The sequence below is a fragment of the Tamandua tetradactyla genome, chromosome 1 (assembly GCF_023851605.1).
Source record: "Tamandua tetradactyla isolate mTamTet1 chromosome 1, mTamTet1.pri, whole genome shotgun sequence".
NCBI lineage: Eukaryota > Metazoa > Chordata > Mammalia > Pilosa > Myrmecophagidae > Tamandua > Tamandua tetradactyla.
In genome coordinates, this window is record NC_135327.1 from 164,973,682 (window position 1) to 165,045,770 (window position 72,089).

At 38.0% G+C, this 72,089-nt stretch overlaps 2 protein-coding genes and 1 pseudogene across 3 annotated transcripts; 2 read left to right on the plus strand and 1 right to left on the minus strand.

Moving 5' to 3' along the window:
• The first annotated feature begins 6,872 nt into the window (after positions 1-6,872).
• Positions 6,873-38,222, plus strand: LOC143651410 (hyaluronidase PH-20-like). Of its 2 annotated transcripts, XM_077122337.1 has the most exons (5): positions 6,873-7,161; positions 9,628-9,709; positions 29,842-30,970; positions 31,458-31,547; positions 37,557-38,222. In XM_077122337.1, the coding sequence occupies exons 3-5, from the start codon at positions 30,023-30,025 to the stop codon at positions 38,202-38,204; spliced, it is 1,686 nt and encodes a 561-aa protein (XP_076978452.1). In that variant the 5' UTR covers positions 6,873-7,161; positions 9,628-9,709; positions 29,842-30,022; the 3' UTR covers positions 38,205-38,222. The 2 variants fall into 2 exon arrangements, with proteins under 2 accessions (XP_076978452.1, XP_076978435.1); XM_077122320.1 differs by lacking the exon at positions 9,628-9,709.
• Positions 38,223-52,609: 14,387 nt separating this feature from the next.
• Positions 52,610-54,634, minus strand: LOC143681602 (fasciculation and elongation protein zeta-2 pseudogene; annotated as a pseudogene).
• A 10,857-nt stretch (positions 54,635-65,491) lies between these two features.
• On the plus strand, positions 65,492-69,860 carry LOC143687189 (uncharacterized). The gene is made up of 4 exons (XM_077163924.1): positions 65,492-66,126; positions 66,751-66,810; positions 67,550-67,743; positions 68,023-69,860. Exons 1-4 carry the CDS (start codon positions 65,705-65,707, stop codon positions 68,454-68,456), a joined length of 1,110 nt encoding a protein of 369 aa, XP_077020039.1. The 5' UTR covers positions 65,492-65,704; the 3' UTR covers positions 68,457-69,860.
• Positions 69,861-72,089: the final 2,229 nt, after the last annotated feature.

Genomic DNA, 72,089 nt, shown 5'->3' on the forward strand with positions numbered 1-72,089 from the left:
TTATCCTGCCCAGTAGGTGGTGCTCGTGGCACACGTTTGTCTCAAGTGTTTGGAATGGATCCCCCCAGTTACCGATCTCCGCGGCCTCGGGATTTCCAATCCAATTCTCTCCGTTGGTTCAGGGGCCGCGTGTGGTGGGGGCGTCAGCTGCTGCGGCTTAAGGGTACCCTGTGGCTGGTCGCAGGCCACAGCGGGCCTGGGGAATTCGCCACTGGACCAGGATGTCACCCGCGGGGGAGGGGCGTCGGTCACCGGCTGCCTCGGCCTGGGGAATTCCCCACCGGGCCAGGAATCTGCCTGCGGCGGGGGGCCACCGCGGCTTGAATAGCCCTCTGATCCGAGACTCGTAGCCGCAGACTCGAAGCCGAGACTGGAAGCCGCCCGCAAAAGGGGGGCACTGGCCGCCTCGGCTTGGGAAACTTGCCTCTCCGAGACTCTCAGCCGGCCCGGGAAGGAGGGAGGGAGTAGCTCCGACCGCCGCAGCTGCCGCTGCTCGGGAAATCGCGCGCCGCTCGGGGATCTCACCGCAGCCGAGTCTCGCAGTCAGACTAGCCAGTCCAGACTGGGGTACACTGTGTGTCCATTCCCTGCCGTAGCCCTGGGAGCTGTTCTGCACTGTTTCAGTTCACCTAGTAGTTGCTCCGGAGGAGGAGGAACTAAGACACACGTACCTTACTAAGCCGCCATCTTGGAACCTCTCTCAATGCATATAGTTTTAAATACACTGTTTCAGATCACAGGGAAGTGTAGACAAATAGCAACTAAATCTGCATTCGGGAGTGCTTAATGTACCCTTAAAGTTAAACCGGGAACATTTTACCCAGAATGTGGTCCCAGGACAACTCATCAGTATCATCTGAGAGCTTGTAAGAAATGCAGACTCCCAGGCCCTCCTCTAGTCCTCCTGAATCAGAATCTGCGTTTTCACCAGCCCAAATGATCTGTAAGCTCAGTTCTGTGTCAGAGATCCTTAACCATTTTTCTGCCGCAGACACTTCTAGAATATGGTAAAAGCTAGGAAAATTCTATTTAGAAAAATACATTGCTTTGCATGTAATTTAAGGAAATGCATGGACTCCAAGAAACTATCCAAGTGGAGATTTACTAGTAAACAAGCTTTTGGGGGAGAATGGCACGATTAGGGAGAGAGCTCAGTTTATCAACATCAGGTTTGTTGATTCAGACAAAATTGTTAATTCTCAAATTGAAGTTTGGGTTGGCAAATTACCTCATAGCTTGTTCCTAGCTGTGAGTAATATCGCCCATGGACAATGATATTACAAAGAGTGTAATATGAAAAAATGTACTTAATATGAAAATTATACTAAAATATTTGGATAATTCAGGAAAGAAACACTAGAATATAATAGCCTTTTGGAGTTATCATGAATTACAACTTGCATTGTTTTGTGGATGTATATTCCGTTGTTTAGCTGAATGAATCTTTATAGCTGCCACCACTCTTTTCTAATTAACTAGGATCATTTGTTTTCTAATGCTTGGCTTCTCTTACAAAATCTACCTTCTCACAAGTATAGTTGGCTCCTTTTTATTAAAAGATGAAGCAAACTTTCTTCCCTTTCCCATTCTAGAGAACATTATTTTGTTTCCTACTATCAATATTTTCACTGTCTTTATCGGTATTTGATCTTTATAATTAAAAGTGGCCCTGTGATTTCAGTGAAAAACAGTGAATGTCTCCTTTTATATGAGAGAAGAATGGCTTCCCATTCAAATATCTGAGGCCTTTCCTTTCATACCACCACTTTCTCTTTTATGGGTGAGGACTCCAATATCTGTTGAAGAACATTCTCATCTGATTGTACCAAGAACACTATATATGCTATCACATTAATTTTACTAAAGGTTAATTTTCCTAAAGGTTAATTTCAATCATTGTCACTCTGCTGTTCATAATGTCACTTGCACACCAGATAAATTAAAAACTCTTTATTTTATTGTTCAAAGCCTCCAAAATTTTATTCTACTCAGTCTTCCCAGTCTTTTCAAGTACAACTCATATATTGCACTATTATTCTGTACTCTGGTAAAATGTTTCTCCTGACCATAGCACCCCCGTTTCATTTCATCTCTGTTTGAAATGAAAATTGCTAATTCTTTTTTTTAACCAGAAGCCCTTTTTACCATTTAACTTATGTGCTATCTCTATAATTAGTGAGCTGAATTTAGTATCTCATTCACTTTTATTTCAAACTTTTAAAAAAATTAAATCCTACCTCTTTCAACAGATACTTGTGTATGCATCCTGGCACCTTAGCCTGTTTGCCCCCAGAATATTCTCCAAAGAGTTGCACATAACCAAATCTCTAATAAATATATGTTTAATGAATAAAAGATCAATCAGTTTCATTCAACAAACTTTGTTAAGCATGCACTTCGTGCATAGAATATACTTGGTATTGTGGAGGTAGCAAAGAAATGACATCATCCTTTTCCTAAAGGAATCTGTGGTCAAGAACAGATACGAAGACATGTAAGGTAGACTAGGAGAAGTTCTAGAGAAGAACAAGCAAAATACTATATGTCTAGAGATGAGTGATTAAGTTAAAAAAAACCCAACAAACTATTATGTTTAGGAGGAGATTTATAGGAAATGGAAGAGAAAATCCAAGGTAGTTCATGTTATTGTTTGTATTTAAACTTTTTACATGGTTGTCTTTTTTTATTACTAAGTTAAAATCATCACATATTTCATCATAATTCATTTTTATTCTTCCATATATTTGACTGCATCCCTTGAAATAAAATATAGGAGAACCTTATAAGAGTTGTGCATAGAAATATGTAGCTATAGGATACTAATTGATGACAACTCAAATGCCAGAATATCTATCTAAAAATATTATTCTGTACTTTATAGCCACATTTTCATGAAATTATATAATCATTTCTGCCATATTTGTGTCAGTATACTATTTTATATTAATTTTATATGTATAAGTTTTTGGTCCTTGACAACAAGATCCATGTCTAATCTACTGTCTATATTTACGTGTTATGTAGTACGGTGATAGCTAGTGTTCTGTAAATAAATGTTCAATTTAAATAAAGTCATAAGCACTGGTAAATTAGTGAACATAAGTGCTTCTAGCTTTGTGGTGACAGGCACAATTTTATTATTTACTGTTTAATAAATTTCAGCTTTTCAAGAAGTAGCATAGGCTTGGCATGAACTTTTAAACATGTTAAACAGAAAGAATGTGAAGGTGTATTTTCTGCTAATTTCCAAGTGATGTGAGCAAATAAGTTCAGCCACATATTTCACAGTCGTTTTACAACTCTTAACCTCGGGGATCACCATTCCAATATGACTACACTGTCTCCTTTACAAAGTTATATCTGAAACCTTCTCCATGAGAAGGCCCTAATTATGAAAACCAAAATATTGGTGAAAATCATGTGTGATTACAAAAGATTCATTAAAGAAAAGCAGCTGCCATGAAGTCAAAGACGTAAGTCAAACCTCAGTGTTTGACACGACCTGTTTGTGCCTGCACTGCCATGGAAGATTATTGGTCCTGGTTGCCATGTTCCTAAGCCAGATACACTGCAGGTAACCTTCATAAAAGTTTCTAGAAATCCAGAGCTTATGAAGATTTTTCCTTCAAATGTGAGGATGTATGTATTAAACTGACTTCTCAGCTTTATACTTACCAGAAAAGGTAAAATTTTATGAGAATATGAAAAAAAAACATTTCTCTTAGTGGACCCTAGAGATCCTCCAAGAATAGTCTGACAGGCTAATGAGAGTCAATTTCAGGGTACTCTAGTAATGTAGTTACTCTAGTAATATAGCAAAGACATCCTTTATTATTAGTGGTGAAAAACTAAATTCTGGGTTTCTTAACCATCATCAGGTGTCCCTTTTCAGTCCATTACCTGTTTTCAGAGACCACAATATCTACATGGGCTTTCACCCTGTTGATAACAATTTATTTTCCCCCAAATTTTGAGACCATCAGGCCTGATTGTGGGAATTCAGGAAGAGGTTAGGAAGAAGAAGACACATATTACACATAAGTAATCATTAGGGTCTGGGCCAGTATAGACGAAATTGTCCTGACTATGTGGATTCTTTCCATTACTCAGTTTAATAATTAATCACAGATAAATAACAAGATATTTCCACACAAAAATCAAATGCTGAATTTTGAATTTCCCTGTTCTTCCCTTCATAAAAAAATATAAAGCGCCACTAAGGTCCTTTCATTGTTGGGCATCCTTTCACCAGGCTCAGTGTGCTTCACCTGGCATCCTACCATTCAGCTTGGTTTTGCTTCCAAGAGCCCTTAATTGGATCCCCTATTTGATCAGGCCACACTTATCCTCCACAGGACTTTAGAAAACATTCCACTCTTTCTTGGCTTCTTCTCATTCGCTGTTGTGCTTCTTGCATTCACTTTGGACTTTCTCCTGAGAAAACTTACCTAGTAAATCACTTGCACATGAAACTTCATTGTAGGATCTACTACCAGAGAACCTGATCTAGGTCTCCTTTAGTCCCCAAATGTTTAGGAACAAATTACAGAAAAAGAAGCTTGTATTTTTCATGGAAACACTGCCATGGGCAAATCAAAAGACAACTTGAAAAACATTTGGAATAGATAACCAAGTGCTAATACCCAAATATGTAATGACCTTTTAAACATGAGATCTTTTCCTAACATGTGAAAAAGACATAAACAGAGAAATCAAAGCAAAGAAATATGGATGGCTTAATTCAAAATAAAAGAACTGATGATTAGGTGACAATGAGATACTATTTTAAATTGTTCAGATTGGCAAAGATTTTACAAAGTAAAAATACAATATTAGTTTGGGTATGGGGAAGTGGGCACTCTTAATTGCTAGAAGGAATAGTTAACTGCTATAATCTCTTTGAAGAGCCAATATTATCACTTAGAATTTAAAACTGTATTGTATAATGGAAAACTTTTTAGTTATTAAAAAGAATGAGTTAATTTATTAATACCAAACAACCTCAGATATATTTTATTTTATTTTTGATATATATTTTAAAATAGGAAAGTAAGTTACAAAAACAGTTTGAGTAGTAGAATATCATGTATTTTAAAAAAAAACAAAAATTATATGTACATATATGGCATATTGGCATTGACTATCAAGAAAAATATCACAAGAAACTTGACTTCAGTATTTGCTTCGAGAGAGGAGCTAAGGCAAAGAGACCATGTATGGAAGATGCACATTTTACCATAGACCTTGTTATACTGTTGAATGTTTTCATTTATGTGTTCATTATTTTACCAAAAATGTAAAAGAAAAAAAAGTGGATGAGGGAGAAGGGAAGAATGGTCTACTTCTAAAATCCCTCAAGGAATTTCCCAGACTCTCCTTATCCAAGTCTTCTGTACCTCAGCCTTGTTCTCTCTCCGCTTTCTCCACTACGGTAAATTGCATCCAGTGTTGAATGAAGGGCCCTGGAATGATTTTTTTTAACCCTCCTTCTTCTTTTTCATCCATTTTCACTCAATCTTGGCCCCCACATATCTCTGGAATCTCTCCACTTCTCTGCAAATCCACAATTTCACCACATTCCAAGCTCTTCCCAGGCAACTTGGGATCCTTCCACAGTCTCCTGATTCACCTCATGGTGCTCAATCTTGTCTTCTATCCCCAACTTCAAATCCTTTCTCTTCTCAGTCACCAAGACCATCACAAAGTTAATCAAGCCAATTCTCTGCTTTACAACTCTGCAAGGGTAAGCCCACTGTTCTCAGAACTTATACACAAATCCAAATGACAAGAATTGGGTCTCAGAAATATGTGCTAGTTGGAAGAGAAAATGGAAATCCAAGCATCTAGCAAAGTCCTGTCTATGGTAGATGGTAGGTTTTTCAATAAGAAAGGAGAGTGATTTGCATCCTAAATGAGCATGGTCTGCTGCTCTACCTTCTCCTAAATAATTTCCTTCTTTTCAAATCCAGGTTGCTCCCTTCCCCATTATTCTTTCTTTCTTTTTTTGTAAGTTTGTGATATCATTTATCACTGGAATTATTTATTTACTTGCTAATTGTCTGTTTGTTCCAGCTAGAATGTAAGCCTCATGAGAGCAGAGCCTGGTGCGTGTCATTTACATGCGTATCTTCCATGCCTAAAGCAATGCATGTCATGTGATAAATGCTCTAATATTTGTTAAAGTGTTGAATCAATAAATTAAGTAGTCCATACCCATGGTATGTTGGAAATGTCCCAGTGACCCTTGAGCATGTCCTCAGTATCCTTCTGCAATGCCTGAAATTCTTACTTAGGCACTCAGTGAAGATAATGAAGAACCCTAATAAAATTTATTAACATTATTTGAGTAGATCCATAAACAATATATCATGAATATCTTAATAGAAGTAAATTATCTTAGTTAACCAGGCATTTAACAGGTTACTAAGGAATTGGGACAAGAAAAACATAAATTTTAACTGGGATTGTGGGTTAGAAAGTATCAGAATCATGAAGTAGGTAATTATTTATCAGTAAGCAGATCTCAGAGCATGACTGTTGTTCAGAGAGCCTTACTTGGGGTATTTGTTTTCTAAGGCTGCCATAACAAACTCTCACAAATTGGATGTTTTTAAACAAGAAAAAATGAAGACTCTAGGGGGGATCTTTCTTCATCTTTTCCTACCTTCTGGTGGTTACAGAAAATCCTTGACTTTCCTTGACTTGTAGCTGCACCATTCCAATCTGTTTCCATCTTTACATGGCTATCTTCCCTGCATGATACATTGTGTCTCTGTGTCCAAATCTGCACAAGTAGCAGTCACTGGATTAGGGAGATAACCCAAATCCATTATGATCTCATCTTAACTTCATTACAACTGTAAAGACCTATTTCCAAATAAGGTAACATTCACAGGCACCAGGGGTTAGCAGTTCAACATATCCTTTGGGGAGGACGCAATTCAACCCATAACACCACCCAGGTGGTACTGAGAAGAAACCTGAATCAAAATTGGAACAGGTAGAGCACCTATAGTGCCAATCAGGAGGCTCTAAGCAGAAAAGTGAAAACCAAGCCACAGAGAGAAACTAAAGGCATCAGACCAGAACAAGTAACAAGAAGCAATGGATTATAGCAAAAGCCTGGAGAGATGACCAAGCCCTAGAACACTGGTGCATAAGGTATCATGGGGAATCCAGGGAATTATTTCTGGGTGAGGAGAGAGACAGTCATCCCACCAATAAGTCAGAAATAGGACAAATTTAGATGTACCCTATTTTGCCACTGTTAGGGTCGTGGAAGGACCCAGTGCTGAGGTGTGGACTAATTTGTCCCTTCTGGTAGTTCTCTATGCTGAGGCCAGAGCAGCAGAAAGCTCGGTGTGTTCCCTTGAATGCGGACACCAATGCTATGAGAGACTGAGTGCTCTTGGGCTTGTTGTGGTGCCAGCACAACCTCTGACTTGGGACCCTTTTTCGGTGTATAACCGAAAGTGTCCTCTGGCATTTTTGAGAGATTTATCTCCCTCAAGTTTTGAAACTTATTGCTAAATCCTTGAATGCAGCCAGAGCATCTCACACATTACTCAAAGGCAGTCATTTGGGAGAACAGATCTTTTGAGCTGAAGGACCCACCTGTCCTCATCTGAACTCTCTTTTTTCCCTCACCTGAACTGCCGGACTAAGCCCCTCCAGGGCTTCCCAGTGGAACAGATCTGCCTCTGAAATCTGAAGCCAAGACTTCCCAGGAAATATGCCTGGCCTGAGGAGAAAAGAATTTGAGGGTCATCTGTATAGTGGGAACAATAACTTGGACCCCACCTCATGGGGTTGTTATTGGGAATAAATACGTTAATATATATAGGATATGGGGCACATAGTAAGTGATTGTTGACATAGAGTGAGAGAGAGAGATGGGGCGAGAGAAAAGAAAGGAGTAGGATAGAAGGAATGGAAGAAAAAATTAAAATTCGGTGACTTTTCAACTTCTCAGATTTAGGATTAAGGTCTAGACCCTAGCTAGTGCCTTTTGCCCTCTGTTTTCCCCATTACTATAAATCACAAAGATTTGTAATCTCATTACCAATGAGCCAATATTTCACCCATTATTGTGTTCTTTTCTGAAAAAGTTATATAATGTCTGAATATAAAACTATTGGCAAAATTAAAAGGTAATACATATTAACAAGGAGATAAAAAGCCCTCTGAAATAATTCAAATTTACCTTTAATTTAGGTTAAGTTTTAACTACTAATTTAAAAAAAAATTATAATTTCTTAGTTCCCTTGATGTGGAAATTCAGCAGCTATGAATACAGCATTTCCATTTTTCATAACAAAACTGAGTAAACCAAGGCAAAATATAAAACATTAACTAATTGCCACCCATGCTAATACCTCTCCTTGTTTAGAATAAATACACAAAAAAACAATAACTGAATGAAAAGAATAATAAATGAGGCAGTCATCATGTTAAAGATATCTAATCAAAAAGCAGGAAGACGGTGTAGGGGAAAGAGCAGTGGACTATAGTCTAACTAAATGTATACATTTGAAGATATTTAGACTCTGAGTTTTACGTCCCTTTTTTTTTTCATAAATGAGATTGCTTCTAACAGCCAAGAATGATGGTTAATTATATAGGTAGAAAGATCTCTATCATCTCGGTAGCATAGAGAGACAGTTAAAATACAATCTCTGTTTTCATAAAAATGTCCTATTCTGTATTTTCATCTCATAATGATCCTGACTTGTCCAATAGGGGGCAGTGCAAGGAACAAGCGTTTACCATTAGCTACAACTGTCTTTGCTGGCTTTGCAAATGGTGGACAATTTATTTATTTTTTTCTAATACTTATTTCCTCATTTAAAAAATAAGAATGTTAATTCTTATCCCAGAAAATTGCTCAGATGTTTAAATGTCATATTTAATTGTTTAATGAAAATCCTTATATGTCTTCATAATCAGCTGTTGATTGTCTGATTTCAGAGATTTGGTTGAAAGTGCTTTCCTTAAACAATTTAACTTACATTTCTTGATAAAATTTTAATGACAGGCTTGCCGTATTCATTTTAACATTTAAAAGTGTACTAAATATGGCACACTTGGTTAAAGCATTGTGACCCATCAATAAATAATTACTTATAGCTTGGATTTTTGAAACTGTAGCTATTGCATGTTAAGAATTAAAAGCAAAGAAGGCATTTGAAATTGAGCGAAAACAATATGTTTTGAATTATAAACATTCATTAAGTGATAAAAAATTGATTAGACTGAACCTCCTAATACTGTCTTATAATGTTGACAACTGAGCATATGCATTTTGATACCTCTTTTAACTCTTTGAGTTACCTTGTTAGTTGTTCTGGGAGTTTTCTCAGTAAAGAAAAACTTTTATAAAGATTATTTCTTCAATCTCATTCTTGGTCTAAATTCTTCAAAAATTCTGAAGCCAAATAACTCTCAATCCTAATAAATATTCCTAAAGGACATTTTCAAAACTGGTTTCCCAGATCCTCTCAGAGTTCTTTCTTTCCAGTTCTTTCTCTTAGTTGGTGAGACTCTGATACATTCCTATCCTGTCATCAACTCGCCAGATTTTTAGTTGCGCATGAATGTAGCACTGATTTCCTATTACCCTTGTCTTAGGTGAGAATCATAGGACACTCCTGTTTTCTTCTGTTCTTGGTGAAGAAACAAACACATCTGCTTAATCTTCTCATCCACAAGGGTAAATGTGCTCAGGTTTATATGGAGTAGTGTAAAGGGGCTGAGATAATTATGAATATTAATACATCTTTATAATGGCACCAAAAGGTTTAAATTGTAGTTATTATTTTTTTGGTATTGCTTCTGTCATATTTGATATGTGCTGTGTGCTAGATATATTGTTTATTGTTATAACAACAACAGTGAAAATGGTTATTACTGATTTCTCATATCTTCTAGGTTTAGCAGTTATGCTAACAGCCAAAGTATATTGGTTTGAGTTTGATACTGAGAACTAAAATTGTTAACCACTGCTTCTCTGATTATTGTTACTGCTCTACTTCTTCTTTTGTGAAATAGAAGCAGAATCAGCCTACTGGCCACAGTAATACATGATCTCCAAACATTCTGAAAATATCTGGATTGTATATTAGTAAATTGCTTTGCCAGCATTTTGTTTTAAATATCAATTACTTATTCCACTAATGTGATATAAAAGACTACAAACTCTCCAGATAAGTCATTTTCTTCCAAGTCAAAAGAATATTTCAAAATAGCTGAGGAAAGACAGCTTAAAGTCAGAGTGTGAATAGGTTGTTTTTGTAATGGATTGCCCTACAAAGGTGCACAGTGACAACAAAATTAATGTAAGTCATGCAGAGGTTTGTGTCAGTTTGATCCACAGACACAGTCACTTCCATGAAGATACCTGTGTAAGTGACCTACTTCCCAGAAGACTCTAAGGCACAGTAATCAACACATCTGCTCCACTGTAGTGTATTTGCTGAGTATTTCATTTCCACTATAAAAATTCTTTAATGGCTTTCATATTTAGATTTAAAAAGTTGGACCTCTTAGGGAAGCTTTAATACTCACAGACCTATACATTATTAAATGGCACTGGTCTTTTTCTCCTTTTCTCATCCTTTTCACTGCCTTATGTGCAAAAGAGGATATTGGTAAGGGATAATATCAAGTAATAGCAATATAAGAAAGAGCTCACACTTATGGAATACTTACTATGAGCCAGGCACTGTGCTTACTGCTTTATTTATATTTCATTACATTTTCCCAGCGATCTTGTGAGTTAGTTACTATTATTATCCTCATTTAATACATTAAGAAAAAACCCTGAGGTACAGTGAAGTTTAAATAGTTTGGGGCAGGCACGTGGTTACCAAGTTTAGAAGCCAGGTTCCAGACTTGTTGGAACTAAGTCTCTGTGTCTCAGTAGCTTAGACATTTAATATACATGGATTTAGAGAATCCTCAGACAGATATGAATTCACTTCTGGTTGCTGACAGGTTTAAAGACATTAAGTAACTTGCCCTAGGCCACTTAATTAAAAAGTGAATTTTGGGATTCAAAACTTGGGCATATCAGACTCCAAAGCTTTTGTTTTATCAAAGTTGTTTGACCCATCCAACAGTAAAAAATATGTTTTACATTGTGACAAACTTATAAATATGAAACCAGTAGAAAAAAGTTTAAAAAAAAATGCATTTACTGCTTGCCATGACACTCTGATGCTTTCTTTTACTTTCTTTTTTTTCCTTTCCTTTCTTTACTTTTCTACTCCATGCCATTCCATTCTATTATAGTCTATTTCATTCTTAAAAAATGCACACTATGACCCACCAAATCAATTTTTTTTGAAGGGGGGAAGTACATGGACTGGGAATTGAACCCAAGCCTCCCTCATGACGGTGAGAATTCTACCACTGAACTACCCTTGCACCCCCAATTTTATGGCCCACTAATAGATCGTGACCTGCAATTTGGCAAAAATTAAAAGCTCAGGTTGGCCTACCCAGCATCACTGTTTCTCGGATAGTGTGTTCACAGCTACTCTCCATTTTGGCCTAAAGCACATAGGACTGCCAAGCTGATAGGATCTGAACTGCTCTTTCTAACTAGGTATTGGCCAGAGTAGTCTTATTGGAGAGGGATTGATTTAGCTCTTCTAGTTCTTCTTTAAATTAAAAACATATAATCTATTGAGGCATGACACCAGTAGCACCCCAATTTATCATTAGAGATAAAGGCACAATTTACTGAGTTTCTACAAAGTGAAATTAATTTTGCTATGGACAGCTACTCCTCTTCCCATCTCTGCTTTTTCACTGATCATTTTCTTGAAAGGAGGCTCACTGCTAGTAATCCTAAGCATCTCTGTAGTGTGTAAACATTTATATTTATATTGTTAAGATTGAATCATGTTACCCACAAAGGCATGTCTGGGTCACAATCTTTGGTCTGTCGGAGTAACCCATTTCTAAATAGGAATTTTGAAGTTGTTATTAGTTAAGGGACATCCAAACATAATAAGGTTGGGCCTTGATCCAACATGGCTGAAATCCTATTGAGCAAAGGAAATTGGACCTAGTAAGAGGAAGTTATGAGCAGTAGCCAGAGGCTGAAAGGTAACTGAAACCAGAAGATAAAGAAAAAGATGCAACCATTTTCATTGCCATGTGACAGAAATGCCAAGGGAAAAAGCTTGCCAGTAGCCAACCCCATCTTGCCATAGCTTTCAGAGAACATCACCTTATTGATGTATTCATCTGTGACTTCCAGGCTCAAAATTATGAACCAATAAATTCCCATTGTTTAAGCCAACCTATGGTATGATACTTGTTAAGCAGCCAGGAAAAAAAAAAACAACAAAAGACAAGTTTGAAACTGCATCATGTTCCCCACAAAAGACAGATTCAAGTCTTATTCTGTGTTCTTGTGGGTGTCAAACCATTTGTAAAAAGGACATTTGTAGGTCATTATTATTAGTTTAGGTGTCGACTCATTTGACAATGGTATCTACAAATATCCTTTCTAGGTGAGCCCAAATTGAATTATGGTAGTCCTTAGTGTGTACAGATAGAGGCCTTACAAAGTGAATAATTCCAACATAGAAGCCAGAAGTCAGAAGAGACTAGAGAGAGGGATCACCATGTGATGGAGAACTGCCATCTCCAGAGCACTATGAACTCCAGGAGAAAGCATGAACTTGTAAACATCTAGCCTCCAACGGAGACAGTAAATCCTTATGGTTTAAACAAAATCATTGTGTGATATTTATGATAGCAGTTCTGGCAAACTAAGACACCATTTGTGATGGTTAGGTGTCAACTTAGGCAAATGATCATGCCTGGTCAGGCAGGCACTGGCCTGACCATTGCTGCAAGGATATTTCCTGGCTGCTTGATAAACTAGAAGGCTGGTATATTAAATCATAAGTCAGCTGATTGCATATGTGGCTGATTACATCTGCAATCACTAAGGCATGTCTCCCGCAAACAGATAATACAATCAGTTGAAGTCTCTTAAGGAAGAAGAAAGACCCTTTCACTACTTCTTCGGCCAGGGAAACTCTTCATCAGAGCCACCAGCTTCACAGCCTGCCATGTGGATTTTTGGCATTCCCACAATTGTGTGAGACACCTTTATATATCTCATATTTACAGATCTCTCCTATTGGTTCTGTTTCTCTAGAGAACCCTGATTAACACAGCTTGGTACCAAGATTGGTTCTTGAGAAACAGAATCTTAAAAATAGGTTTTTACAATTGGTTTTCTAGTCTGAATACTCTCAGAGCCACTAATGACTCTATTTCCTATAATCAAGATGGTACTGACAGTTCATGGAGTGGGTTGGCAAAAATAGATACTCAAAATATCCACCATTAGATTCTGCTAATAGTACACTTATATGTGGCAAGGCTCTGGTGATAATGTTTTTGATATCTAAACAGCTTTGTGGAATTAAGAGGTATAATGATGTTGACTGGTTGTTGTTAAATATACTGTATCCAGTGATGAGGAAAAGGGATGAGCTGAAGGCTTCAAATTTGAAACTTCAGCATGTATGAATGGTGTAAAAATTTCCATGTGTGCCCTGAAAGAAAATCTTATTTCCTGTAGTTGCAGACTTGAGATCTCTGAAAACCAGGCACAAAGCCTCATTGTGTGAGTAGCAGATTTACAATGTAAACTAAAATCTCAGCCCTACAGGGTGTCTGCTGTTAAAATAAGGGCTTTGATTGGAAAAGAATGAGATTCTGAAATGTGGGAGGTGATGTATGGTTTGATAATGATGGCGATGAAGAGATGGGATCCCTGGAATCTGCTGAGCCTTTGCTAGATAAATCTGTAATGGACTGCCCTGAGGAAAAATTTTCCTGACCTCCAGCCTGCCTTGAGGAAATAACTTCAGACTCTGGTCTCATCAGAGGAGTCTGCCATTCAATCTCCACTTAATGAGAGTAACCCTGCTGCTAACCCTGTAACCACCTCCCCTGGGGAAACAACCTTCACTCCACTATCTGGAATGACTAATCCTCTTTCACCGGATGAAACTGTAATAGAATGTTCTGAGGTAATTGAGTTTAAAGGCACTTCTATTTCTTTTCATGATCCAGCCCTACCACTCCTCTTTTCTTCAAGACCTATAACTAGACTAAAGTCCCAAAAAGTCCCAAAAGCTGAGGTACAAAGTGTGACCCATGAGGAGTTATGCTGTAAATCAAAAGAACTACATGAGTTTTCCAATCTATATAGACAGAAATCAGGGGAATATGTGTGGGAATGGATACTAAGGGTGGACAGGAATGCAAAGTTGGATCAAGCTGAAGTAATTGATATGGGCCTACTAAGTAGAGATTCTACATTCAATGTGGTAGCTTGAGGGGTTAGAAAGGGCATTAACAGTTTATTTCGATGGTTAGCTGAAACATGGATCAAAAGATGGCCAACATTACCTGAGGTCAAAATGCCAGAACTGTCCTAGTATAATGTAGATGAGGGGACCCAGAGGCTTAGACAGATGGGAATGTTTGAGTGGATTTATCATGGAAGACCTCACACACCCCAGGAATGTCCAGAAGACACATCTTTCACCAGAATCTTAAGAAATAAATTCATGATACTAGCTCCATCATTCCTGAAGAGTTCTTTAGTCACCCTTCTCTGTAGGTCAGATATTACTTTGGGAACTGCTGTCACTGAGCTGAAATCCTTAAACACAATGGGGATGACTGGATTCTGAGTTGGCAGAAGCCATGTGGTGACAGTTAATCAGCATAGAAAAAGTGGGTGTGGCCACCATAATGGAAAGTAGACTCAAAGTAACAGTCAAAATAATCTGATTTGCAGAGACTTGCGGCATTGACTGATAGATCATAGGGTAATAGAAATAAAATAGATGGGCAATCTACTAAATTCCTGTTTGAACTGTATAACCAAAAGAATTCTAGGTCAAGCAAACAGAAGTCTAATTTGAATTATGAAATAAAGACTCAATGTTCCTTAATTAATTCACAGACTTCAGACAGTTTTCAGACCCAGAGCCCTTCAAATGAAGGGAGAGCCAGGTATCCTTGGGGAAGAACCCTTTTACTCTGCCCAAAATTAAAATTTACACTTGTTCTAGTTTGCTAGCTGCTGGAATGCAACACACCAGAGATGGATTGGCTTTTAATAAAAGGCGATTTATTTTGTTGGTTCTTCAGAGGAAAGGCAGCTAACTTTCACTGAGGTTCTTTCTTACGTGGAAGGCACAGGATGGTCTCTGCTGGTCTTCTCTCCAGGCCCCTGGGTTCCAACAACTTTCCCGGGGTGATTTCTTTCTCCATCTCCAAGGGCCCGGGCTGAGCTGCAAGTGCTGAGATGAGGAATGCCAAGCTGCTAGACTGTGCTACATTGCGTTCTCTCATTTAAGCACAAGCCAATTAAGTTAAACGTCACTCATTGCAGCAGACACGCCTCCTAGCCGACTGCAGATGTAATTAGCAACAGATGAGATGCACCTACCATTGGCTCATGTCCACAGCAACAGAACTAGGTGCTTTCACCTGGCCAAGTTGACAACTGAATCTAACTACCACAACACTGTTAACCTCCCTCCCAGCCTTCTCCAAGAAGACCTACAGCCTTTTTTCAGGGTGACTATGCACTTGAAAAAGGAAATGATCAGACATTTCAGAGATCAGTAGACACTGGCTCAGAAGTGACACTAATTCCAGGAAACCCAAAAACAGTCATCTGGTTCACCAGTCAGAGTAGCATCTTACAGAGATCAGGTGATCAATGGAGTTTTATCTCAGGCCCATCTCCCAGTAGATCTAATGAGTCCCTGGACCCATTCTTTGGTCACTTTCCCAGTTCCAGAATACATAATTGAAATCAACATACTCAGCAACTGGCAGAATCTCCACTTGCTTCTATAACTCATGGAGTGAGGGCTATTATGGTAGGAAAGGCCAAGGGAAGTCACTAAAATTGTCCCTACCCAGCAAAATAGTTCATCAGAAACAATACCATATTCCTGGAGGGATTACAGAGATTAGTGCCACTCTTAAATACTTGAATGATGTGGGAGTGGTGAGTCCCAGTACATCCCCATTCAACTCTCCTATTTGGCCTGTGTAGAAAACAGATGGGACTTGGAGGATGACAGTGGATTGTCATAAACTTAACTAGGTGATGACTCAAATTGCAGCTGTTGTTTCATATGTAGTATCATTGCTTGAGCAAATCAACACATTGTCTGGTACTTAGTATGCAGCTGTTGATCTGGAAAATGCTTTTTTTCTCAACTGCTGTCAGTAAAGACCATCAGAAACAGTTTGCATTTGGCTGGCAAATCCAGCAGTATACCTTCACCGTCCTGCCTCAGGGGTATATCAACTCTCTAGCCCTATGTCACAATCTTGTCCACAGGGACCTTGGTCATTTCTACCTCCCACAAAACATCACACTGGTCCATAATATTGATGATATCATGCTGATTGGACCTAGTGAGCAAGAAGTAGCAACTATTATAGATTTATTGGTAAGATATTTGTGGGTCAAGTGATGGAAGATAAATCCAACAAAAATATAGGGACTTCCACCTCAATGAAGTTTCCATGTGTTCGGTGGTGTGGGGCATGTTGAGATATCCCTTCTAAGGTGAAGGATTAATAAATAAATAAATAAATAAATAAATAAGAAGAAGGGATAGCTGTTGCATCTTACCTCACCTACTACCAAAAAAGAGTGACAATGCTTTGTTGGCTTCTTTGGATTTTGGAGACAACATATTCCTCATTTGTGTGTGCTACTCTGGCCCATTTACTGAGTGATCAAAAAAGCTGCTAGTTTTGAGTGGGGACTGGAACAAGAGATGCTCTGAGACAGGTCTAGGCTGCTGTACAAACTGCTCTGCCATTTGGGCCATATGGTCCAGCAGATCCAATGGTGTTGGAAGTGTCAGTCACAATTAGGGATGCTGTCTGGAGGCTTTGGCAGGCCTCTATAGGAGAATCACAATGCAGATCCTTAGGATTTTGGAGCAAAGCCTTATCATCCACTGCTGATAACTACTCTCCTTTTTAGAAACAGTTTTTGACCTGCTACTGGGCCTTTATAGAGACTCAACACTTAACCATGGGTCACCAGGTTACTATGAGAACTGAGTAGCCTATCATGAACTGGGTGTTGTCTGACTGACCAAGCCATAAAGTTGGTCATGCAGAGCAGCACTCCATCATAAAATGGAAATGGTATATTAGACATAGGGCTTGAGCAAGTCCTGAAGGCACAAGTTACATGAGAAAGTGGCCCAAAAACCCATGGCCCCCATCCCTGCCACATTACCTTCTCTTTTCCAGAGCAGAGCTATGGCCTCTTAGGGTTTTCCTTACAGTCAGCTGACTGAGGAAGAGAAAACTCGAGCCTGGTTTACAGATGGTTCTGCATGATATTCAGGGACCACCTAGAAGTGGACAGCTGCGGCACTACAACCCTATTCTGGGATGTTTTTGTAGGACAGTGGTGAGGGAAAACCTCCCAGTGAGTGGAATTTTGAGCATTACACCTGGTTGTTCATTTTGCTTGGAAGGAGAACTGGCCAGAGGTGCATATGTATACTGACTCATGACTGTTGCTAATAGTTTGGCTGGATGGTCTGGGACTTGGAAGGAGCATGATCAGAAACTTGGTGAAAAAGAGGTTTAGGGAAAACCTTTCTGAGTGAGCAAAGGACTTGAAGATATTTGTGTCCCATGTGAATGCTCACCAGAGAGTGGCTTCAGCAGAAGAAGGTTTTAATAATCAAGTGGATAAGATGACCCATCCTGTGAATGCAAGTCATCCTCTTTCCTCAGCCACTCCTGCCATCGCCCAATGGTCTCATGAACAAAGTGGGCATGGTGGTAGATATGGAAGTTATCCATGGGCTCAGCAACATGGACTTCCACTCACCAAGACTAACATGGCTACACTGCTGAGTCCCCAAAATGTTAGCAGCAGAGGCCCACACTCAGTCTCCAATATGGCACCATTCCCTGAAGTGATCAACCTAGTACATGGTAGCAGGTTGATTACATTGGACCATTCCATCATAGAAGGGGCAGAAATTTTTTTCTAACTGGAGTAGATAATACTATGGATATGGGTTTTCATTCCTTAAATGCAATGCTTTAGCAAAAACTACCATACATGAGCTTATAGAATGTCTTAGCTGCCATCACAGTATTCCACACAGCATTGTTTCTGATCAAGGAACCCACTTCATAGCAAATGAAGTGCAGGAATGAGCACACACTCATGAAATTCTCTGGTCTTACCATGTTCCCCACCATCCAGAGGCAGCTGGGTTGATAGAATGATGGAATGGCATTTTGAAGACATAAGGAAAGAAATGCAAGAAAATAAATGGAAGTGGACAGCCTGGGGCAAAGGCTTACCTGCTTTAAGCCCTGCAGTGGGCCACCCTCAGGAGCAAGAAGTTTTGTCTCCAGAACAGTAGAGGAGACATTCTAATTCCTATAAACAGGGAAACTCCTAAGCCTACTAGAAAGCACAAGCTCAGGGCAAGACACAGGCTCAGAAGAGACAGGAAGGCCCCTGCACAGGTGCACTCTCCTTGGGCAGACTCTTCTGATAGGAGGGTTGACACTTAAGTAAATCTCTGTCATATCACTAGCTGGTTACAAACTCAAGAAACAGACATTTCAGGAAATAAACCAGAGTTCACATTTTAAAATATTAAAATGTACATTGTGCAAGAAAAATACACAAAACAAATTAAAAAAAAAAAAGAAAATGATGACCCGCTCAAAGGAAGGGGATAAAAAATCCAGAAAACATCAGTGAAAAAGACCAATTTGTCTATATACCAGACAAAGATATATATATTTTTAGCTACAAACACTTATTGCCTCATAGTTCCTGTGAGTTGGAAATCTGGGAGTGGCTTAGCTAGGTGGTTCTGGCTTCTGTCTTTTGTCAGGTTTTGGTCAAACCATTGTCTAGGGCTATAGTCACCTGAATGCTGGTTAAGGGCTGGAAGATTTCCTTTCAAAATGGCACACTTACCCTGCTGATAACAAGGGTTCCAGACAAAGTTTTATTTAAAAATGATCTTCAGTTTGCTTATGGAAATGAAGGAAAGTACAGAGAAAGATCTAAATGATATCAGGCAAACACTGAATGAAAAACATGAACATATCAAAAAAGCAATGGAAATTTTATAAAGGAATGAAATAGTATTCTGGAAGTGAACACCACATAGCACCTGACATGAAAAAGTTAGGTTTTTAAAAGCAGACTGGAGCTGGCAGAAGAAAGAATTAGTGAAATCAAAGATAAGACACCTGAAATGCATCAGGGTGAGGAGCAGAAAGGAAAAATAATTATTAAAGTAAAAATAGCTTATGAGACTTCTGGGACATCATCAAGTGTACCAATATATGCATTTTGGTAGAAGAAAGAAAGAGGCGGAAGGAATATTCAAAGAAATAATGACAGAATACTTCCCCAACTTAGCAAAAGGTGAATATACACATCAAAGAAGCCCAGAAAACACCAACCAAACAACATGAACTTGAATTTAAAAAATGCCCTGTCACGTACTGATCAATCATCAAATGCAAAGTACAAAGAGTGTTGAAAGCTGGAAGGCAGAAGTAACCTGCTACATACAAGTGATCTCCAATCAGATTAGATGCCCATTTCTTGTCAGCAACCAAGGAGGCAAGAAGAATGGGTTGAAATACTTAAGGTGCTGTGAACAAACAACTGCCAATCAAGAATTTTATATCCGGTGAGAATTTCTTTCAAAAATGAGGGAGAGACTAAGACATTCCCAGATAAACAAAAGCTTAGTGAATTCATCAGTACTAGACATGCAATGTAAGCAATACTAAAGGTAGTTCTTCAGGCAAAAAGTAAAGGACATTATAGAGTGGTTCAAAGTAAGATAAAGAAAGAACAATCTCTGTTAACAGTGACCATTTGGGTATGTAATTTCACTTCTTACATCATCTACATGTTACATTGCAAATATATAAAAAGTAAGGACAAATCTATGGTTTGAGGCACACAATGTTCAAAGATATGATTTTTATCAAGTATAAATAGGTGGGAGAACAGAGAGGTATAGGAACAGGGTATCAAATCAGATATGATTATTAAATATTTAGGATGTTAAATTTTAATGCCATGGTAACCGCAAGAAAAATATATGAAGAATATATCCAAAGAAAGAAAGGAAATGGCACAAATATGGTACAATATTAAAAAATCACATAAATAGAAGAGCAGAAATTAATGGAAGAATTGAGGGATAAAAAAGGTATAAACTTACAAAAGCTAAATAACAAAATGGCAGAAAAAAGATCTGCATTATCAGTGGTGACTTAAAATGCATATGGGTTAAACTCTCCAGTCAAAAAGCAAAGATTAGCAGAATAGATTTTTTAAAAATGACCAAAGTATATGCTGTCTATAAGAGACTCACCTTAAATTTAAAAACATAAGACTATTGAAAGTGAAAGGTTGGAAAAAATATACAGTGCAAGTAGTAACCAGAAAAGAACTGGGGTTAACTATACAAATAGCAGATAAAATAGACTTTAAATTGTTTGGTCCAAGTCATTAAGAAATCCATACAGGACAGCAAGTCAAATCTTAACAGATTTATTGAGGGGAGAAAGCAGGGAGAAAGCAGGTGGGAGCCACCAGCAAAAAGAAAGAAAGTGGCTCCAGCTTTCTTTCTGAAAGCCACTTTTTTAAAGCAAAAAATACAGCAGAAGGAGAGAATGTGATGTGCAGAACAATGTACTAGCAGGCGTCATTAAGCAGGAATATTCCTTGACTGTAGGTTTATGGTTGTTTGTCTTATAGACATATCTGGTCTTGCTTCATTCACTTTCTGGTGGCAGAGGCACCAGCATTCCCAGGGCTCTCAAACATCTCTCAACCATAATCCTTGTGATTGCTTATCTTGCTGCTACATCTTGTTCTGCAAAAGAAGCTGAAGGACCCCTGGGTCAAAAGTCCCTTTTACCTATAAAGTTCTTTTTCTGAGACCTGGCATTCCTGTTTTTTTATTTTAATAAAATTGAATGAAGCTGGTGTTGGGTTTGGGTTAATGCCTTAGCTTAGCTTGAAGCAATTTTTGGAGGGAGCAGGGATGTCACATTCTTTTCCTTAGCCACTTCCTGCTGTGCATGGGTGAGGTTGGGGGAGGAAATTACTTCAAGTTGAGCAGGGGCATTATTAATTGGGTTTGCAGGCTTCTTCTGTTGGAACTGGCTGATAGGGATTTTTTGCTGTGATAGGAGCAGATTTTCAAATTTCCGTTATAGCAGGAATATGTTTTAAGAATATTGCTGGTTGATCATGGCTGCTATTGACCTGTGAAAAAATTTAGTCAGACATTGTAAGAGGCAGGGGGCTAAGAGGAAAATTAATAAGAGGATAATTAAGGGCCCAATGAGGAGGAGCAGAATAGCTTGTAAAGGGGTGGAGAAGAACAAAAGAAAATTTGAGAGAAAGTTTTCCTAACCAAGATGAATCTACATCTGCATTTGCTAGATTATTATTTATTATGGCTGCACTTTCTTTTAGTATTTCAACATTTTGTTTTACTTGACCTGCATTATTGACATAAAAATAGTAGATTTCATTTAATATTGCACACATTCCTCTAGCTGTTGTGGTTAGGACATTCAGGGCTCTTTTTTGCTTCAAAACTGAAAAAGAGGCATTGTTATTAAGGGGCAAAGGGATGAACAATGAAACTAATTGTTATTCTTGGAGAGTCCAGCATCTTTGGGTTTCAGAGCTTCTTTGGTATTGAAATAATTTGGAGGTTCCAAGTTTCTGAAAAACAAATTTAATGAGTAAAATTCTATAGAGCATTAGATATTTTTTTAGAATTTCTAGGAACACTGTTGGTTGGGGTTTGCCATATCATGGCAGTTCGCAATATCTGGCTGAAGCTTGCATAAGAGAAACCTCCAGATTGACCTCTCAACTTAATTTGAAATCTCTTAGCCATTGAAACTCTGTTTCTTTTCCCATTTTTGACCAGTTTATCCATGCTTTTATCCTTGGCTTACAATGCCTGGCTAGTTATGTCCATGATTCCAAGGCCAGTTGTATCCCATGTTGCTAGGACTGGTTATGTTTCATGCTGCCAGTGCTAGGATTATACCCCTGGAAATTACGTCCCATGTTGGGGGGAAGCTCAGGGTTTGGCTTAGAGAGAAACTACATTTGAGCAACAGCAGAGATCTTCTGGGTATGACCCTTAGATACTAATTTTAAGTAGGTTCAGTTTATTATTACAAAAATAAGCTTCCTAAGGGCTAGCCTAAAAATTGAGGCCTTGGTTTGTTAAACTGGGAGCCCCTTTTACTTAAGAAAAATGTCAAATGTCAGGAATTCCCCAGGTAGTGAAGCTTAATACTTCTAGCTTTCCCAGTTCCTCAAGGGATTTGTCAACACTTTTCCATTTTCTGCCTGAAATACATTGAAATGCATCATTGCATAATGTTCATTTGCATACAACATTAATATTTTGTTTTTTGTTCCAGGTTTTATATTAAATAAAGTTGAATTAGGTTGTTTAATTGACTACATCAATTAAATTAGATGGTGCAAATGCTTCATGTTAATTCTCAGAGCTGGAAAAACAAATCTGAGTTTCTGGTGTCACACAGATACTTACTGGGCTATACAAAGAGCAAAGCACCTCAGAATTTAATGATAACAATTAACCCTTATAATTTGAGCTTTAGTCTTTATAAGCATTTTTAATGAAGGTTCTTTCAGAAGCAAAAACATTAGCCATTTTATGCTGAGAAACCATAACAGAAGTTTTGTTTGGCTTCACTTTTATATATATTTACCAGAGTTATGTTATTTGATAGATAAAATATGACATATATATTTGTTCAACCTTTCCTTTAAAGTGGAGCATAGCCTAGGCTAGATTTAGCCAACCTTACCCTTAACGCATCTTCCTTGACAAGGCAGATATATGTGTGGCTGATTGAGCAGAGGACTTTCCTAGTCCCAGCAGCCGCACACCAAGCATTTATGAACAGCCTGCTTTTTAGGCCCATCATCTAATGCATCATTGCAACATCTTTGTATTATTTTAATAAATACCCTTCTTAGTATTAAAAATAAACTTGAGGGCGGGCCGCGGTGGCTCAGCGGGCAAAGTGCTTGCCTGCTATGCCGGAGGACCTCGGTTCGATTCCCGGCCCCAGCCCATGTAACAAAAAACGGAAAAACAAAATACAATAAAACAAGAAAATGTTTAAAGATGTTTCCCTTTCTTCCTTCCTTCCTTCCTTCTATCCTTCCTTCCTTCTCTCTGTCTTTCCTTTAAAAAAAAAAAAAAAAAAAAAAAAAAAAAAAAAAAACTTGAGCACTTATGCTTTTAGTAGGAAAGCAAAGCATTGCAACTGACAACTTGGCAGTTTCTATGATTTGTAGTCTTTTTGGAATAATTAAAAACCTGACTAACAGCACCACACCATTGCTCAATATTATACAGATTAGTATTAGGATATAATATGGACAATGAGAACAATATTAAAGCTTGAGGAATTTAGACAATCTCTAAATATAAGAATAATATTTTATCTATATAAATTTAACTAGAAACAGGATAGAAAATCCCTTCTAACCACTTTAATACTTCCCAAACACCTCCTATGCAATAGGTTAAACTATTTTAATACCTTATTTATATAAGGTGAAAGAGCAAATTATTCGTAACAGTTTTTCCCTTAACAGTGAGAAGACTTGTCTTTTGAAATAAAGGATAATGCCAACATAAATATTAACTAGGACGTTATTCTGATGTCTGTTTTATTTTAACAGAGAGAAAAATAAACTTTAGTTTTATATAAGTACTCAGCTTTGTAAGAAAGCTTCTTTTTTAAAAAAATATATAATATGTAAAGCTTTTGAACCTACATGCTTCCTTCCAATAGCAATATTCATGAAAGAAACAGAGATACTACAAAATAGTAGAAGAAGAAAGAAATTTATACTTGGATTTGGAACACAGCCAAGCATCTACATATTTTATACTCAGAGTACACAATTTATTACTTCATAATATACCTAAAATCTCTCAGTCCAATTCAGCACTACTTTCAGAGATCAGAAAAGCCCCAAGTTTGAAATATAATTAGTTTTTATATTTAAGGGATTTATATCTAAGAAAAAAAACTGCAACTTTTTAACGTTATTTCCAACTGTTAAATAATTCCAGGAATGTGTTAGTTAACAAAATTGTTATGGTTTTTAAAAACTAGTTCAGAGTTCTATTTATTTAAATGCTGCTCTCATTTAAAAATCTTACATGTTTTCTCTTCTATGAGAACTTCTTAGGTCATTCTTTATCTGCTTTTTAAATTCTTCCAGCATTTTTATACCTTTGCTACCACTGTTTTATACTATGCCTTGATAAATGTGTATTCTAACCAGAATATAAGCCCTTAGAAGCTAAGATTTATATATTTTTTATTTATGACAGACTGGCATTAATAAAGCCACTACAAACTGAATTTTTTATATTTACTGAGGTAACAAACACCCAAGTAACAAAAAAGCAGATTTTTTTGAAATCCAGGTAATTAAGGTTATTAAAAAATCTATTTATATTTCTTATTAAACTTAAGTTATTTCTTAAATAGGATATATTTGGAGCATTATCGTATCCTTATTTTTACTATATTTAAGTGCCAACATTACCATGTACATTGCTCTGTTTATGCAACCTATTAGGTTATTTTAAGAGGAATTTTGAAAGTGTACTTATAATATTAGCTTATTCATTAGTAAGTTTATTTAAATTTAAGGAGAACATACCTAAGCAGAATAAAATTGAATTTTTTTGATTCAAAACTTCATCATTTAATTCCTTCTATTGTTCTTATGATATCCTAAAATTACAAAAAACTTAAAAAGTTCATTGACTATTAAGCTCTGGAAAATATATTGAACCCATTCAATTTGTCCCAAGTATAAATCTAGGAAAAATTCTTAATTGATTGCACAGACAGATATATATCAGGCTTTTGGGGTTTGAAAGTTTTAAGTAAGGGCCATGGAATTTTGAGTGTTCCTGTGCTCTTTCTTTAACTATTTTTAATTATTCTGTCTATTTTATTAAAAGTTGTGACCAGGATCATTGGAAAAGATCTTTGCTTTTTCCAGAGGCAGCTCTTTGGTAGTTTTCTGCTGCCTTAGGAAATTCTAGTGACAGTTTCTTTCTAATGACCCTCTTTGTTTATAGTAATTACAAAACTGAAGATTTTGAATCTTGTCATTCAGATTTTTTTTATTTCAGAAATTCCAATTTATATATTTATATCAGGCATCTAAATATTTCTAAGCAGTTCAAATAGAGCTCATTAAGAATTTTTATTAATTTGCTTTTATCATCCAGAGGTATGAGACTATACATTGAAAGTGCATATAGACACAAACAGGAAATTCATTATTAAAAACAACAACAACAACAACAGAAGCACAGAAATACTTTTGAGGGGACAAATAAAGGAATCCTCAGCATTAAGGAGGTCTGCTGAGGGGTAGAAAGCTTAGAAGGTTTTTCATAAAGCAGGTGAAGTGATAGAATGGCACAGAGAAGGTCGAGACTTCAATAAATTTGTTAAGCTTGGGAATAGGGAGTAGCGAGCTTCAGACCATTTACTGTTCTGCCAAATAAAATTATCAAATTTGGTGGGAATTTGATAACCAAAAGTGCTGTTTTCCTGCCAACATTTTTTTTATTGTTGTTCTGGAAGGCATTGCAGCCAAATCATATTGCAGAGAAAAATAAGTTTCTTTGGTTTTATTTCCCCTCCTAATTGAGGTTTATTGAGATTATGGAGTAAACATCTGAGTGGAGTAGATTTAAGGGGAAGAGTAGTTTTAGAGCTACTGTGAAGTGATTGGTGTTTCCCATGATTGCTAGGGTAGGCATGGCCTTAAAGGAAGCCAGGGTGCCATGCTGGGGTTGGCTGAGGTAGGCGCTGCATTAAAGCAGGCTGAGGTGTCCCCAGAACACCAGACAAGTTAAGATTACAGGATGACCCAAGACTTAGCTCCTATGCGGTTTAAGTAAGACTAATGACCCAGATCCACGATCCATTGTGGGGACAAATCAGGTGCCCATTTTTTGTCAGGGGCCAGGAAAGTGTGTGTAGTCTTTCATTCAAGGCATCCCGCAAACTACTTTGACTGCTGCATGGGGAAAAATGCTCCTGGAGTATTGGAGAGTGTTGACTGAGCACTAAGATTTTTTAGGCTGGTAGAGGCTAGGGTGCTATGTTAAGGCAGGTCTAGGTGCCATGCTGGGGTGGGCTGGAGTGTCCCTGGGACACTGAACAAAACTCTTTAGGGGAAGATCTGTGCGAAGGAATCACTTACCTAGGGCCGAATTAGTTGTAGATGTTTGAGTGTCATGGAGGTGAGCTGGTGTCATGTCAAGATGGTCTGAGTCAATGGACTCAAGCCCTTAAGTGCATGGAAACATGAACAATGGTGCAGTTTGGGGAACAGAGTCAAATAGAATGTTGTCCCATTGCCCTAAGGGGCTAGGAAACTCAAGCCTTGGTTGAACCTCCAAAAAAGTTGACTGGAAGGCTATTCCATCACCCCAAGGTGAAACTCCATTCCTGGGTTTCAGCACCTGATCGCAGGTCTAAGTCATTAAAGAATCCACACAGGACAGCAAGTCAAAGCTTGACAGATTTATTGAGGGGAGAAACTGGGAGAAAGCAGATGGGAGTCACCAGCAAAAAGAAAGAAAGTGGCTCCAGCTCTCTTTTTGATAGCCGCTTTTTTTAAAGAAAAAAAAAATGCACCAGGAGGGGAGGATGTGATGTGCAACAGTATGTACTGGCAGGGATTATTAAGCAGGAATAGTCCTTGACTGTAGGTTTATGGTTGTTGTTTGTCATATAGGCATATCTGGTCTCCCTTCATTTGCCTTCTGGTGGCTGAGGTGCTAGCATGCCTGGGGCTCTCAAACATCTCTCAGCTGTAATCATTGTGATCTTACTGCTATGTCTGGTTCTGCAAAAGAAGATGAAGAGCCCTGGGATCAAAAGTTCCTTTTACCTATAAAGGTCTTTTTCTGAGACTTAAGTCAAACAGTTACTAGGGACAAAGATGGTCATTATATACTGTAAAGGGCACTATTTCACAGGAAGATGCAACAATTATATATATATATATATATGCACCTAACGACAAGACCCCCAATATGGCAAATACTGACAGATTTGAAGGGAGAAATTGATGGTTCCACATTTATAGTAGGAGACTTTAACACACAATTCTCAATAATGAATAGAACATCCAGTCAGAAATTCAATAAGGAAGTACAGGGCTTGAATGATACACTAAACCAACTAGAACAAACATATATAGAACATTTCACCCAATGAAAACAGAACACATATTATTCTTAAGTGCAAATGTATCATTCTCCAAGATAGAACATATGTTGGGTTATGAAACGTGTCTTAATAAATTAAAAAATATTGACTCATATAATATACATACTCCTAGCACAACAGAATGGAGCTAGAAATCAATAACAGAAGAAGTAATGAAAAATTAGCAAGTATGTGGAAATAAAACAATATCCTTTTAAACAATCCGTAAGAGAAAGAGGGCATCAGATGCAAAATTAGGAAATATCTTGCAGTGAATAAAAACGTAAATACGACATACTAAAATGTATGGGATGCAACAAAGGCAACACCAAGAGGGAAATTTATAGCTTGAAGTTCTCACATTTAAAAAAATTTAAGACTTTAAATCAGTGTCCTAACCTCTAAACTGGAATAACTGGAAAAATAAGAGAAAATAAACCCAAAATGAACAGATGGAGGGAAACAGCTAAAATTAGAGCAGAGATAACTGAAATGGAGAATACAAAAACAATAGAGAGAATAAAAAAACAAAAGTTAGTTCTTTGAAAGATCAATAAAATTGACAAAACTTTAGCTAGACTGATAAAGGAAAAATGAGAGAGGACATACATGACTAGAATCAGAAATGAAAAGGTGGACATTACTATGGAACCAAATGAAATAAAAAGGACTGTAAGAGGATACAGTGAACAATTGTATGTGTACAAATTAAACAACCTAGATGAAATGAACAATCTTCTGTGTGAAGCTCTCTTACCTTGGGCTTTCTTTGTTGGGAGGTTTTGGGTTACTGATCCAATCTCTGTAACTAGTTGCTGGTTTGTCATGAGCTCCTGTATCTTCTTGAGTCAGGGAAGGTAGTTTGTGTGTTTATATGTCACCAACCTTATTATTTGAAACATTTTAAAAAGTAAGCTCACATTTATCAAAGACAAAAGCGTCCATTCTTTTCTGAAGACTTGTGGGTAAAGATCTTCCCAATAGGCATATTCTGTCCCATATTTTTTTAGGTAAGATAGCTTAGAAATTAGATTTGAGTGCTATTGTTTCAGTAAGTTTAGCCCATCCTTTCTCTGAGATATAGGGAAATTGGATTCTTTCTCAAATTCAATTTACTTCTCCCACTTAATGGAGGTCAGACATTGGTGTTGGTAGTTTGTGAGACTGCCATGGAAGCAATGATTTTTTTTCCCCTCACAATATTACTTTAGGCCAAGAATTTCTAATCCTGAGCAAGAAAGTCCATAAGGCTTTAAACTATAAAAATCTTTAGCCCCATTACATGTTGTTAATGTTAGGGAAAAATTCAGTATCTTCAAAAATGTGAAACTTCACTGGTTCTTAAGATTTTTTTTTTTTGACTATGGAGTTATCTTTAGGGTTATTTATTTTTTTCATGGATGGGAATGAATGGAAAATTTGTCAAGGTAAGGATGTGTATTCCTGGGAACGGTGGCATAATTCCCATTGTGTCTTCACATAGCTGTATACCACTAATCTAATGAAAGAGAAAGATTCTAATTTCCTCTTAGAGTCACAGATCATTTAAATATGCTTTCTTATAGGTAAGTTTTGCCAGTAATAAATGTTAAATGGTACACAGTTTAATTCCTTGGGTCAGGACCAGGAGATTTTAATGCACCAAAAGTTTGCTGTAACTCTTCACATTGTGACAATCATAATGACAACAAAATCTCATGTATTAACAATGATAGAAAGGCCAAAATTTATATTTTGCTTTTATTATAAACCAGAGCAGAATCAATCCTTGCAGAGGAAGATATAGAACAGCAAGCATTTCTATAAACTTTTACTATGAGTGCACATTATCATATGATTTGATGGAACAATATCCAAAAGGACGTTTAAACTTTTCCCCTGGGAAGGATATAGTGATTGAAGCAATAGTTTCCAGCAAACTTTTGGCTTATTACCTCTGGCAGGAGTGAGTTTTGACACCTACCTTACCTGCCCCTTTCAAAAAAAGAAAGAAAGAAAAGTAAAAGAAAAAAAAATTGAGATTTCACAATTCTGAGGGGCTGTTTTAAATATTTGGTTGACCACTATGTGGTGCTATTTCAAGAAGCAACAAAAAAGAATAAGATGATAGAATCAAAATTTCTTTTTTAATCTTTTCCTAATTTGCAGTTTGGTGCAGTGTTCTGCACATGTAGAAAGGCAATAAGAAAAATATCTGCATTAACCCCTATAAAGGCTCAGTAATTATTTGGAGGACAAGAAAAATATTAGTTATAATAGAATTTGTATCATATATAAAAAGAAATAATTTTATTGATTCAACTGCTGGGGTAGGTCCTCCCATCTACACTGTACTTAAAATTGAGAACTTGTTAAAACATACATTTTCTGATACAGAAATGCAGTATAACAAACAATATATTCTGTGTTTTTTTTTAGTTGCAAAACACTACTGAAATAAGAAGCAAGAATATTTGAATGTGACATGGTCACTATACTTTGTCCATCAGAGTGGCTACATTCCACTACCTTTTCCTGTGCTTATATCTAGTATCAAATACTGGATAAATTAAAGTGTTTAGGAAGAAAGAAGCGACATCTATACCAATTGCTCCTTGCAATGGCAGTGCTAAGTTTCAAGCACATCCTCTTCCTTGGGTTCAAAAGAGCAGTCCAAGCAGTGTTCACTTTCCTTCTGATTCCATGTTGTCTGGCTTTGAATTTCAGAGCACCACCTCTTGTTCCAAATTTTCCTTTCATCTTGGCCTGGAATGCCCCTACTGAACTCTGTGCTGATAAGTTTAACATATCACTAGACATGAGCCTCTTCCCCTTAATAGGAAGCCCTCGAAAAGATGCTGACAGGCATGATATTGCATTATTTTATGCTGATAGACTTGGCTACTATCCTCATATAAATGAAGTGACAGGCGCAAGTGAGAATGGAGGAATCCCCCAGAAGGGATCCTTAGATGGACATTTGCACAAAGCTGCAAATGACATTTCCCAGAATGTGCCAACTGGCCACGTGGGCTTGGCTGTCATCGACTGGGAAAACTGGAGGCCCACCTGGGCAAGGAACTGGAAACCTAAAGATATTTACAAGAATATGTCTATTAGTTTGGTTCTGAAACAAAATCCACTACTTAATATTGGAGAGGCCACTAAGATAGCCAAGGAAGAGTTTGAAAAGAAAGGAAAGCAATTCATGTTAGACACTTTAAGGCTAGGAAAGTCACTTCGGCCAAATTACTTGTGGGGTTATTATCTTTTTCCGGATTGCTACAACCATAATTATAATAAACCTGGATACACTGGAGATTGCCCTGATATAGAATATAAAAGAAATGATGAGCTTGGTTGGCTGTGGAATGAAAGCACAGCCCTTTTTCCATCAATTTATTTGAATCGTCATCTACAATCTACTCCACAAGCTGTTCTCTTTGCCCGTAATCGTGTTCAAGAAGCTGTTCGGGTTTCTCAAGCACCTAATATTAAAAGTCCAGTTCCAGTTTTTGCATATACCCGCCCAGTTCTTACTGATATGACTTCCAGATACCTTACTCAGGTAAGTTAGTCAATGTATGAGCGCTATAAAACAGTATCCACAAATGGTGCTAAGTGGAATTTAACACCAGTTTTGAAGGGAACTTCAAAACTTTTAATATCATTTAGAAATGTGTATGCATATATCTCTATGTCATTATCTAAAAGAAAAATAAGAATATGCTTTCTTTTTTAATGTAATCACATCAAATTTAACACCCATGGCCAGTGTATTAACCCAGCCCTCCCCTCCCATGGCCTGCTCTCATCAAAAGGAGTATTTAAATCAATAATCTAAGTCTGCATTTTTTAATGTGTGCAATAGCTGTGTAAAAGGTAGGGATAAATTGTGAGAAAATGCTTAAGTTATTATTATTCAGTCAGCATGCTTGGGTGCTTGAGAAAATGTTTAAATTATTGTTATTATTCGGTCAGCATGCTTAGGGGCTATTTTCCTCCATATAATACTTTCATTTATGCCTACCTGCTAACTCTATCACATTTGCCAGGATGACCTTGTGAGTACAATTGGCGAAAGTGTTGCACTGGGTGCCTCTGGAACTATAATATGGGGAAGCCTCAATTTAACCAGCAGTAGGGTAAGTTGAATTGATAGAAAACAGATGAAAACATTTCTGCCTTTAATATTTTGAGATATTGAATAAGAAAATAAGTACCATACTTGGCACATAGGAGGAGCTCAATTAATACTGCTTGAATCAAATTTTCTTACATTTCTGCGGTCATGTTTTAAGGTAGGAAATACTGTGTGTGTTTTTCAGGGAGAAAACAAATTCAGTGAGAATAATTGAAATTTACTGAACACCTATTACATTTATCCATTCATTCACTTGATCATCCAAGGACGTTTTTTGCAGAAATCATCAAACTAAATTCATAAACCAAATCTGTTCTATGATCTGTTTTGTACAGCTCATGAGCTAAGAATGGTTCTAATAATTTTAAGTGTCTGAGGAAAAGAAGACATTTCATAATGTGTGAAAAGTATGTAAAATTAAAGTTTCAGTGTGTACAAAATTTATTGAAACGCTGCCTCAGGTGGTGTACTTGCTGTTCCCTCAGCCTAGAATGCTCACTCTCCCCCAGGTAACTGCATGGATGGCAAAGATGCAAAGACATTTCCAAGAGGTCTACTCTGAGCACCCTATTAGAATTGTAACTCCTCCCTGTAGCATCATCTCCTCTGCCTTGGTGAACTTTTTCTTTCTTTACAGTACCTAACCACCACTTACATGATGATGCTCAGTGTCTCCCACTGCTATAATATGAGCTCCAGGAGGCTAGGGATGTTGGCCTGTTTTATTACTGATGTAATGCAAGTAACTAGAACACATTATTAACCAGTAATTAATAATAACAGAAGTTGGTGAGAGCATAGTCATGTCCATACATCTAGGTATGAGTCTATGGAGGTTGTTGCACTACAAAGACAAAGTTGAGACGTTATATGAGAGACTATATGGTTCATAAAACTTAGAGTATTTAGTGCATGGACCTTTACAGAAAACATTTCCTAATGCCTGACTTGTTGAACACTCATTGTTACGGAGAGTCTGGTATGAGTTGTGGTTGGTGAGAGAGCAGAGAATCAGATGTAAGGATCCATAAGCAATGTGGCCTTTAACTTTGAGATGGGAAGCCATTTGAGGGTTTTGAGAAGAGAATGGTAATTCTTAACTAAATGTTAGAATAATCACTTAGCTGAGGTGAAATTAGATTGTAGGAGCACAAGAGTAAGGGGAGGGATGAAAGGCAGGTGATCGCATGGACCACAGGGTTACCCAAGGTGGTGCTGGTAAGTGTTTGAATGAATATGAATTATGAAAATAGTCCTTTTTTAGGGATAGAAGTATTGGCCAAGGAATGGATGTCGAGTAGGATAAGTGAAGTGATTGAGGTGACTACTAGGATTTTGGCTTGAAAGTGTTGCCATTGACATGGGAAAGACAGGAGAAATCCTTTGGTGGGAGCTGGGTTGAGAGAGGAATGGGGGCAATCAGAAGTAGAATTTTGAAAATATCACTCAGTGCACACAAAACTGGCCAAAACTTCCTTAAGGGAAAGGAAAAAGAAATCCTTCTTTTCTTCACAGTTTATTTTTAGTACCATCACTTTCAAGTAAAATTTTAAGCAAAGCTCTTTTTCTTTGGGAAAAATTGTCTATGTATAGTATGAATTGTATTCATTCTCTCATAATACATTTCTTTACTTCAAAGACCTTTCACCCTTTGACCTATTACCTTTCTCTCTTCCTTTATTTACATCTGTTTAATTCTTCATATCAGGTCTCTTCCACCACTTCTTCAAATCCACTTGATTTGGTGCAAGAGTAAAGCTGTTACACAAACACTGCTGAATTGGAGTTAAAATTTTCCTTCTGTGATAGATGTGGAAATATTAGAGACTCATGTGCCATGGAGACTAATAAAGTTCATGAGGCAGGAATCCTATCTTAAGACCTATGAAAAATAAGCTTTATACTGTAAGACCAGACGAAATCTTGGGATTAATAAAAGTCATATTAATCTCCTTTCCTTCAGGCAGAGTAGTGTTACTCTTACTTTATTTAAAAGTATTTCATAGCAGTCAGATTTATGAAAATTTTTCGATGTAGCCTGAGTCCTTCCTGTCTATTTGTTATAATTCTGTTTTCCATGATTTGACCACCAATGAGAAGAAATAACAGAAAATGTAAATACTGAGAAAAGTGTATGTCCCTTGGGAAAATCTTATATATGTCATAAAAAAGTTCTTTAAAAAGTATAAGTATGTTCCTCCCAAGTATACCCCCCTTTTTTGTTGCTTTCCTAAAGCCATAAGCTCCTTTTGCATGTGTCCTATTAATTCTACTGTGGACCATTTATACATTCTCCATATGCCTTTTTTTATTTTGAAAAGTGAAAACTCCACTCTTTCTCTAGTTGTGGAATGAATCAGGCTTTACCTAATGAGTGTAACATATATGATCATTCAGGTGTCATACTTGTTTTTTTTTTTAAATTCATGAAAGTATATTATTAAAATTGCACTCTTTATTAAATATAGAACAAAATTTACATTAGGGTTCAATGTTCATGTTGTAAAGTCCTATGGGTTTTTAAATGCAATTTTATTGAGATATAGTCACATACCAGATAATCATGCAAAGTATACAATCGATGGCTCACAGTATCAGCATACAGTTGTGCATTCATCACCACAACCAATTTAAGAACATTTTCATTATTCCAAAAAAATGAAAATAAAAAGAACACCCAGAATATCCCATACCCTCATTCTCCCTCCCATTATTTATTTATTTTTGTCTTTATTTTCTTATTCATTTGCCCATACACTGGATAAAGGGGTGTCAGTCACAAGGTTTTCACAATTAGACAGTGATGTAAAATGCTTGTTTTTTTTTCTTTTTAATGCTTACTTTTTAATGACACTTTTCTCTTAGGTTCACGTTCTTCTACCATGATCCCCAATTCATCTTCAGTGTCATTCACACAGTGACAATCCTTCTCCCACATTTGACTATTTTCTAATTAATGTCCCTCCCTGCCATGGAATTGTTCTGTGTGGGACTCTATTCTAAATATTTCTGCTCTTTTTCTCAGTTTATGATCACTTTGATTGCTGGTTCTAATTTTGGTCCTACTTTTTTCTGTCATTTGTAATCAATAAAATCATGGATTATTTGTCATGTTTCCTCTAATTCATTGACAACTTGAGAAATTGGTAATTACATGTTTACTTGCAGTCATGGGAATTAACTAAAGAACAATTGTTTTCAAATGTATGCAAAACATTTCCTTCCTTTCGATGTCATTTTATCAAGAATTGGGCTGAAGCCAGCTCCTCCTGGCCTTAGCATGCATAAAATGATTGTTAAATTTTCAGGGATTTTGGAGCTGATTGTTAAACACAGTCATTATTAAAAATGCAATGACTGAAAATGAAAAATTAAATTATATTTAGAACAAAGGTAATAAATACTGGAAAAGCATCACTTATTATTTTCCATTTTATTTTTATCCATGCTGTGGATATAAATTGATATTTATATCAATTGCATTTATGCAGTAGAAACAATGTGCAATATCGTGCTATTCTATACTGTGCTACCAGCTACCATACCCTGTAATGTGGAGTACTTGTTTCCCAATTCTGCACTCAGTAATGTCAGATTGATAACTTGAAATCAGCCAAGCTAGGAGTATTTATACAAAGGAAATCAGCAAATTTTGTGAACCTGGCTTTGTATTTGGGAAGTCAAATGATAGATCTTTCATAGAGTATATCTTATGTTAAACAAGAGTACTTGTTTCCCAATTCTGCACTCAGTAATGTCAGATTGATAACTTGAAATCAGCCAAGCTAGGAGTATTTATACAAAGGAAATCAGCAAATTTTGTGAACCTGGCTTTGTATTTGGGAAGTCAAATGATAGCTCTTTCATAGAGTATATCTTATGTTGGCTGATGATTCTTAAACCCATTTAACCCTTTACTTACCATTTTGTCTAACCCTTACCTCCGGGCAGCTGAAGTGGCAACTATATTGTCATCTAAGCTCTTGGTATACATTCTCAAATATCTTTGGCACTGGGGATAGAGTGCTGAAGAAGGCTAACAATGTCCATGAACTCAAGGAGTTTACATTAAAGTTGGAGAAATAAAAACAACACATAACTGAGGTAGACATTTGGTATAATAAGTGCTATGCAGCTTGAAACAGCAAGAACTGAGAAAGTGGACAGAGAAGTTATCTAATAAGGTCATTGTCTAACAAAGCTGATATCTGCCTAAAAAGACAAAACCAAATTACATCAAAAACAAAAAAGGAGAGACCATTCCAAGCAAAGGGAAAACTAAGAGCAGGGGTCCTGAAAGTGTGAAATGAAACCTGCCATAGGTATGATACAACCACTACATCTGAGATATAGTGAGTGAGTGAGAGTTGTACAAGGAAAAGGAAGAGTCATGCTATGTCAGGCTGAATAAAAGTCAAGTAAGAAGTTGAATTTTATTTTATACCTCATGGAAAGCCATAGGAGAGTTAAGAAGGGGGATGATACGTTGATTTTCCATTGCTGTCAAAAAAATTACCACATAATTAACAACTTGAATAACACAATTTTTTAACTTACAGTTCTCTAAGTCAGGAGTCTGACATGAGTCTCACTGGGCTATAATCAAGATTTAGGCTAGGCTATGTTACTTTTTAGGAAAGAATCCTTTATCCTTCCTCATTTGGTTGTTGGCAGAATTCATTTTCTTATGGTTGTAGCACTGAGATCTGTGTTTATCTGCTGGTTGTCACTGAAAGGCTATTTCTTCTCCATGTCACTAGCATTGCTTGGCTTGTGGTTCCTTTCCTCTATCTTTAAAGCCAGAAATGGCAGATTGTGTCTCTCTCATGCTTTGAATCTCTTCTCTATCTTCTTCTATCTCCTCTTTCTAACCCATCTGGGAGTCTCTGCTTTTAAGAACCCATGCTATTAGACTGAGCCCACCTGATAACTCAGGATAATCTTCATGTTAGGGTACATCCCCCTACTCACATATGCAAATCCCTTTTGCCATATAAGGTAATATATTCACAGATTCTAGGGGATGAGAGCATGGATATTTTGGAGGGCATTATTCTGTCTCCCACAGATGACATCATCCTAAGAAAGGTACAAAGGAATAGGTTCAAGTGTGAGATGCCAAAATTCCTTGTCTTTTGTCTGCTGACCTTCCATCACTGCTTCCTTTGGCCTGCTGAAGAACTAGGTCAATCAGTTCACCCAACAGAACTATCAATCAGCCTTAAGATGAATCATTTGAGCTACTCACCACTCATACTCTGCCAAATAAATATGTTTTGAAAGAGAATCATAATTGAACCATAACTTGAACTACACTTAATATTTATTATAAAGAATTCTTAGGTGAACATGTTTAATTGTTTTGAGCTAGTAATTTTAAAAACACTCTTTCCAAAACTGTTTGAACTTGCCTGATAAATACAATGCTTATTATATTTGTTTATTACTTACTGAGAGATACTGATTACATGCTAGAGTCTGTGTTATACACTTTAATATACAGTGTACCTTTTGATCTTCAAAACAGTCCTATGAGGTAGGTGCTATAATTATGTTACTATTACCCATGATGAAGCTGAAGCTTAGGCAGAGTAATTAATTTTCCCAGTGTCATCCATGTAAGAAATTAGGACTTAGAAAGTTTGAGAAACTCCCAAGGTCATACAGCTCATCATTGATGGAGCTGAGACTCCAATCAGGGCTGAGTTCATTTTGTAGCCCCTGTACCATCCTGCGTTCCCTGATTAGTTTGTGGACTATTGAGGAAACACAAATCTAGGGTATATTAAGCCTCAGCCAATCAGTTAGTAGTGAAATGGCATGTGAAGTTTACATAGAAATATTTTTAAAACCCATACACAATTGGAATGGTAAAGGATAAAATGTAAAAATGATAAATATGTTCTCTACCTTTCGCTGCATCTATGTTTTTTTCCTTAAAAATTGCTTATTGCAGTGAATTGATTCACATATTGATGTTCTGACCTTATAATTTGTTGCATTTTCACAGCAAGCTTGCACGACCCTTGACAATTATATGAAGACTCTCCTGAATCCTTACTTAATCAACATCACCTTGGCAGCCAAAATGTGTAGCCAAGTGCTTTGCCAAGAACAAGGAGTATGTGTAAGGAAACAGTGGAATTCAAATGATTATCTTCACCTGAACCCAAAGAACTTTGTTATTCAAATAGGGAAAGATGGAAAGTTCACAGTACAGGGGAAACCTACATTTGAAGACCTGCAGAAATTTTCCGAAAAATTTCGTTGCAGCTGTTACACTGGCACCACTTTTATCAAGAAAGGTGATATAAAAAACATCAAAGATATTAGTGTGTGTGTCGCTAAAGATATTTGTATAGAAGCCTCTGTAGACTCAGTAACCCGTGGTCATGGGACACCTTCCTGCAACATTTCATTGACCACCACACGAGCCACAAAGTTTCCATGTGCTCCTCGGATAAATTTCAGTGAGTTTCTGGAAGGCAGTTGTAAAGCTATTTCCACAACTAACAAGGCCCAAGAGGGCTATGAGTATTCTAAGTGGAAAAACATAGCCATGATTTATATCATTCAAGTACAAGTTCAGTTCTTATTAAATTTCTTACCTCTGTACTTTACGTTTGGATGTTTTTTAACTTTTATATTAAATAATTGAGTTTTTCAGTCAAGTGATACCTATGTCCTTAAAGTTTCATATTTGAAATGTGAATCAAAACCCATGGTCAAAAATAGTATTTTTTTAGGAATGATCATTTTCTTATGATAAATTTGAACTTGAAAGTATTGATCAGTAAACAGATGACCTTGAATTATATCTTCAATTTTCAAAAATCATCAGTAGGATAATGTTATCACTAAATCCATTATTGCTACATGTTGCTTTTTAAAGTCAAAAGTAGAATTTTGATTAACATAGTATAGAATTTCTTTCATAAGATGATATCTAATTCATATTTTCTAATCACTGTGACCCTGTAGCAAATATTTCAAATGCTGTGAATGAATATATAGAACGAAGAGGCACCTGGTATCTTCCTGATTTTATCAAAGACTGAACGAAAGATCAAAAATACTTGTAGGCCTAGCTTTTTTGAGAAAAAAAGAAAGGGTTTGAATAAATCATTTTTCTGCAAATAAACAGCTTTATACAAGTAATTTGTAATAAAAATGTCAAGAAAATATGAAGGTGAGAATATGATCCGTTTAAAATGTAAGATTTTAAGTGCACCAGACTACCTTGAGCATAGAATCTATAGCTTTTAGTTTTTTTTATCCTAGTAACTTGTTCCAGTGAGTTTTATATGATCAATTTTATAAATGACTATCCTGTCAATTTTTGTACAAGGTTTTTGTAAGTCTTCAGGATTTATAATATGTATATAAAGTCTTGTAATTTTCTTTACTTTCTAGATCCTCTAATTTAATCATGTGTACCTTAAACAGCTTATATCTAAGCACCCATTCTCTCAAACCTTCACATCTATCATAGCATCACATAGAATTTATTGAGTGGTTATTCTCCACCAGACTCAGAATCAGGTTCAAGATGAAGGGTATGCTTCTTGCCATCAGTGAGCTAATATTTAACTGAAGAAGAAAAACACTGAAAATAGACAATTACAATATACTGGGACAACTAGTATGATAGAAGTTCAGCATGACTGCAAGGGTTGTTTCAACACAGTCATTCCGGGCATGATAATGGGACATTTAAATAACGTATTACAGAAGTTGTGATTTTATACAAGAATCATGCATAAAACACAAAATTCTCATACACTATCATACCACCTTGCATTGGTGTGGAAAATTTGTTAAATTGAGGCTAGCATTTTTTAATAATAGTACTATTTTTTTTAAGTCATAACCAGCATTTATTGAAAGATTTTGTTTTAGACACTGTGTGAAGCAATTTACATGGTTCACCTCATTTTTAACACCCAATACAGAGAGCTGCGAAAAGGCCTATAATAATTATTATTATTTTTAGAGAAGCTATAGATTTACAGAAAAATTATGTAAAATACAGTGTTCCCATATACTCCCTCTATTATTGACACTTTACATTAGTGCATAACTTTGTTACAATTGAGAAAAGAGTATTAAAATAGTACTATTAATTATAGTCTAAACTTTACGTTAGGTGTGTTTGTCCCATATACCTCCCTACTATTAACAACTTGTATTGGTGTCATATATTTGTTATAATCCATGAAAGAGCATTCTTGTACTATTAACCACAGTCCAACATCCACAATAGGATTCACTGTTATATACACTCATGTTTTACCTTCTAATTTTCGTTCTAGTAAAATACATGACCCAAAACTTCCCCTTTGAACCACATTTGCATACATAATTAAGCACTATTACTTTCACTTACAATAATGTGCTACCATCACCATCATCAATTTCCAACCCTTTACTAGTCAACCTAAATAGAAACTCTGTACAAATTAAGCACCAGCATCCCCTTCTCTACTCCAACTCTATCCCGTGGTAACCTATGTTTTACACTCCAACTTTGAGTTTACTTATTATAATTATTTTATAACAGTAAGATCAAAGAATATTTGTCCTTTTGTGCCTGCTCATTTCATTCAGCATAATATCCTCAAATCATCCATATTGTTGTATGAATCAAGACTTCATTCCTTTATACAGCTGGATAATATTCCATTGTATGTAGACACCACATATTGTTCATCCATCCATCAGTTGATGGACACTAGGACTACTTCCTTCTTTTGGAAATTATAAATAATGGCACTATGAACATTGCTGTGAAAATATCTGTTTGATTCCCTACTTTCAATTTTTCTGGGTATGTACCTAATAGTGGAATTACCAAGTCATGTGGTAATCCTAAATTTGGCTTCCTAAGGAGCTGCCAAACTGTCTTCCACAGCAGCTGCACTATTTTACCTGCTCACCAGCAATGAATGAGTGTTCCTATTTCTGTTTTGCTTTGTTTTTTTTTTTTTGAAAATAGTAGCCATTCTAGAGTGTGTAAAATATCTCATTGTGCTTTTGAATTGCATTTCCCTAATAGTTAATGATGTTGCACATATTTTCACGTGATTTTTAAGAAATTGTGTGTTGTCTTTGCAGAAATATCTATTTAAGGCTTTTGCCCACTTTTAAATTGGGTTGTTTTTCTTTTTATTGTTGAGTCATAGAATTTCTTACATATTCTGTATATTAAACCCTTATTGGATTTGTGGTTTCCAAATATTTTATCCTACTGAGTAATGTACCTTTTCACTCTCATAACAAAGTTCTTTGATGCAAAAAGTTTTTATTTTGAGGAGATCCCATTCATCTATTTTTCTTTTTTGCTTGTGCTTGCCTAACACAAGATCCTAAAGCTGCTACCCACATTTTCTTCCAGGAGTTTTAAGGTTCTGGCTCTTATATTTAGGTCTTTGATACATTTTGAGTTAATTTTTTTGTATAAGGTATGAGATAGGGGTCCTCTTTCATTCTTTTTCAGATGGATATCCAGTTCTGCCCACACTATATATTGAAGAGACTATTCTTTCCAAATTGAGTGGACTTGCAGTCTTCTCAAAAATCAACTGGTCGTAGAGGTGAGGGTCTATTTCTGATCTCTCGATTTGATTCCATTGGTCTATATATCTATCTTGGTGCCACTACCATGTGTTGTGACCATGGGAGCTTTGTAATGTGCTTTGAAATCAGGTAGTGTGAATGCTCTAACTTGTTCTTCTTTTTCAAGATGTTTTTGTTTTTTTCAGGGGCCCTTACCCTTCCAAATAAATTTCATATTTGGCTTTTTCGTTTATGCAAAGTAGACTATTGGAATTTTAAGTGGGATTGCATTGAATTTGTATATCATTTTGGGCAGAATCAACATATTAATGATATTTAGTCATCCAATCCACCACAAGGAAGCTCCTTCCATTTTCTTAGGTCTTCTTTGATTTCTTCGAATAGTGTTTTGTAGTTTTCTGTGTATAAGCCATTTATATCCTTGGCTAAATTCATTCTTAGATATTTTATTCTTCTAGTTGCTCTTGTAAATGGAATTTATTTCATGATTTCTTCCACAGCTTTCTTATTACTAGTGTGTAGAAACACTACTGATATTTTGTGTGTTGATTTTGTATCCCACCACTTTGCTGAATTCGGATATTAGCTCTAGAAGCTTTGTTGTGGATTTTTCAGGACTTTATATTTATTATATATATATATGTAACTATAATATATACACATTATGTATATTTTGTACCATGTCATCAGCAAATAGTGACAGTTTGAGATCCTCCTTTCCAATTTGGATGTGTTTTATTTATTTTCCTTACCGAACTGCTCTTGGACTAGAACTTCAAGTACAATGTTGAATAACAGTAGTGATAGTGGGCATCTTTGTCTTGTTTGAGATCTTAGAGGTAAAGCATTCAGTGCTTTACCATTGAGTATGATGTTAACTGTGAGGTGTTCATATATGTCCTTTATCATATTGAGGATGTTTCCTTCTATTCTTATTTTCCTAAGTGTTTTCCTAAGTGTTTTACCTACATTTCATATAGGTAGTCTAATTTTTGGCATACAGTTGTTCATACTATCCTCTTATGATCATTTTTTATTTCTATGGGGTCGGTAGTAAACTCCCCCCTCTAAAGAAGGATGCTGACCAGTTACATGGGTGGTTCAGTGGTAGAATGTTTGCCTTCCATGCAGGAGACCCAGATTTGATTTCCAGACCATGCACCGCACCCACACGCTCCCCAAAAAAAAGAAAGAAAAAGAAAACGGAGCTGAATTTTTTCAAATGCCTTTTCTGCATAGGGATAATCGTGTAGTTTTGTTTTGTTTTGTTGATGTGATATATTATAGTACATGATGTTCTTAGATTGAACCATCCTTGAATAAATAAATATCAAATGGATAAAACCCATTTGATCATAGTGCATGTTTCTTTTGATGTGCTGTTGGATCATATTTGCAAGAATTTTGTTGAGGATTTTTCCAACTATAATCAGTAGACAAACTGGTCTGTAATTTTCTTTTCTTGTAGTACCTTTGGTATTAGAGTGATGTGAGCCTCATAGAATGAGTTAGATAGTGTTCCTTCTTTTTCCTTCTTCTTCAATGTTTTTTTGAAAAGTTTGAGCAGGATTGGTACTAATTCTTCTTGGAATGGTTGGTCAAATTCACTTATGATGCCATCTGGTTCTGGGCTTTTCTTTTTTGGGTTCTTTTTAATGACCGATTCAATCACATGAAATTTGTCTGTTGAGGTCTTCTAGTTCTTCTAAAATCAGTGTATTTTGTTCATGAGTTTCTAGGAGTTTGTACATTTCATATAGGTAGTCTAATTTTTGGCATACAGTTGTTCATACTATCCTCTTATGATCATTTTTTATTTCTATGGGGTCAGTAGTAAACTCCCCCCTCTAATTTCATCTCTTTTTCTCTCTTTGTCAATCTTGCTAAAGGTTTATTAATTTGATTAAACTTTTTTAAGAATCAACTTTTGATTGTGTTAATTCTAATTTTTTATCCTCAATTTTATCGATTTTTTTTCCCAAATCTTTGTTATTTCTTTCCTTTCTACTTGCTTTGGGTTTAGTTTGCTATTCTTTTTCTAGTTGCTACTGTTGTATAGTTATTTGATTTTAGCTTTTTCTTCTTTTTTAATGAAAGCGTTTAAAGCTATAAATTTCCCTCTTAATACTGCCTTCACTACATCCCACCAGATTTGACATACTGTGTTTTCACTTTCATTTGTGTCAATATATTTACTTATTTCCCTTGCAGTTTCTTTTTGGGACCCTTTGCTTGGATATGCATGGTTTTCAACTTGCTGCTGTGAGTGGCTCTAGAGTCTCTGTTCATGGTGGGAAGGACCTGAGCTGCTGCATCTAAGCAACTCCCAAGCTGCCAGGACTGAGCAAGGTGGAGTGTCATGGAACAATGTGTCTAGAATGGAAATTTCCTACATGATAGTTTCCTTTGTCTTTGATTCAGTGATTGTGGGAGTCCTTATCCAGACCCTCCCGTCCTCCAGAAATCTAAGCACATGGGGTATGTTTTTTTGTTTGTTAAATCTCTAGGGAGGTTTCTTCAGGGATGTCTTACATCGCCATATTAATGACATCACACTTCAATATTGCATTTTAATGATACTTTAATTTATCATGGTGTGGTGAAGAATTTGAAATTGAAAGCTTTTATCAACAGAATTTAAGGAACCTGGATATTTCTCCTTTTCCTCTGCTTATGGAGAGAGGGAGGGAAAGGACACAGAAAGATAGGAAAGGAGAGGAAAAAAGTAGGGGAGAGATAAGGGAGAAGAACTAGAATTGCTTGCTTTTCCTAGTTCCATTGAGGACTCTAATTTGCACAGGATTGAAAAGAACTTCTGATGCAGGCACAAGGAGCTGCTTGAATCTCCTATGTGGTTTGATCAGCATAAATGTTATCGCCTCCTTCTAGCTCTCCCTTGCTTCAGATTTCTTTTTCAGAAGCAAAAAGATATGAAGCCACAAAGTAGTGGTACTGTTTAGAATATGCCAATCCACCATCCTCTATGTACTCTCTGATTGTGGTATAAAGTTGCTAAGATCTTAAACAAACTCTTTGTTGTCCCCTAATTTCTTGTGAGGAAAAGGAAAATGTTTTACTTGTTAGAAATCTTATTTCTTCATTTATAAGTTTTATTTAATATGTGAATAAATGTGAAGCTGAAACAGCAATCAAAAATGAGTAAATTATTATTACACATGTTTTAATTCAATATTTTTTAAATTGAAACAATTTTATAATAATTTATATTAAGTTTATTTAAAATCTTTTTCATTCTTACAAAGTCACTGGTGCTTATGGTAAAATGATTCAAAGCTACATAGTGGAAAATTAAAAGTCCCTGTCCCTTTACTCTAGACTGGGATAACTCCTGGTTATAGTTTCTTAGGTATAATTCAAGAGGTATCCTAGGAACATGGAAACAAATGTGTATCTGTATCAACACAATTAGGCTTATGATGTCCATAATTTTCTACCGCTTGCTGTTCCCACATGACAACATATATTTTGTGACTATCCATATCAGTACATCTTTTTTGCTGTCTATATAGTTCTCCACTGTATGACTATATTTTAGGAAATGCATATCGATGGGCATTTCATTTTTTGAAGATTTTCCCCCTCTGTCAGCAACATCCATGTGCATATATAATTTGGTACCCTTTAGCCAGGATGAAATGGAATTGCTGATGCAAAGGGTAAATACATTTCAATTTTAGATAGATACTGTAAATTATCTTCTAGAAAGTCTGTTCCCAGTAATAATCTTATCATTAGTGAATGAGAGGGACAATTTTCCTCTCCAATACCGAGTATTGACAAATTCTGTAATCTCTATTCCTCTGACAGGTGAAATGGCATCGTTTCAACTTTGTTATTAGAGAATAAAGTTGATGGTTTTAATAGTTTGATAAGATTTTTTTTTACTTGACAAGGTATTTTTAAAGAATAAATTTTGTTTTGCTTCTCATTTATTCCCAAAGTCTATTATGAGGAGACCATCCCATTTCTGAAAATTATATATGCCTTTTCTCATATCAACAAATTAAATATGAAACCAGGAAAACAAAGACCAGCTTTAAAAGAACATTGCATTTCTTATGTGATATTCGAGCATGATAATCATTATTATATTTTTAAAGTACATTAGTTACTAAAAGGTGCAAATTCAGTTATTCACTGAATTTCTAAGTTTTGGTATATACCAGTTTTTTTTTCTGTATGCTGTATGGCAGGGGTCACATTCCTTCTTTTTCCACGTGAGTATCCCCTAATTGCAACACCATTTGCTGAATGTTTGTTTGGTTTTTTTTTTCATTTGTCTGTTTTGCTTGTTTGTTTGAGAAGTGCGTGGGCGGGGAATCTAACCTGGGTGGCCCACATGGCAGGCGAGAATTCTACCACTGTATGACCCTTGCACCCCCTTATGAGTCTTTTATAAGAAGCATCATTTAAATAAACTTCGAAAACAAGAAGTCCATGCACTGGTAATTTTTCATGGGAAACTTAATCCTTGCCCATAGATGCATGGGAAAGAGCAACCCAATCCCAGTTTAAGCATTTGCAAGCTATTGACTTTGGGCAAATTATTTACCCTCTCTCAGCTCATTTCCTCAACCGTAAAATGTCAGCTGTTGTGAAGACTAGAAGAAATAAACAGAGTCAGCTAGCATAGTGCTTAACAATAGGGTGGTATGAACTCAACAAATAGAAATTATTATTTGAAGATTTTATATACTTTTGAGATGATTAGTTGTTTTAAGGTTTACATCTATTAGATGATTTAAGGCTTACATTTGGAATTTAAAATTAGCTTTAAATTGTTACTTTTGGGAATATGATGTTAAGTTAAATGTATTCATAATTATTCTTTACTTGAACAGGGTAAGCAACATGTTTAATTTGCAGAAAACTGTAAATGATCTAATTGTAGCATAATGTGATATTTTATTGATGTACAACTGTTTTCAAAAATAAAAAAAATAATGTCCACAGGGAGTTTCTGTCTTGTGTCTTGTGTTACGTTTGTAATTTTTAAAACATATATTTTTTCTGTTGGAGAAGTTGTAAGTTTAAAAAAAATCATGCAAAATACGGACTTTGCTTTTAATAGTCCTACTATCAACACCTGTATTCGTTTGGTAACTTTGTTACAACTGGTGAAAGAATACTATAAATTTACTATTAAATATAGTCCATCATTTCCAGTAGAGCCCACTGTTCCTATTGCACTGTACTATGTTTTTAAATTTCTATTCTAGCAAACTGTACAAACTAAAATTTCAATATTCAAATATTTAATTCAGTGATGTAAATGATATTCACAATGTGTTGCCATTAATTTTTAGAAAATATTTTTACAATTTGTCACTCTTTTGGTTTCCAGTTATCCCAACAGCACATATTTAATGACAGAGCATAGAGTCCTAGGTAGAGCATATACTTTTAATTGAGATATATTGCTTTCCACACCCCAATTTGCTAATCCTCAATGACAGGTATAGGGACATGGATAGGTTTGTATACATACGAAATTATGTACTTTTTAGAGTGCAAATCATCATGAATTATTTTATTTTTCTCTACTATATTTAATTCAAGATCAGAGATAAAAGAGATTCCTGGGATTAATATTTTTTCTATGCTCATCATTTTCTAAAAGTAAGAAAAAACATTGACTGCAGTATGTTCTATCCAAATAGTTTCACCATTTGAACAACCGAAAATGAAGAATATACTTTTTTGCATCCTATTGACAACCTTAGTCCTTGGATGTTGAGAGTTGATTTCAATGACTAATAATTTGAGTGATGCCCTTCTCCCCCAATGTGGTGTTGGGACATAGTCTAGCTAAAATAGTTCATCTCAATTTATTATGCCTCAGGAATAATAAGAGATTCCATTTATTATTTAATACTTAATTATGTGCTATATATACAAATTCTAATTTACTTACGTGCTTTTCACAGATGAGGAAACAGAGCTTTGGACCTGTCCAGGGTCACACAGCTGATAAAACATAGAGTTGATGTAAGACAAGCCTGTGCATTCCACCATTACCCATGACTGTCCTCACGAGGTGATGAGATAAAATAACATCACATGAGGGCACCACAACTCTGGGAATGTGATTATTCCACTGAATTTTGTGCTGGGAATGGTTGCAATGGCAAAGTTATTTTGCATGTTGTATATGTTTCACAATTTAAAAAAAAGACTAAAGAGAGAATGATGATTAAATGCAATACATGACCTGCACTGGATCTAATCATGGAGGAGAAAATGCCTCAAAGAATATTATTTCGACATATGAGCAGATTGGAATATAGATTGTAAATTTTATAAATATTAAATTTAAATTTCTAGAACCTCAGAGCTGCCCAATCTATTCCAGGTCCTGCGAGCATTCTCCCTTCCCTGGGCAGGAGGCATAGGGATTAAAAACCATGTCTGCTATTGTGTTCCTTAGTTTAACATTTCCTCCAGGGTTCCTCAGTCCTGGATTCAATCTCTTTGTCTGGAATCTCTGGGAATTTATTCTGTAAATCAACCCACTAATGATGTGTGGAAAGGGCAATCTGCCCTAGTGCTTGGAAGGTACTGCTTACTCTCAGATTCTGAGTTTAAGTTATGGTCAGGCTCTTTCACTAGACCTAACATTCCCCCAAGGCTGTGGAATGGAAACATTTGCACATAATGGAAAAAGACCGGTGGGTGGGGTGGGGGTGGGGGTAGGGGGGTTGGGGGAGGGGCGGAGCAGGTAGGCAAGGGCTGGGAGATGTCCAGGAAGTGTGTCTGTGATTTCCCCCAGACTAATGCCTTCTGTATTTCTTTTCTAATTAGACTCTAATCTTCAGCTCAGGGTAATTTTTTTTTTTCACATGGCATCTGTGCTGGTTTGAATCTGTTAGGTACCCAAGAAAAGAATATGTTCTTTTAATCCATTCATGTGGAGCAGATCTGTTGTGCCTGGGATCTTTTGATTAGGTTGTTTATGGAGATGTGACCCACCCAATTCAAGGTGGGTCGTAACCCTTTAATGGAGTCTTTTAAGAAGAGAGCTCACAGCAAGAGAGAGCTTAGAATGAAAATGCCCTGGTAGAAAATAAGAGACAAAGAAACTCCCAGAGACATTTTGGAGACAGCCATTGAAACCAGAACCAGGAGAAAAGGGCCAGCAGATGCCAGCCATATGTCTTCCCATGTGACAGAAGAATCTCTGATGCCAGTGGTATTTCCTCAGAGAAGGTATCTTACTCTTGATGCCTTAATTTGGACACTATCATGGCCTTAGAACTGTAAGTGTGTAACCTAATAAATCCCCATTGAAAAAGCTGAACCATTTCTGGTTTATTACATTTTTGCAGCTTTAGAAAACCAAAATAGATGATTTTCCTCCAATCTCTCGTTAATGTAATTTCTATTAGATGGATTTGGCTCTCCTAGATCTGTACTCTGTGTTGTTTTTACTCATATATTCTAACTTTTTGTTTGTGCTGGTTTAAAACTGTTATGTACTCCATAAAAGCCATGTTCTTCTAATCCAATCCTGTGCAGGAAGATACATTGTGGGTGGGACCTTTTGATTAGGTTGTTTCCATGGAGATGTGACCCATTCAATTGTGAGTGGACCTTTTGATTAGGTTGTTTCCAGGGAAATATGGCTCCACTTATTCAAGGTGAGTCTTAATACACTAAATGGAGTCCTTTATGAAAGCCAAAACAGAGAGCAGAGAAATGAAACCAAGAAACAGATGTTTGAAAATGCAGAAAGAAATGTCCCAGGAGATGCTAGAAGCTGAGAGAGCCATCTGAAACCAGAAGCTAAGAAAGAGGAACTGTAGACATTGCCAGTGTCTTCCCATGTGACAGAGAAACCCCAGATACAATTGGCCCTTCTTGAGTGAAGGTATCCTCTTGTTGATGCCTTAATTTGGACATTTTCACAGGCTTTTGAATTGTTACTCGGAACTTAATAAATCCCCTTGTAAAACCCAATCCATTTCTGGTATAAGCAACTCAAACATTGTCTTTCTTGTTTTTTATTTTAGGTTTGATCATCTTTTCCTCTAGAATACTAATTTGGTCTAAACCAAATTTTGACACATACATTAACTTTAAAGGCCTTTATTTTTGGTAATATGATTTCTTCTTTCACTTCTAGCTTTGTTTTGGTTTGTGGACTTCTCTGAGAAGTCCACAAACCAAAACTTGAACTTCTTGAACTTCTCTGAGAATTTTGTTGTTGCTAATTGTTTTACATTTTATTCAGTTCCATTTCCTAGGGATCGATTTTCCCTTTGTTCATCTCTTTTTCCATACTGTTGGTTTCTATCAGATGTTTCATGATTCTTGGTCATTTACTTCATATGTTTGAAGGAACAGAGTAATTGATGAACCTATCCTAGAGTTTTTCCCCTGCATTTGTTTGGATATATATGCTCAACAGGAACCTTGTGTTGGACGGGAGGATGGCCTGTCCACTCTGTTAAAGAGATTGATGTATGATGACAAGTAAGATTCCAGCTGGAGCATTTTGGGAGAAAACAGGCAGGTTGCTAGGAGCCTTCATGTGCTAGTTTAAAGTTGTTGTGTACCCCAGAAAAACTGCATCTGTTTTGATTTGCTAACCACTGGCAGAATGCAATACACCAGAACTGGAACAGCTTTTAAGAAGGGAATTTATTAAGTTACAAGTTTATAGTTCTCAGGCTGTAAAAACTGTCTAAACTAAAGCATCCAGAGAAAGATATCTTGACTTAAAAAAGGCCAGTCTAAGTCACACAGGAAGCATATGGCTGGTGTATGCCAGTCCTTGTTTCCAGTTCCATTGCTTCCAGCTTTTGATGCCAGTGGTTTCCTCTCTGTGGGCCTTCACTGAGCTCCTACAGGACACAACTCTGGGAAATGACTTGCTTAGCATCTCATGGGAAGGCATGTGGTGATGTCTTCTGGGCATCTCCAAACATCCATGTCTAGGCATCTGCTCTCTCTGTGGACACTCCAAGCACCTCTGAATGTCTGCATCTCTGTTGGAGTGGTTCCTGTCTAGCTTCTATTCTCTCAGCTCCTGGAATCTCCTGGGGTTTCTGCATTTCAAATGTCTATGTTGGCATTTGCATCTGAGGTTACTCCAAAATGTTTCCCCGTATAAAGAACTCTAGTAAACTAATCAAGACCTACCTTGAATGGATGAAGTCACATCCCCATCTAATCAAAAGGCCACACCCATAACTGAGTGGGTCTATCTCATGGGAACAATCTAATCAAAGGTTTCTACCCTTAACAATAGGTCTGTCCTTAAAAGACTGGATCAGGATTAAAACATGGCTTTTCTTGAGTACATAATAGTTTCAGCCTGGCACACCTCATAATTATCAAAGTTAAGGAAAAATTTTTCATGGGAGAGTTGTATAATTCCATCAGGAGTTAAGCTGCATTTTCCTTTTTTTTTTTTTTCATGTGGGCAGTCACTGGGAATCGAACCTGGGTTTCTGGCATGGCAAGCGAGAACTCTGCCAGTCAGCCACTGTGGCCCACTCTGCCTTTCCTTTTTATTCCTTCATTGCCTGCAAGTGAAATCCAGTTATGTACAGTTTAGCTCTGCTTTTGCATTTAGACCAATGTCTAAACTGTGCACCTTACCTAGGAAGATCTTTTTCTATGTTTAAATGTCCTGAGTTTAATTGTCTTTGCTGCTTACCATTCCACATGCTCTGAGAAGCTGAATGGTCTGACTTGTTCTGCTGTAAAGGATGCAAATTTTAATTGATTGCCCTGAAAATTGGTTCTCTATCTACCTCCATTTGTTTTGTTTTGGTTGCCACTGAGCCTCCCTTTCTCCAATGGAAAAAACAGCTTATATCTCTAGTGTGATTTTCTTCTATGCTTATTTTACCTTTTTTAAAAATAACGCATTTATTCACTGCCACCTGATGTTAGTCTTCGAGTCATTTCACCACTTCTTGTATTTTATATTGATTCTATGGAAATGTGCTAAAGATGAGGCAGTAGATGCATGTGCTGAATTCACCTTTTTGAACTATTCATGTTGTAAATTAATGTTGTAATTGCTGAAGAGGGTAGCAAATACCCCACTAAGAGACAGGTATTCAATTATCATCAAGCATAGTACATTAGGTAGTATTTTTTAAATACTTCACCTCTGTTTTCTTTTTAAAATGGAGTTCTTTAACATACAATTGTTTTTACCTTCAAATTTTTCAACTAAAGTCTCAAAGTTTTCTTTCTTTCTTAAATCAGTGAATTTAAATTGGATATTTTCAGAAAATTATGATCACTTATACTAACATACTTCTAAGAGAGATCAACATCAATTATAAAGAGATAATGCAAGCCTCCAGTTTAACTTGGAGAGTTGAGTCACCCCTGCAAAGAACACAAAGAACATGTTTCTCCAATCCACATCGGAGATCTTTTTCCACTCAATCTCTACTTTGCATTAGGTGACTAAATGACCAGCAGCAAACAAAAGCAAAGATAATTTTTTATTTGAAAATTTAAGAATCATTTTTAGAATTAACTTTTTTCTTCTACTTGAGAATTTAAGAATCATTTTTAGAATTAACCTTTTTTTCACACTTATTAAATGACACTGACTTGATTAGAACAAGCAAGTGTTTTCTAGCTAGTGATGTATACTAGGGTAGCTGTTTCTAGAATTAGTACCTTAGGGAAATACACCAGCATGAATAAAATGTTCACAGTAATGATGGGAAATGGACAATGTTGCAGCATACAAATTCTTGAGCACATCAAAGGATACTAGCTCCTTTTAAAATACATTTTTCATAGACACAGGACACAAAACATTTCAACTAAGTTAAACAACCCAAGATTCTGAAAGTGAATGGCAACTTAACGGTTAAAATTTGAACAATGGTGACAATCCGGAGACTATACAGTCAGTCACCTTCTATGGTTTCGATGATCACTAAATATTAAGCCGAAGTAATGCACATTCTGGTTTCCCTTCAAGAACAGACCAACCTTGTTAGGTTTTAGTCTCTCTGAACAATACTGGTAGGTGATACTGAAAATTCTCCTATAAAAATCAGGGTAGGTTCTTGCCACCACTGAAGAATAGCTGTAGTATAAATCTCTCAATGCTTTAATCTAGTTCTTCAGTGCACTCGAGATCTAGAAAGCCATACAAACTCAAATGAGCATAAAGCCAATTAATGAAAAATATTAACTGTACATGCATATTTATCATTACTCCCCCTTATTCTACTAAGTTAGAGGAAAGTTCATAATTGTTAACAAAATCCATGTCTAGAATTTGAAATAGCACCATATTTCTCTTGATTCTATAATACAAAGAAATAACGTAGTTGTGACCTGCTAATACCAAGCCACAAACCCAAGTTCAAGTATGCTGAGTTTCCAATAACAGGAAAGTAATGGTAGCCATTTTTCAGAATAATGTTATAGGAAATCTAGTTTATCATCCAGGGAAGATACAGCTGGCCCTAAAGTAATGCTGCACTATATGGGACACAGAATTTTCAGTATATAATCATTCAACAAGCTTGGAACTCTTGCACTAGCCTCCTTCATGGCATGGAAAAGTTTTGTTAATACTTGAAGATCATCAACAGATGGTGGTCCTTTTTTTCTCATAAGGAATGACTACCATCAGGTATGTGCCAAACATATGACTTCTCTCTGTCTCATTATTCTGAGAGCTGCCATTTTTGAGCTTCTTTTTCTTTTTGGCTGTTTCTTTGTGCTTGTTCTAGTTTGAAAGCTGCCGGAATGCAATATACCAGAAATGGAATGGCTTTTAAAAAGGGTAATTTATTAAGTTGCAAGTTTACAGTTCCAAGTCATTAAAAATGTCCAAAATTAAGGCATCAGCAAGAGGTTACCTTCATGCAAGAAAGGCTGATGAAGTTCAGAGTTTCTCTCTCAGCTAGGATGACACATGGTGACGTCTGCTGGCATTCTTTCCTGGCTTCTTAGTTCATGATGCTCCCCCAGGAGCATTTTGCTTCTTTACTTCTGTGGTAGTTAGATTCAGTTGTCAACTTGGCCAGGTGAAGGCACCTAGTTCTGTTGCTGCAGACATGAGCCAATGGTAGTAAACCACATCTGTTGCTAATTACATCTGCAATCAGCTAGGAGGTGTGCCTGCTGCAATGAATGATGTTTGACTTAATTGGCTGGTGCTTAAATGAGAGAGCCTAAGGTAGCACAGCCTAAGCAGCTTAGCATACCTCATCTCAGCATTTGCAGCTCAGTCCAGGCCTTTGGAGATGCAGAAAGAAATCACCCCTGGGGAAAGTTGTTGGAACCCAGAGGCCTGGAGAGAAGGCCAGCAGAGACCACCCTGTGCCTTCCCACGTAAGAAAGAACCTCAGTTGAAAGTAAGCTGCCTTTCCTCTGAGGAACTGACAAAATAAATCCCCTTTTATTAAAAGCCAATGCATCTCTGGTGTGTAGCATTCTGGCAGCGAGCAAACTAGAACAACTTCCAAAGGTCTCTGGCTATGTGGGATCTGTTAGTTCTTAAGCATTTTCCAAAATGATTCCCTTTTAAAGGGCTCCAGTAAGCAACCCTACCTTGAATGGGTGGAGACATAGCTCCATGGAAACCATCTAATCACAATTCAGTGGGTCACAGCTCCATGGAAACAATAAAAAAGATTCCACCCAGCAATATTGAATAAGGATTAAAGAACATGGCTTTTCTGGGGATTCAGAATATCTTCAAACCCACACAGTGCTCCTTCTGTGTGTTTTGTACTTCAATTAGAATAGAAATAAAAGCTATGTTCCACTTCCTTTTCAAACTAGAGTTCATCTCACAGGCCAAGATTTCTGCACCAGCTCTTCAGAGTAATCCTTAACGGTGGTCTCAATTTCTTCCATTAGTTCATTTAATTCAAACACTGAAAGCCATTTTATTCTTACTTCATAAATGTGTGTACTAGATCTCTTAAGGGTTTGAGTTTCCTGGAAAAGCATTGAAAGCTGATCTGACTGTATGGGAGTTTCATCATCTTTTGATGAATGATGATGATGAAAGTGCGATGATTCTTGCAATATTTCTTCGATTTCTTCACTAACCTGATCTACAGTGCTTAGGGGCGGGTGGCCAAGGCAGGAGACAATGATTGAATGCATGTCCGGCTGTTCTTTCAGGTCCTCATCATCTGATGTTTCCAAGAGCAAACTGTCACTGATCCCTTTTTCTGAGAAGTTCAGAGTAAGCATGTGCAAGGTTTTGGAATGGGATGACTTCCAGTCCACAGGCATTACATTTCCATAACTCTCTCAGGGTGTTCCAAATCTCATCCCCCTGCAAGAGGCTGCGCTCAGGGATGGGCTGCCTGGCCCCCGCTCTGGGGCTCTGCGCGCAGGCTCAAACTTCTCTTCCAAGCAGCAGGTCAGCGCCGGGAATCCGCCGCCTTCCCCTCCTGGGACTGGCGTTACAGTTCTCCTGGGCAAGGAGGCTTCAGATCGCTCCTGGAAATCACAGAAATCCTGCCAGTCCCCGTCCGCTGCCATCGCCGCCCTGTACTGTTGCGTGCCCCAGAATTATCCTTTCTTAAGGGAATTAGAAGAAAAAGTATTTTCTTTTTTGCCTTTTTGGAATACCACATTTTTTTTTTTTGCAGCACAACATAGGTTATTTACTTTTCAAAAAAGATACCTTTCACATGTGATTGCCTTTATGAACCTAGCATCCAAAAGATACATTTGTTACTGATATTTATGTTAAATTTCAGATAACTTTTTATGTATTATTAATTTTTATTTGAAAATGTCTTATTTTAATGACTATTCAAAGCTTGCTTCCTTTCCTTTCCTTTTTTCTATATGCACAGCTTCTCTCATAACATTCTTGAAGTATGTTGAATTATCATGACATAGTATTTACCTTGTAATCCCATCATATTGCATTCACTGAGGCAGGTTTGTAAACTGAGTTAGATCTTCAAATAAGAACATATAAGTTTCTAAGAGAGCTGCATCTGTAATACTTTTCTAAGTCATGGATGCGAATTTCTCAAGCTAATTTTATAGACGTAAATGGTTTCCTTTAGTGCATATCTTTATTTGATCACGATTTTTGTATAATCTGTAATGAAATATGTCTTAAAAGATGTATTCTGTAGTTGTCATTCTTACTCTGATATGTAATATTAGAGGGCTGTTATTTAGAACAAATATTGCAGTTTTTAGGAAGTACGTAACATTTTTCCAATATGTCCAGAAAATGAATAAATTTGGTCATAAAAAATAGATTTTAATTTTTTTCCAAATGCTAATATAAATATTTGGAGATGGTAGTCAACAGGCTCTTCAAATGAGAATATCTCCTAGGAAATGGGAAGAAGAGATAGAGAGACAGAGATTCAGAGAGGTAGAGACTGAGACAGAGATTTTCCAGAAAATAAAGAATAAGTACTAAAGCAATGTGGAAAATGTCATTCTGAAATTGTTTAATTCAATGGACAGAGAAAATCTTAATCAACAAATTTTCTTAATTATGGGGAAAACCTGCTCCCTAATACATGCATAAAACATAAAGTAAAAGATATGAAAAATTATTAGTTGAATAACACGGTTTGGGCAATCAAACTTGATATCTCTAACTGCTTCAAACTTACTTTGATCTACAGGCTCACTCATTTTACTGATGACCTCATAATAATACACAACAACACAGAGATCTCTCAGGACAAAACTTTTGTCTGTCTGTAGATGTATTTTTATTCAAACTATTTTAAAAATTCTGATTCTCTATTTCACCTATTTACCCAAAACTTGCCTTCTTATTCTTCTCACCTGTTTTCTCTGCCATAGCTGCCTGCAACCCTCTGTAAACCTCTCACTGTCCAGTCAGGTCAGATTAGATTGATAGTAGGTTGTTTCATGGCTTTATGACTTCATCAAATAAACGTGACCCACATTAGCACTGTTATTACTTGAAATACTTCACTTGATGATAAATACTCTGTAACTGTAGAAATATCTAAGAAAGCTGAGTCGCAGGAGTTATTTCAGCCTTGTTTGTAAGTTAGAAATCAGTTTGATGACTGCAGAAATATATCTTGTTGAAGTATTCATAGATTCTTAATACTTGCATAGAGTCAGGCGCAAAGAGTTTAAAAGGTGCTGTTCTAGTGTGCAAGCTGCTAGAATACAATATACCAGAAACAACAGCTTCTAAAAAGGGGAATTTATTAAGCTGCCAGTTTATAGTTCTAAGGCTGTGAAAATGTCCAAATTAAAGCAAATCTATAGGAATGTCCAATCAAAGGCATTTGGGGAAAGATACCTTGGTTCAAGAAGGCTGATGATGTTCAGACTTAACTCTCTCAACTGGAAAGGCACATGGTGAACATGGTGGCGTCTGTTAGCTTTCTCTCCTGGCTTCTTGTTTCATGAAGTTCCCCCAAGGGTGTTTTCCTTCTTCATCTCAAAAGGTCTCTGACTGCATGGGGTCTTGTGGCTCTTTCTCCAAAATGGTTCCCTCTTAAAGGGATGCACTTTGAATGGGTGGAGACACAGCTCCATGGAAACCATCTAATCAAAAGTGACCACCCACCAATATTGAATGAGGATTTAAGAACTTGGCTTTGCTGGGGTACACCACAGAGTCAAACCAGCACAGGTGCTGAATGGAGAAAGTTAAACTTTAAAATTAATAGTCGAATCATAATTGTAATGTATTTCTTAGCAAGTAAGCTTTAAGTGAAACTGATTCTTTCTTGGAAAGAGCCTTAGAAAATTCAGTAGTAAAAGTTTTATTTATACTTCATGATCATCTGTGATTACTTATCTAGTGAAACCTAAGTCTCCTTAGTTTTGCTCATTTTTAAACTTTTTCTATGTATGCTGGACTAGCAGATGCTATGAATTTCTAAAAGAAATCGTCTTTAACTGTCTTTTTTAAAAAAAAAAAAAAAGGAATGAAGGCTCTTAACTAAGAACAAATCCAGTGTTTGTAACAGACTCAAATTGATGAAGCCCATGTCCCTCATATCATGTATATGTGAAAAGAACAAATCCCATTCTTTAGGCATCAGTGTGTTTCTTAGACAATATGTTGCCTGGTTCAAGGATTGGCTATTTTCCTATACTGGGATGGCTTCTGCCTTTGTCATGGGCATTTTAGAACAATCTTTGTTGCAGTATTAGCCCAACCCAGGATCAGTGATAGAACATTTCAGAATGTTCTATTAGGAGACCCTCACAAGGTTTACATTTAGAAATTAAAATCTATTTCAAAATATTTTCAAATTAAATAGTTTGTGTACTTCAGCTGCTGTCTTGCACAGTTGTGAATAAATGAACTTATTTTTAGGAATTAAAATGTATTTCACATCTGTGGTTTGTAGACATTGCTATAATTAATACAGAAATTCACTTTTTTTTTTACTACTATACAAGTACAGCAAAGTTCTCATGTGAAAAGGGAACCAAATGCAGAAGTTCTCTTATGATCTTTTTAAAATCCATGCATATTAATGATTAGTGAACTACTATACTTGGTGCTTAATTGTCCTAATCAATTTCTTTAAGCCTATCTTCAGTATCTCTTCTGCATACCCACTAAACCATTAAGCACTGTTAGCTTTCCTTTACCGTGGATAATTAACCTACCCATAATTCACTGCTAACATCCTCTTGTCCTAATATGGTCTTGTCTTAAAGCTTTTGCTGGTGGTGTTCATTTCACCCAAGAAAATTCAAAAAACATAAAAACCCAAATCAAACACCCCTCTCCCCACGAAAACATTCTTACTTCCTGAAAAAGACTTTTCTTGCCAGATTGCAGAAAAGCAGAGCACTTTTCAGGTAACATAAAAACAATTATCTTTATAACAAAATCCAACTCAGATGTTACATTTATATGAAGCCCTGCCTTATTTTCCATAATAAGATCAATTTGAACCTTCCTTTGGTTTTCAAAGAGCCTATTCATTTTTTAATATAATTAATTTTTTTGCATTGGTAGTTGAGATGGTTGTGTTGCCTTGGCTGGGTAACGGTATCCAGTTTTTTGGTCAACTAAGCACCAGCCTGGTTGTTATGATGAGAATATTTCATGGACTTAAATTGTTAGTAAATTGATTGTATCTGTGGCTGATTACATCTACAATCAACTGAGGAGATTCTTTCAACAATGAGAGTTATCTCATCCAACCAGTTGAGGACTTTTAAAGGAGAAGTGGTGATTTCAGCAGTTAGAAGAGAGAATTTCAATTTCTTCTTCATCCAGCCATCTTCTTTTGGGGAATTTAGCAGAAATCTTCACTGGAGTTCCCAGCTTGTGGGCTGGTCTGTGGAATTTGAACTTGCCCATCCCCATAGTCATATGAGATATTTCTTATAAAGATCTCATAATATTTACAGATATCTCCCATCAGTTTTGTTTCCCTAGAAATCTCTGACAAATACAGCTTTGGTGCCAAGAGTGATTCTTGGGAAACACAATTTTAATGATGAGATTTCTGAGTTGCTTGTGGGGTTTTCAGAATTGTTTCTCTAATCTAATTAGATTCAAATGTACTAATGACTCTATTCTAGTAGTCAAGATGGTTCTGATAGGGCCACAGTGGCTCAGCAGGCAAGAATGCTCACCTGCCATGCCAGAGGACCTGGGTTCGATTCCTGGTGCCTGCCCAAGTTAAAAAAAAAAAAAAAAGATGGTTCTGAAAGCCCATGTCATAATTTCGCACTAGAGATTTGCAAAATATCACCATTGGGTATAGCATCTCAAGGACTTATGAAAGGGCCAGACTCTAGTAAGAGTTGTTTTTGACACTTAAACATTTGTGGATTAAAAGGTATAGTCATGTTGGCTGATTATTCCTAAATATGTTGGGTACAGTTATAAAAGAAAAGGATGAGCTTAAGATGTCAATTTCCTAATTTAAATGTCACATAAAGGATGTGAAAGTTTCTATGTGTGCCCTGAATTTCTCACTTTGTGTAACCTCAGGCTGGAGATTTCTGAAAACCAGACCCAGAGTCTCATTGTGTGAATGGCTGAATTACAGCACACACTAAATTCCCAACCTTGAAGGGTGTATCCTTGAAAGGGAAAACTAAATTTGTAAAGTCTGTTCTGCTCAACTGAGGTTGCCATTACATGACCTTGATAATAAATTGTTGTAGAATTTGTTATGCTTAACTGCGGTGGCCATTACGTGACCTTGGTAATAAATTGTTGAAATGTACACTCTAGCTGAGAGGACTGGCTAACCTCATAGATACAGATGTACTTTATTTAAAAGAGTTTTCTAGGTCCCAGGAAACTCCTCTCAGTCCCTAGCCAGTTCCCAGAGATCCACTTGGGCCCAGTCATGCAAACTAATTGGAATCCTGCCACGATTGTGAAAAGATACCATATAACTGCATGCAAGCAGTTGGACTAGAGCATCTCATTAGAGAGAAAGAAAGAGAGAATCTTATCTGGGAAGAGGATGCTCTGCTGTGGACTTTTACCAGTCAGACCCTGAATGCTGTCTCCAAGATTCCCCATCACTCCTTTTCAGGTGTTGGTATTGTACCATCTGGTGATGTAAGTATGTCTCACTTCTAACAATCTTTTAATCACTTTCCTAATAAATTTCTTTTGATATCTGTCATGGTTAGGGACATGTGTCAACTTGGCCAAGTTGTGATAGCTGTTTATCTGATTGGGCAAGTACTGGGCTGTCTGTTGCAATGAGGACATTTCATAGGATTAGGTCATGATCACGTCAGCTACATCCACAGCTGTTTCCATTTGTGATCAGGCAAAGGGGATTGTCTTCCACAATTAGTGATGCTAAATCTAAACATGGGAAGCCTTTAAGGAGGACTCAGAGGAGACAGGCCCCATTCATGCTTCGGCTGGTGAGCCTCTCCTGTGGAGTTCATCCAGACCTCCATTGGAGTTGTCGGCTTCACAGCCTGCCCTGTGGATTTGGACTCTGGGTTCTTGTGGTCACATGAGACACTTTTATAAATTTTATATTTGCAAGTGTTCCCTGTTGATTCTGTTTATCTAGAGAACCCTAACTAGTACAGCAATGTTACAAGTCCAGGAAAGCTTTGTTAAAAGAGAACTCTTATCAGAACTGATCTTGATAGTCTAAAAATGGATGTTTTCAAAGAAGTCTCATAAAAATCTGGAAATACAGCAGTCACTACATGCCACATTTCCCTTTTTTCTGGATTATGTTGACCTTTTGAACGCTCTTTGACTTTGCCAAATGAAGAAATGTTGAGTAGATTAGACAGGCTTTGGTAGCAAGGAAGCTGTATACATATGCACACCTGTCACAGTTTACTATATCCATATTTGCTGACAGTACTATGTTCTGTTTAAGCATATAAAAGTTCTGTGATTTAATATCTATTTTATTTTATAATTTTATTTATTTATTTATTTAGAATAGGTAAAACAGTCACATGGCTCAAAATTCAAAAGGTACTTAAGCGTATACAGTAAGTCTCATTGCCACCCCATTCTTCCAGTTCTCTCTGGAAATAGCCAATACTATTGTTTCTTATATATTCTTCCAGAAATATTTTCTTTGTTTACAAACAAATATATATAAATAGCACTTTCCACAAATAGTAGCAGACTGAAAATGCTCTGATTGACAACCTTCATTTTCCATTTAACAATATATCTTAAAGATCATTCAATATTAGTACATAAAGAGCTTCATCTTTGTTATGATTTCATGACAGGAATATATTTTAAAGTAAAGGAAACATAAACACTGGGATAGTATAATAGGTTGGAAACATTTATTCTCATACAAAAATTTTTCTAATATTAACAATTTTATTTAAAAATTCAAACCCTACTTTCAATTTCAAACTATTTCAGTAATAATTTCAATTATGTGATTAAATACTGAGAAATCACTGAATGATAGGATTTGCCATTCTCATAATATATTTTCTATTTTTAAATTCAGGGATTAGAAAAAAGTTGTTTTAAAAATATTAGGCATTGAAATCAGTAGGTGATCCCATATTAAGCAAAATTTCAATGTCTATTATAAAAGTTCTCATTAAAATTATTCCATGAAATTAAAAAATACTCAAGGTTTGGTTAAATGATCTAAGTTAAATGTTTTTGTGCATAATCTTTAATGCAAACATTGTTAGAGCAAATATATGTTAACAGAAAGAACATTAAAGTACATGTATTTATATTTGCTTTGTAACATGTGATATGTATATAAATATATATATATTTAAGAAATAAACCTTGGATGGTGAAACTTCCAGCCAGGACATATCCAACCATTCATGAGGATTTCTCTTTGAGGTCATTAAAATGTGGTCAGCAATCTGTCAAATTATCAATGCAGTCTCTTCTACTCCTGGTGCAATTATAAGCTAAAATATATATTGTCATATGCTAGTTAACAGGAAATATTAGGAAGTAAAATATATCATTTAAACATAGCTTGGAGTTAGAAGAAAGAATAAAAGTTAAAAAAAACAGCTGATTCTGTCTTTAAACACTAGTTTAGATATAATTTGATAATTTATCTATCTGAAATCCAGGATATTTTATTTATGAGAATAAACAATTTCTTTCATTTAAAAAATGATAGCCTTGTAGGTTCCAGCTTGGGGAAGTAAATTGTTTTTCTTCACTTTCATTTTAAATACATTTGGCATTTAGTAACAAAGTCTTTTAAAAACATCTTTGCTGCTTTATTTCATCTATATTAGAAAAAACAAATTAGAATATGACTCATAATGCTTAATTTTACACGTTTTCTAGGTTTCACCCAAAAGTAAGAATTAAAAAAAATAGTCCAAGATTTTTCAAAAACAAAGTCAAACAAAAAAGAAGGGATATTTATACAATGAGTTTGATGCTGTATACAAAAAGAAATATAAGGTTTTGGTTCAGAGTAATGATCCTCAGTTTTGCGATTTGCTATATCCAATCTTGTCTTATTTGATTTTCAGACGCCCCTACCAAAATTGTGTTGTACGTGGGTCTGTATTAAGTTCAACCCTAAAAAGGAATTTTTTATATCCACTATATCCTGTCACTTGTTTTTTTCTCATGCCTTTCTCTATTCTGAAATGCCAGTTTTTGCCTTCCCCTCTCACTTCTGTCTTTCTCTTTTCCATCTTTTAGTGTTGGTAGGAGGAAAGCTAGTTCATGGGTTAGAAGTTTAACATGGACCGAGAATTACTGCCCTAAACAATCATACCCTAGAAATATAAATATCCTGTCCTGTATTGGAAATCTAAAAAATGAAGACAAATTAAGATATCTTTTTTTTCACAAGAGTAGCAAATACAAAACTGTTAGTACTCACTTGGGAAGTATATGTACTCGAAAGAATGATTTTTTTTAAATGATATTAAATATTCATAGAGTGTACAGGAATAAAGTTTATTTGCAAATTTATTTTATTGCTAAGTTTGGGATGTTTTGAGAAATTTTTATAAAAGTGTACATTTATTCAAAAGTCATGATTTTATGTAATGGTAATGATTATCATCTCAATTTGTTAGGACATGGGGTCTCAGGTTTATGACTAGAATTTAAGAGGGTCAGAAATGTACTTTGAATCAACACTTTAGGAACTATAATTATGCTCAGTCGAGTAGAGCAAAGTGACCATAGTTGCTTCTCAAATTCAATGGAGAAAACAAGAATCATGCTATACAACTACCTAGAAATAAGACTAAGCAGTTTAGAGTAGACTTCCAGACCTTTTTCTTTATCCTGTTTGCCTATGCTCATACATGTATATTCATTTTAAAAGAAAAGAAAAGAAAGGATCACATCCTACCTGAACTGTTAAAGTATGCTTTTTTAAAATGCAGCACAAAATTATTCACAAATACTGGGAAATAAGTTTAAATCACCAAATAGTCTTCTAGAAATGCTGTCCAAATTTATATTTATGCAAAAAAATATGAGGATCCTTTACCCCATGTCTTATTAGAAATAGGTATTATTAATCTTTTAAATCTTTGACAGAATTATATGCAGAAAAAATTTTGTAGTTGTATTAATTTGTCTCAAATGGCTCTGGAACCATTAGCGTATTTAAAAGTTATTTTTTTCTAACTTTGCCAAATAATAATGCATTAGATAGGACTTATTAAGTTTTTGAGTTATAATAGTAAAGATAAGTAATTTCTGTGATTAAAAGACTTGTTATAGTTTAAATAAATATTTTTATTTTGGGGTGTGTGTCTGGGAATAGAACCTGGTTCTCCTACATGAAAGGCAGGCATTCTAATCACTGAACTACCCATGCGCTCTTATATAAATACTTTTAATGTTAGATTGAAATGCAAGATTATTCTAGTTTCTAATTGCCAATCTGCTCTAACAGGTGTATTGGGGTATGTGGAGTAAATAAAAATGTAAAAAAAGCAGGACAACAGAAAGCACATGTAAATAAACATCCTGTACCTCAGCAAGGGTAGTGAATACATAATTTTCTACACTTATCCCATATTATTCTTAGGGCTCAAATCTGCTGTGGGCATCCCTAACTCATGGTGAAATTCTTTATAGCATGGATTTTTACCCTAAATGCAAGTAGTTCTCAGCTTGAAGATGAAGATACTTGGGGCCTTCAAGGCCAGCGCCTCTGTCTTATGCTGTGTCACCTTCCTAAAACCATCTATAGAAGCCTGAACAGTCAGTTATGCATTCCAGAGCTTTGGCTCCAGTTACGCTCAGCTGTCCAACAACACTGTCCTCTGGCTAATCAGTCAATCATAACTAAAAACTCAAAAACCAACAGAAAGCCACCAATTTCCACTCCTGAAATAATTCATTAGAAATTTTTAGATTTTTCTGTAACTTTCCTGCACTGGTTATGTTCCTAGTTTTTCAACTTCTATATGAAGCAGAGAATTCTTAAGGTGGCGATTAATCTAGACTAGAAATGGTTACACTACATGTACGCAACATGCTAAAAGATGTCAACCAAAGCTAACCCAGGCTATGTCAGAGGGCAAGCAGGGTCACTGATTAACATCTGCAATTTTGTCTCCTTATCTTCAAACTAGAACACAATGACTCAACCCTGCCATATCAATGTTAACTAGTAAAGCTCACTTTACAGACAAGGAATGTGAAGAGACACTTAAAGCTCCTTTAACATTGTTATGATTTAACATGCCCTTTACCATGTTAACATGTTAACATGATTTCACATCTGTCATGCCACAGGGCCATCCTATATAAATTCCATTTAATTTCAACTTCTTCATGGTGCTGAGCCAGAAAGGAATCTACCTTTCCAAGGATGACACAGCCACAGCCAGCCCTTATGAGTGAGGCACTCCATGTTTTGGAATGCTGTTGCCTCTGCATCTTAGCTACTCGAAGACCAGCCATGGCTTTTACACAAATGAGCTCCAATCCTCATGATGACCCAGGAAATAGATGGTAGAATGACCCCATTGTGTAGGTGTGGAGACTGGGGAGACCCTGAGATGAGAGTTACAATGACTACACCATGGTCACAAGATTTCTCAAAAAGTTCATCTGTGTGAGAATTGAGTTCTCCCTCCTTATGCATGGGGCCCACTCTGCACCCAGTCCTTCAAAAGTAGCTGTGGGTGATGTGTTGTGAGTGATGTGTTGAGGAAACTTGGTCCAGTCAACAGGATAACATGTTTAAGGAGGATGAGCATCAGGAGTCAAGAGGGCCTTTCCTGGAGGACCTAATGGTTAAGAAGTTTCAGTTAAGGGGCTTCAGCAGATGACCTCACTTCCTTTGAGCTGCAGTCCAATGGAATGTAGAACCTAAGTAACCAGGCACCTAGATTCCACAACAGTCCCCCTACCAGGCTCACTTAGCCAGAGATGATCGACAGTACAACATGTTCTTGTGTTGCATTTGTAGAGCAGTAGGATCTGGCACGAGAAAACCAAGGAAGGAGACATTTTTCAACAGAGGTAGGCACTGGCTGAATCCTCCACCTCGCCACTGCAGTCTGTTGGTCAGGGTGTTCATGAAGGTAAGTCAAAGTGGCCCAAGGTCAGAGAATTAAGGAAATGCCAGCATTGTTATTTTGCCTCTGTAGCCCCTTAATACTCCTCCTTTCAGTGTGAGGAGACATGAGGAACGGGGTCATCCATGGCCATATTGGGAAACTTCATATGCACTTTGTGATCAAACGTGAAGTCATAGATGGCTGTTGGGAAGGCAAGTGGTGATGGTGAAGTAATCCCCATGCAATGTGTTAATCCTGAGCCCAAAAGTTGTCATCTCCTATTGATGTGAACTGGGGAAATGTGCAGACACTTGATCTTTGGTCTGAGCAGGGATCACCATGGCTGCAGGTACTCAGAACTACTTTTAAGGTAAAAGATGTTCAAGTCTTATTTTTTGTCGGTGTGAAAGCAAAGGTGTTCTCGCTATCTGGGTGTTCTTGATGCACTGCCTCCACAGTAGGGAAGAATAGGATGTGAGCAGGCTCTTCCCCTCCATGTCTGGAGTAGACCCCTCTTCCACAGGATGGAGGAAAGATCATAAAGCTTCAGTGTGAATGCTTCCAGCTTCTGTCCTGCGTGAAGTTGAGTACCCCCATCTCATGAATGGGGGTGATTTATGAGGAATCATGTGGATAAAGTGCTTTCCACACATTGATGCACAACTCCTTGTGACTTCATTATTCCCCCACCTGAGTTCTACATTGGAGTGTGGGACTTTTTCTGCTAGATGCATTCTTGCTCCACTTCTTGCCCCAAGGCAGGGAGGAGCAGGGAAAGGCAAGTATACATACACCCACAGCACCGGCCCTCTCCTGGTTCCCAGTCCAGTGGCTAACCACCTTCTTCTGCTATTCCATTCTCAGGGTGCAAAGGTGTCCCCAGTCCAGAGTGACCTGGAGGACACCGGCAAGGTGGGAGCCTGGGAAAAGTTCATGAAGCACATGGTGGCAGCTGTTGCAGAGGGTGACCAGACCTACATATCCCTTCTCGTGTTAAATTACCAGGACTTCTTTTCCATTCAGCAAGTCCTGGACCGGGTGTCCAACAGGTGAGCAAGGCTTCCTCCTCAATCTCATAATCAATCTGGCATGCCTGAGCTGAATGTCTGGGGAAGGTCATTGCAGCATCGAAACTCAGTTTCCTCCTCTTGCTAGTGGAGTCATAGAAGGACCAACCTGCTGAGGTCAGAGTCAGGATTGAGTGATTCTGGGTCATGGAAAGTGTTTCCCCATGCCAGGCTTTCTGGAGAGGGGGCTTGGTGGAGAGGGCTTGTCAACGTTGAGAATTTTCCTTTCAATGCGAAGAGGCTCTGCTCCAAAGTGACCTTTGGAATCCTATATTCCCTTTCAGAGGAGGTTTGCATTGCATCAAACTGGATTCTGTCTTCAGTGTGGCCTGAGTTGCCACTTATGCTGGGGGCTGGCTGAAGAGCCCCAGGCCTCACCAGTTATCTTTGAAGGAGCAGCTAAGGGATCATTCATTCATCTAGGATATAGGAAGAATAATCTATGTGCAGGCCCTTTTCAAGGCACTTAGCCTACTTCATTGAACAAAACAGCAGAATTGCCTGTGGCCTCCTGCTTGCCAAATCATAGGGGGTCAGATAGCAGTAGATGTCATGAGTAGGGGTGCTTCGAAGAAATTACATGTGACACCCCCATGTACCCTGCAGGTATGCAAACAGCTGCAATTTGCCAGACAGGGATGGAAGAGGCCAGGAGTGCCTGAAAAAGTGAGTGAATTCAGCATGAGGAGAGAGGAGCTCCTTCTTCACAGCTCAAGATGGGGAGTGGGGGCCGGTGCCAGGAAGGACTGGGCAGGTCTCTGCATCCATCTCATGATTCTCCCTGGAGTTCAGAGGTCTGGGCTCCATCCACTGCAGGACGTCCGGATTCTCAGAGACCCATGCAAGAGTTCCTGGGACACAGGGTGCTCAGAGCACACTCCACACACACCCAACTCTGCTGCCCCTCCACCACGCCAGCAGCACACAGACACAGTTCAGGAGATGTGGGGAGAATGCAGCTCCCAAATCCAACCTCACTACCCAGTCCTGTGAGCCTGGCTGCGGGTGGATGCAGTGAGGTGCGCCCGTGCCCTTTCGGGACCATGAGAGTGGGAAGAGGAGAACCTCACATGCCTCGCAGAGAAGGAGGCATGACCGCAGGGCATGAACTCCAGACTGAGGTGACATGATGGCCCTGAGTAGGCTGAGGCAGGGTCATGCTCTGTTCTCTCATCAGGCAATTTATGCAGTTCCTACTGTGTGCAAGTGCAGTGCCATTGGCTGAGCAGACACAATCCCTCCCTGTCCTCATGCTGTTTCTGTTCCAGTGGGAGGTTGCACAGCAGATACAGACAGAAATAGTCTGGCTGGTCCTGCCCAGGAAGCCCCACCTGGGAGGGTGGTCACCAGAGGGCAGTGTGGCAGGAACAGACATTAATCACTCTGTGGCCCTGTCCACCCCCAGCACCTTCTCCTGCCTCCTGCTGACCTGGCTCCAGGAGTTTCCTGATGATTTCTGTGAACCCCCAGACTTTTCCAGCCTGAAGGAGCTGCTGTCCTTCGCGCAGGTGGCACTGCTTGGGTCTGCCCTGGAGAGGCAGGCCCAGGACCTCCTCTCTTGGCTGGAGTCCTTAGTGGCCAGTGAGACCCAGACACAGGGTGAGGAGCATGGAGGTGGCTGGGAAGTATGGGAGGAGATGAGGGTCGGGCCAAAGTTTATTTTTGCCTTTGGGCAGGGAGTAAAGAAGGGCATCAGTCCACTCCCCTGAGCACTTGCAGTCTGAAAGACTTTGTGAGGGTGGTACCCCTTGGAGAGTCACTGCAGTCATTTCTTTGCCAAGAAAGGTCCATAGAAAGCCAGTTCTGTTGTTGCATCTTTACCTCTTGGGGCTCGTACGTGAGACCCAGCATTGCAAACCACAGTACTGCTTCCTCCAGGGCTAGTTCCATCGATGGCAGCAGAAATCGAGTCAGCTGCAGACCTGAAGGCACCTGTGGCAGCACCTGCAATGCCAGCTGCTGACCTGGCTCCACCGTGGTCTCCAGAGCTCCTTCTGCCTACTCCAGCTCCAGAGAGGGAGGCAGTTCCAAGGCCACCTGCCTTGCCACCTTCAGAGGCTTCATCATCCCCAGCTCTGGAGCCGAAGCTGGAGACCTCACCTGCTTTACCAGCAGAGCAGGTGGTGGCTCTGATGCCACCTCAGCTGCCACCCTCAGGCCTAAAGCCTGTGGCTTCTCTGGATCTGGTACCTGCTGCCTCACCACCTGAGGCACCCACTGAGCAGCAGGAAGCAGACCAGGTGCCACCTGCAATACCATCTGTTCCGCTGCAGTCAACGCCAGCTGTCACTCCACCAGGAGATCTTTCTTGATCCTCACATGGGCACCAAGAGCAGGGACTGAGGGAGGGGAAAGCCCCAGTCGTGGTGTTCCCTCCCAGGATGCTGGCAGAGCAGCTCATCCAGATCGATGTGGTGAGCATCTGGGCTCCTTACGGGGAATGTGGTGGATCTTTTCTGGCATTGCTCTGCCTGAATTGCCATTCCCAGACCTAGGGTCCAATGATCTGGGTCCAAAACCCAGCTCCACCACTTTCCAGCCTGGTGACATGGGCAAGTTCCTAATTCCTAAGGCCTCATGTTCCCAGCTGGAGAGGACATCACAAGACACTGCCCAGACCATGTGTGTCACAGCATGGCAGTACAGAGAATAAATGTCTTAGGATCAAGGAGAGGCAGACGGGGCCTAGCTCATTGGGGGGCAGAGGGAAATCTCAGGTGTGCAACAGAGTCCAGGGTTAGCCCAGCCATCTGTCCCAGAGGCCTCCACGGCCTCCACATGCATTAGACATGATGTGTCCTGGACATGACGACAGGCTCCACACTAAGGTCCTGGATGTAGCAGTAGCAGGGGACACACATATAAATGAGATTAGAGGGAGTCACACAGCTGTCAGGAGGTACAGAACGTGCTGCCTGGGCTGTGTCCTGGGCATGTGGGTTTGGAGTCCCCATCCTGTGCTTGGCGGTGGTGAGGAAGGATTTCAGAGAAATGCAGATCTCTCCTCCCTGTCAGCATAAGGGTCCTGGGTTTTGCAAATGCACCCACAAAGCATGAGGGTGGGAAAAACACCCTGGGCAGTGGTGTTGAGTGCTGAGTTGACTTCAGCTCAGACCAATCTGGGCAGAACCAACCACTCTTTGGACTCCCAGTAGGACCAGGGGCAAGTGATGGCCCTGTGGGGCCTCTGTTCCTCATGTGGAAATGCTGTGAGACCATGCTGTGCTGCCTTACTCACAAGGGAGCCCACAGGGGTTCGAGAGAGCACAGGAATGTGGTTGAGCTTTCCTCTGGTTCTGATGGGAGAAGGCGCTGGAGAGAGCACCCTGACAACATTATGCAACACTCAGTTGTCTGGGGCACATTTCATGCCTGCACTTTGCACATGACACAGGAACCTCCAGGTGTCCAGCCCACTTGGTCAATGCCACACCACAGGGAGTGCTGCTCCTCAGTTGCATCCCAGTCAGGGCTGGCGATTGGTGACAGCAGCATTTCTGTCAATTGACACCTCCAGGCTGTCCAAACCCCAGTCAGGCAGGTGGGCTGAAGGGGTGAGGGGACCATGGCTTCCTTGACCATGTCCACTCTGGCAGGAGGGGATCTCTAAGGAGGCCACCAGGAAGGTGATACCAAGGAGAGAGCAAGAAAGACCCCTGTGGGAGAGAGTGAGGGTGCCTGAGGACACCGAGGGTCAGGGTGGGGTTGGCATCCATGACTGTACAGGGTTCACTCCTTTTTTTTTTTTTTATTAATTAAAAAAATGAAATTAACACAACATTTAGAAATCATTCCATTCTACATATGCAATCAGTAATTCTTAATATCATCACATAGATGTATGATCATCATTTCTTAGTACATTTACATCGATTTAGGAAAAGAACTAGCGAAACAACAGAAAAAGACATAGAATGTTAATATAGAGAAAAAAATAAAAATAATAATAATAAAAAATAAATATATATATAAAAAAGGAAAAAGAAAAAAACAAAAGACACAAACAAACAAACAAACAAACAAACAAAAAAACAAAAAAACTATAGCTCAGATGCAGCTTCATTCAGTGTTTTAACATATTTAAATTACAATTAGGTATTATTGTGCTGTCCATTTTTGAGTTTTTGTATCTAGTCAGGGTTCACTCCTTCTTGCACCACTGCTTTCTGTGCCCCTGAGCCTGGGAAGCCTCCATTAGACGTGCCATCATCTGGATCCTGAGATGGAGACTTGACCAGGTAGTATAGAGGAGGCCCTGATGGTTCACAGTCAAAGGAAGGCCTTGGCTGAGCCCAGTTGAAGGTGAATCTGGGTGAGATATTGAGCAACCTCATACTGTTTTGTGATTTACCAAGAGCCATGGCTGGGAGGTGACTAGCAATGCTCTTGCGGTCCAAGGGATTGGAGGGGAACTCAGTAGGAGGTGACTGAGAGCCCCAGATGTTGGCAGGGTGAGGTCTGTGTGGGGGAAGGGGACTGGGGGAAAGAGACTGCAGGGTGGGGGTTGGGTGTTTTCCAGCGGGCTAGGGCACTCCATTCCACTCCTGATGCCTATGTTTTCCCCCAGCCCACCGTTCCCCACCTGTGGATGCTCCTGTCAGAGCTAGCCTCCCTTCAGTTAGCTCCCACGGACTCTCAGGAAGGGAGTAGGACTTGGGGCCAGGAAGAGGGTTTCGAGTCCCATCAGCATAGGGGAGAGAGCCCCTCCCGGAGCCCTGTGCTGTCAGCCCGGGCCCCAGCTCATCCATAGGAGCCCTGGGAGCTGAGGCATCTTGTACCCCTTCCAGCTGCGGAAGCAAAGTTCAGGCAGAAGCCATAGGCCTTGTCCCTCTCCCACATCCCCTCCTGGTTGAGCTGGGCACTGACAGTCCCGCAGGTGTTGGCATGGGGGGAGAGTAGATTCAGCCCCTCCGTGGTGAGACCGCTGCTGGGTCCCTGCCTGCCTGACCCACAGTCTCACCATCTGCATTCAGAGAGGTTTAGGCTGGAAGATCCCTATACCTCTGCCCAGGGCCCTTGTTCTGGCACCCAGATTCCTGAATAGGTCTGAGCCCTGCGAGGGTTTGCCTGGCCCTGGTCACCCCTCCCAATAGTGCACAGGAGAGGGTGATGGGGCTGGTCAAGGCCTTTTGGAGTCTCTGCTGATGGACCTGGCTTTGTGTCTTGCAGGGGAGACTGATACATTACCAAATAGGGATGAAAGTGAGGAGGTGGGGCATCACTGCAGGTTTGAGGTGCAGGTGGGAGGGTCTGAGACTCACAGGGCCTGATGTCCTATTGCTTCATCCACCTTCAGTTTCTCACCAGGAGAGTTTGTTACACAGAGACGAGGTAGAACTTCCCCACGGCGGTGGGGGAGGTGTTGGCATCCAGGATATTCCCTGCAGAAGGGTCTGTGAGAATCCTGGGCTGAGACCAGGGAGGCCTTGGATGAGAGTGCAGGGAAGGAGGTGGCTCCTGTGACCAGATCCACAGACCCCAGCTGCAGCCCCTATCCCACCCAGCAAGGCCACCCTGGCCTCTTCTCCATCTTCTTCTTCTCTCTGCCCCAGGGACACAAGATCATTTCCATGATCGAGTGCCTCCAGGAGGGATATACCTACATGGACTTTTGGCACATGGAGGAATTTAAGGCCTGGTTTGGGGCTGTGGATCAGCTGAGTGAACCTGAGTGGTAAGACCAGGGCAGAAGGTAGCAGCAGCAGGGCCCCGCCATGAGCTGTGGCTTTCTGTAGCCTCACAGCAGCCCTCTGCCCTGTAGCCTCCATGTGTCTCGTGAGCGGGAGCTCCCGGCCCTGTTGGCCAGTGACACACTCGATGCCCCAAACCTCCCTGATGTTGTCAAGCCTCGGAGAGCAGGGTGAGATCCCTTTCCAGGGTAGTAATTGCAGCTGCCTCAGGGCTCAGTGTCTTTTTGGACTCAGCATCGCCTCGGGGTGTCTACA

Coding starts and splice junctions, on each gene's coding strand:
- LOC143651410 (XM_077122337.1), top strand. CDS start 30,023: ATGGCAGTGCTAAGTTTCAAGCACATCCTCTTCCTTGGGTTCAAAAGA. Junction 30,971..31,457: donor CTTCCAGATACCTTACTCAG/GTAAGTTAGTCA, acceptor CACATTTGCCAG/GATGACCTTGTGAGTACAAT. Junction 31,548..37,556: donor TCAATTTAACCAGCAGTAGG/GTAAGTTGAATT, acceptor GCATTTTCACAG/CAAGCTTGCACGACCCTTGA.
- LOC143687189 (XM_077163924.1), top strand. CDS start 65,705: ATGTGGATAAAGTGCTTTCCACACATTGATGCACAACTCCTTGTGACT. Junction 66,127..66,750: donor CTGGACCGGGTGTCCAACAG/GTGAGCAAGGCT, acceptor TGTACCCTGCAG/GTATGCAAACAGCTGCAATT. Junction 66,811..67,549: donor GGCCAGGAGTGCCTGAAAAA/GTGAGTGAATTC, acceptor GTCCACCCCCAG/CACCTTCTCCTGCCTCCTGC.